The sequence below is a fragment of the Pelecanus crispus genome, chromosome 7 (assembly GCF_030463565.1).
Source record: "Pelecanus crispus isolate bPelCri1 chromosome 7, bPelCri1.pri, whole genome shotgun sequence".
Lineage (NCBI taxonomy): Eukaryota > Metazoa > Chordata > Aves > Pelecaniformes > Pelecanidae > Pelecanus > Pelecanus crispus.
The window spans coordinates 33,290,588-33,345,586 of NC_134649.1; the positions used below are offsets into that span (position 1 = coordinate 33,290,588).

Here is a 54,999-nt window from a genome sequence, read left to right on the forward strand (position 1 = left end):
ATTGGTAGTCTTGATGATGAGATGGCTTTGTAGAGTGTGTTAAATGAGTGTTGAGTGTGGTTGTCACTTCTTTTTTTTAAAGTCCTCCTTCCATTTATCACTTCCCAAATGTATTAGCTCCAGCACTTGAATTCACTTGGTAGGTTGAGGCTTACTTCTTGACAGTAGGTAGCAGAGAGTCCTTGCTAGGAAAAATGATACTCGGTTTCACTTGCCAAAGACAACTTCTGCAGCCACGGGCTTTCCCCATTTTAATTCCCTGTTCTGTGACCTGCTCTGGCTACCCAGGAGTAAGTTAATTTCTTCATAAGGAAAATTATGAGTTCCGAGTCTGCTTTCATCCAACTCGATGTTTTGCAATGAGTGCTTTTGATAAACTGTGTCCTATTTGCTTCTGCAGCTTTTATTTGCAATCATGGGGGTTTTTTTTAGTGTCGCTGCTTGTTAAAATAGGTTTTCCATCTGTTGGACAGCAGCTTGATTCACAGTTGCATCTGTCTATATAGACTATATGTTAAAGTATCATTAGTGTGCATAAAAACAAATACAGATTCTTCATTAAGGTTTTTTTTTAATTGAAATTATTTAAACTTGAATTACTTAAATTTAAATTATATCGTACCAAAACTACAAACTTTGAAACCAGGTATTTTCCATCTTAATTTTCACTCTAGCCTGCCATTGACAATTTGACTAATAGGGGTTAGTTTGCTCAGGGAAGAAAGCCTGACACTCCATGTCTGTAAGAAGTATGAATGAGATGCCACTCCCTTTGTTGTCCCCTAATACCAGTGCCAGTATTTTAAAAATAGGAACCTAAGGTTTGACCAGCAAGTCTGTTTTTAAACCCGAATCTAGGAGACTGGCTATAATTTCACAAGTGATGTGCACCAAAGAGCACCGGTTGAATTGGAGACGTGTTGGAGTTCCTCCTTGCTCTAGGGAAATTGGATCTGTATAGCTCGGCGTCGATGTGTTGATAAATAGGTTTAGCTCCTAACCTTTAAACTTCTGTATTGGTGGGGTGGAGAGTGTCTTTGGGAATAAATGTTGTTGGTGTTAAGCTGGGCTTTATTGTGGATCTCAAATGTCTGGAGGTGGCTGATGGGGTCTGTTTGTCCTGTGGTTGTGTTGGCATGTCAGGGAGAGTTGCCCTTTCTGTGTGTAGCTTGTGGTTTAGGAGCTCTTCTGAGAAATGGGTGTAATATATTACCTTTTGCTGTATCGTGTACTATTTCAATGACATGACAAAAGAAGGAAACAAGTAGGAGTATGCTTTTACATATTAAAAGCATTTTATGTGATTGACTTTTTTTAAAATGTCATATTTGCAAAGTACCTACCTTCCCCCTCCACTTCTCCTGTAATTGTTGTATTGTCTGCAGTGGTGACATCCGTTAGGTGGTTCTCTGGAATAGGAGTTCAATTTCAAAAAAGGATTTGGAAGATAGTGCAGGGTTTTTTCCCTGTCCATGACTTGAGTGCTGAGCCAAGTTGAGTGTCCCACTCAGATTTTATTCAAAGACTTTCCTTTATAGGAATGCACAGAATATGAGCTGGCAGAGAGGACTTTTTTGAATAAATCGAGTCTCTTAGCAGTATTATGGAGGTATTTATTCTAACTTTGTGAAGACTGCATTGACCTTCACACTTAATCTGCAGGACTGACATCCTTCATGTGCTGAAATTAGTTTCCAAATCTGGGGTTCTAACAGATGAATTTTTGCAGATTTCCTCAGTAATTGTCATGTTTCAGGCACTTACAGATGAATTTTTATCTTTGTTAATTGCCTAAAATGTATGTGCATTGAATGTACTTTTTGGTTTAAAACACATTTCTCTCACATATTGGATAGCTGAGTATTGTATCCTTAATTATGTTCATCCACTGGTGCTTTGTCTTCTACCGCTTAGCAATGGAAGTGCTCTTCCTTGAGACCATGGAAAGGGAGTGATTTTCTTTTTTTCTTTTGGAACTAATAGTTGTTAAGTGCTTATGCGGTCTGCTTTGCCACCTGTAGCACTCCACAGGTTGCTCTCTAGGGCTCTGTACTGCAGATCTCAAATCTTGGTGTTGGCTCAGAGTTGTCTCTTGAACAGCATCTGAGTGAGTTCTGTGCATTCTTATTTCAAGCCAGAAGAACGAGACTGGTGGTGACTGACAAAAAGTTTAGTCATTTCACTTAAAAAGTCTAAACCAGGATACTGTACCCATTTATGTAATGTAGTTACTGTGGAGAAGCTGACAAACCAGGTATTTCATAGTGCCATTTGTGGTGGTGTACATTTCAACTTAAAGGCTACTCAAACTAAGTTTAAAGGGTTCCTTAATCTGATGGCTGGTATGTTGCTGCTGGCAGTTTAACTCTTGCATATCACTTTCTGTTGGGCAGCCATCCGTATCACGGATGCAATAATTAAATGCCCTAGGGATTCAGAAGTAGAGGTGGGAGTTATTTTCTTTCCATTCGAGTGCTGTATTTTATCTCACCATGCATTATACTACACGTTACTGGCAGAATATTTACTCATTCATGCTGCCTGCCTTTATACAGAGGGTAAGAACTTGCCGAGCTGTTGCCTGGGACTTGGGAGCAGCAGGAACTTCACATTCTTCCTTCATCTTCTTATCCAACTTGTAACTTCAAGCAATTGTATTTGTGCTTTAGGATATGTAATAAAAAGTTGATAATGAAAACAGAGCAGTCTGTTCTGTCTGGTTTATTTGGCCGATAACCCCCAATATTCTTGTAGTCTGTATGCTGTAGGAAGTAGATGGAGAAAGCAGAATAATGCTGTAGAAGTGCAGAATAGTTGCATTTAAAAAACAAAGGCAAACCTGAATGCCTTGGCAAAAAACCCCGCTATGTTAAATGTTGAAGAATCAAACTAAGCAATTCTTAATAGCTTCTATTTGCAACCAGTTATAAATCACAAAGGAACTTTTTGGGACACCCTGTTGTGTGGTGTTCAAGTGAATGCTCTGGCTGTCCAGTGGCATCTGAATTAGCTGGAAACAGAGCTGTGACTTCTATATTCTCACCTGGACTTAAGGTGTAGTCTCATGGAAATTGCTTTAGCAGCTGGGTAGCACAACACGGGCTGTAAAGACAGATCTCGTAATTTGTTGAGCTAGACCTGAGTGTTTCAACATTTATTAACCAGGCTTTCCAGTTTTAAGTGCGTTACGTGTATAGTCAGGCATATCCGGCGGTAAGTCAAATCCTTTAAGCAACTGGACTTCAGGCAGGGATTGGAAAAATTGCATAAATTGACATAACCTAAATGAAAGAAGGAAAACGTACCGTATCAGCCACATACTATGTCAGCAGAATTGTGTTAAATAGATTATTGTTTGTTTTTTCTTTGTTGTACAAATAGCTCTAATAAAAGGTTGAGTTAAAGGTGTGAGCATTGGTCCCTTTTTGTGACAAAAGGGACTCTCCTTTTCTCTGGTGAATATTTTTATGCTAATAAAAATGCACATTCACAGACAACATTTCCACATTTTCAAGGCAGAAAGGATTGCCAGGCTGTGACCTTCCAATCTGCTGTGAGGTTTTTGTTTATTTGTTTGCATAATGCCAGCAACTTACTGTATTTAACCTGATGTGAGGGGCTCTGACATAAGTTTGCTAGCGAGGCAACCTCTGCCTGCATCGGCTGTGTGCAGGGCCCCTGCGCCTGTCCTGCAGCTGGCTGCGATGACCCAACCACCTCTGTCGGTGGTGCAGGCTGGGGTGCTGCAAAGGCGTTTGCTTTGCTGCAGGTGGGGTAAGGGCTCTCTCTGCTAGAGGCACGGGGAGCACAGCTGAGGTGCTGCTATGTAAGTGCGTTATACGGATGCCTGTCTGAGTCCTGAAGTGTCTGCATGAAGAAGCAATGATTTAAAAGCCTGTAAGTAACTTCGGGGTTTGCTGGTTCAGTGCAGACAGAGCGGTGTGTGCCGGTGTTCTGCCCGCTTTGTTTGTGGGCACTGGGCAAACCCCAGGAAGCTGTCATAAACAGAGGCTTTTTTAATAAACCCTTGGAATAAAAGAAAAAATGTTTATTATTGCAATGGACTACAGTGGTGCAAGCTGGCTAACCTCCCCTGCAGGGGTGCTTGCAGTCCTGTAGTTACTTTCATTTGGAAGGTGTGGATCATGCTCCAGAGCCACACGACTTGCTGTAAGCGTGGGTTGCTATTGATGGTTACGTTCCGGATTCTCCACAGCAGATTCTTTGTCTCTTTTATATTTTCTGAGAATTTCTTTGGAAATGTAGGAACGTGTGTTCTTTAAATGCAGTTCTCTTGAGCAGTCTCAGTGTTGCTGTTGTAATGGGAGGGATGAACAACTTGGAGTTCTCTTCTGCTAAAATAGATTTAATGGAGCTGGCAGGGAAGTGGAAGGGTGGAACTGTTAGGAGTACCGGTCAGTGAGTGGAGATTGCAGTGCAGGTGTGATAGAGGAATATAGTAAGTTTTAATAATTAATCTAACTCTGGTGATAGTAGTTCCTATTTGCATATATATACATATATAATCTTCATGTTTTTTTCTCAGAGGCCGTACAGAGGCTGTTCAGATAAGAATACTGGAGCATGCTCTTGGCAGACAAAAAGGTGAAAGGGATTGCAGGAATCCGGTGCCATGTCTCCAGGAAAGCTTCCATTGCAGAGAGCGGGAGTTGAGTGTTAAGACAAACACAATTTTTGTCCTTGCAAGGACAAAGCCCAAATAAGTTGACAAGAGTAGAGACTTGGTAGAGGGAGATTAGAAGGGTTGAAACTTCAGAAATTTTGAACACTTTTGATGAAGTAACAATTTCTCATGAAGGATATTTGGTTGTTGGTTACTGCTGTGGTCCTTGGACAGAACGTAACTATGCAAGGCGAAGTCTGCAGCCAGGGCTGCTGAAGAAGGGTTGGTCACCACGACAGTGCACCTGTGGCATGTTACAAAAGAGCAAAATTGTACGATTTGAGTGTAAGAGACAGGTTAGAGGGTTGATAGTGGAAGGTGGTAAACTCAGACTAGATTTGGTTACAGTTGGTATAGCAACTGCAAAAAATGTGGAAACATAGCTGCCCCTGTTACTTATTTTTTAAATACAGGAATAATACAGGAAGGTTTTGCTTCTGTTTTGGAGCACCCAATATGCTGTCGAGATGGCCTAAAGAAAATGTTGATGATCATACCTACAATAAAGGGTGATTGAATGATCTGTTTATTTTTGATAAATCCTTATAGAAGCAAACAAATAAGCTCCTGTTTCCAGACCCACTGTTCCATACCAGCGTGTAAAAAGTAATGCTTTAAAGAACTGCAAGTCAGCCAAAGGTTTCTGTTCTCCACATTGGACAGGATAATTTCTTCAACAGCTGTGATTTTAGTGAAATCAGTAGTATTTTTAATACTTTGTTCTAGAAGCATCAAACTTTATTCTGCCTATCTGCAGTCTACTTTCTGGGCCTTGCAGCGCTGTCTTGGAAAGATTTGGAGTGCGCTAACAGTGCTGAGCCAAGGCCTTTGTGGGCAGGTAGTTTTCTTTCCTGCAGAAGCCACTGGAATTGTTTTTTGCTCATCATAGAACAGCAGTTAAAATGGCTTGAAAATTGGAATTCCAGCATAAATTAGAGATTGTGAAAAGTTTCCCACTTCATCTTTTGTTTGTGGAGGGTCAGATACTGGGAAGGTATATGCCTGTGAAATGCTTACTTGTTTATACAGCTGAAAGTTAGAAAATATCTAGGTGTTATCCAGGCTTCCAGCTTTTAGTGACTAAATAAGAGAAGACAAAATTACAAGAAAGGTCTTAAACCTATTTTGACTCTAAAAGACTTAGAGAACTAGGAGCTTGCATGAAGTATTAGGACTCTGGAGAACCTTTCTTCGAGAAGTAGGACCTCTGCCAAGGGTTCCAGCAGGGAGAAGGACAGGAGGATAGGGCAAGAGGGAAAGATGTAGAAGTACATATGTATAATACTTTTCTTCCCAATAAAATAATTTTAATATCCTGTCTGACATCTGTGTACTGTCCCTTCTGGTGCTGTGGGTACGGAAGAACAGTTAATGGGCACTTAGAGAAGCAGTGATGTGGTTGTTGAATCACAAAACATGAGAAGTGAGCATTGTACTCCATGTGGCAGGTTAGACGGAGGTTGGTTTTGTGCCTGCCCTGCTCTTGCATGGTGTGAATGGAGTTAAAAAATCCTTGAGTGGGGGAGAGGAGAGCGAGCAAAGCATTGGCGGCTTGCACGCTCCTGCGGCAGTGTGGCTTTGTGCGGTTTTGGTGAGTCGCTTACCCGAGTGTAGCAGAACTGATCACACGGACATTTGCTGATCTGTGAATTTTAAACAGTTCCTTACCATCGCAGATATTAGAGATTTCTTACACTGAATGCTGTTCTGAATATTTGTTTGCTTTTGCCTCTCTCAGTCCTGATTTCAAGGGTGAGATTTTTTGAAAGGAGGCAAATATCTGCTGCTGTGGCCTGATGGAGGTGGTTGCTGATTTGCTCTGGCAGGTAATCAGCTGTATCCTTCCACTGAGTTGGCAGCAGTGTCTAGCCAGAGTCTGTGACGTTTTCCCCCGAAAGGATATGGCTGTTTTAAGGAAATGTGCTGACCCTAATTTGGGGGGTTTGGGTGTTTCTGTACTGCAAGTGCATTGCTACAAAAGAGTGAATAAAACTTGCACTGGATAGCTTGAAAGTTAATTTTCTCCAGCACTGTTAATTTTGGTTCTGATTGAGAAATTTGCTTACTAGGTATCTGATTTTTTTTGTGCTGAAAATACTAAGTAATGGTACTCCAAACTACTGTGATACGAAACTCACCAGTATACCTGTAATGGTTTTCATAAAAATGTTTATGAGGAATCAAGTGCTACACATTATAAGTGGACTGAAATAAAGTTGGCTCCTACCTGAATAGTTTATTATGTTGCGTTCTGTTTGTGCTATAGATCTTTATTTTTAAAAAATAAATTCTACTGGAATTTAAAACACTTCAACTTAAGTTGTCGTCCTAGACAGTCCTTTCCATTTTTTTACTTTCGCCTATCAGTTGATGGGTTGGCAGAGGCTCAGTCAGGCTGGGTGGAGTCTCGTTGTCCTTGGAGAGGGTGCAAGTGTGTTTTCCAAAGGCCTGATGTTCTCTGCCTGGCTTATCTCCTAGGGTAAAGGACCCAGTGCAACTGCATTTCAGCTAGCTTAGATCTGCTTATATGTTGATAAGGTGTGTGGCCTGCAAGTACCCAGTCGCATACAAATCCCGATTCAAACATGCCCCCCTTCTCCCCCGGAGCCACTATCTCATCTTCTTGTAGCAAAAGGGGCAGCTGATGCCTATATTCATGATTGACTACAGTGGTGGTAGATTAGGAAACAGGTTAAAAAAAAAAGCTTGAAGTTGTCTTTTGCAGGCTGTGGAAATTTCTTATTTCTGCAGTAATAATAAAAGCAGAGGACAAGTGAGCATCTGGAACTGGCCGCAGGCTGTAACTGCAGCTGTGTGCTGCAGCGTCAGGAGTAAGGCTTGAGAGGGTCCGTGCCTCTGCGTTTCAGAGCTCCGTCCACTGCAATGGCAGGATTGGGCCTGCTGGCATGTAGTGTTGGTGCAGTCTTCTCTCTGTGAAGGAAAAGTCTCTCCTTCCAGCTAATTTTGTCATAAGAGTTCTAGATCTTAACTACAGAAGAGCTTTTATGATGAACTTTTGCATTAGTAAGATGAATTGGGAATATTCACTGGAAGGGTCACTAAGTTAAAATGTATGAGGAAGCACAGGAATGACTGGTTGTTTCCTATTTATAACTGTACACTGGGAAGGGGTTGTTGCTGCTGCTACTGGGCGCTCATCTGTACTTGTTGTGTACTTCACATTGTCCTTTCTAAATGTTTTTCAGACACAAGTTTGTAGTAGAGGGGTGCTTTTGTCCTGAATAGTTTTTCTTTCTGAAATGCCAACAAGAATCTCCACTGCAAACACTGGACCTAATTAGAGGATGTGCTGAACAGGACACTGTTTATGCCATAGCTGCGAGTCCTACAATAAAGCATTTGTTACAAAACGTCTTTAGGTGAAGTGCATGTGCCATTTCCCTTCATAGGGAACACATAATTAGTATTTCCCTGAAGTGAAAAAGCACAGGTCTGTGTGTGAATGGCCATAGGGACCAGGAGGACATTTACCCCCTCTCCTCCTGCCTCCAGGGTCTGGTCCAAGAATAACACAATTAAGACCTTTAGCTTTTCTTGTTGTGTTAGCAGTAGATTGATCTTGGTATTCAGTGGCAGAGTTGTACGTTTCAGGCACTGAAGAACCCCTTCCCTGCTCTGACAGACCTCTGCAACAGGTTTGCTGCCTGCCTGTGCAGGGTGAAGCTCAATATGGTAGACACAGGGTTTTGAAATAGATTATACTGGATGCCTTTGCATGAAGGAATTTGCTGAAACCTGATCCTTTCTGTAGCTTTTTCCCCAGTCTGTAGGGGTGTCTCATGTCCCCATTGTCTCATGTGCCTTTGTTTTAAAATAATATTAAGCTTCAGACACCAGCTGATTTACTTTAATTCAACATCCAACTTATGTTTGATTTCTTTTCATATTCAAGTGAGCCATCTGGCTTTAATGAACTGTAACTGTTTTTAATGCTGCCTCCAGTTGCTAACATCTGAATATTTCGTGTGTTGAAAGGAGGTTTGAAATGCAGAAGTGAGACTGAAGAGTCCAAAGTATTTCCAAATCAGCTCTGTTCCAGCAGCACTTGTGCTCCCCTCCCCTCGAGATTTATCAAAAGATAATCTTTGGGGTGCCAGACTGTAAGCATCAGCCACGGCGGGTGTTAATTACAAGTACTCTCAATTTTGTGTACATAAAACACCAGAGCTGCTTATGAAATCCTGAATTACTACCCAACTTGACTTCGGCAGAATATCAATCAACTTCAACAGGAGCTGTCAGTATTTGGCATCTTTTAAATAAACAGCCTCTTTTGTGTTTAGTTTTGGGGTTGGGTTTTTTTTTGTGTGGGTGGGTGTGTTAAATATTTTGATCTTGCAAAAAAAGATTAAGTTAGTTTTACATCACCTAGTTTAGTTATAGAAGTTAATTGAGAGCTGGATCCCATAAACTGAAAATATCTCCATTGCAATTAAATTCTGAGGGTACTTTGCCAGGGCTATGCTATTGGAAACCAGTGGCATATCCCCAGATTTGTTGGACTACACGCTTCGCTTGGCGTTTTTCACAGCGTTGCCTTTGTTTTGGCTTAGCAGTGTGACAGCTGATAGACTTACGATAGGCTATTGCAAAGAAATATTTTGATTAATGATTAAAAAGTATTTTGCTGGTTAGTTCTTCACTGTGTGCCAAGCATTGTGCAGGTTGCCAGTGACATCATCTTCCAGCATTACTTCATAAAGGATAGAATAAATGGAAGCTTAGACTGTCAGTCTGTCTACAGGGGGAAAGTCTTCAGCAAGGGTAGGCTGGGAACTTGTGGTTGCATTCGCTTACCCTGCACTGCTTTGCCCTGAGAGCGTGGAAGAAGGTATGTAAGGAACCAATGGAGATTGTTAGAGATTGGTACCTGTGCTTGATTTCTCAGTAATTTTCTCATAGAGAGACAGAGCTGAATTGGGAGTTAACTTGTGACCTTGTAGGTATATGCTGAGCACAGGCTTTCTGAGCTGGAGAGGAGTAGGTTCTGCAGTGTAGCAGAAATTGGCAGCTCAGTTCCCTTCCAGACGCATTCCTGAAGCTATAATGAATAAAACCATATTAATATCTTCTACACAGTAGATTTTTGTGGCATTAAGCTACCATTCAGTAGGACCTCTCAATGATACCTCTTGCTACTCTTAAAAATTTTTATGCTCACATGTAATGAAAATTTTTAAAGTTGGCTGTATTTTTGATTGTACTTGAGAACTTCCTACATCACTGAGCACTGTTGGTGAATATTTCTTCCATTCTATTCAAGTTTGTTTTATTTGTGTGTGAATGAAGCTACCAGTGTTGTGTACAGGAGATTTCAGCCAGGCTTTTCAGTGCTTTGCACTGCAGTTCCCTAAAATTCATGCCAAAAAGTGTAGCTTGGTATGCCAGTACAACTTTGGCATCTTGCTTTCAGTTGAAGTGTAACTCAAGTTTGGTTTGACTTGTGTGATATTGCCAGCTACCAAGCCTGGATGCTCCACAGACATGCTCAGGACGTTTGCAGCCTGCTACACAGCATTTCATAATTAAGCTATGGAAATCCTCCACAAAGTGGAATTATGGTACTTCGGGAAGGTTTGCAGGTTTTTCCCCCCTTTCTTTTCTTTCCATGTTCTCTGTGTCTAAATGGTGGAGGCATGTCTTGATTAACTTGCTTTGCATGGGGACCGTGGGAGCCTAAAGATACTGCTGTCAGCAGGGACAGTGATATTGCCCTTTCTGGTGACAGCCACAGGTGTCTGTGCAGTCCTCGTGCCTGGGATTATGGGAGCTGTTGTGCCTGGGATTACAGGAGTTGTTGTGCCTGGGATTACGTGAGCTGCCTTCTCTGTTCACTCTGAGAGACCGCTGAGGAACTGGGCAGGCAAGCTGGCAGAAGCAGTCACTCTCCCACCTAAGCTTCCCTGTAATAGAACTACTTCTTAAAAATACTTCAATTTTTAACAAAATGATTTTCAAAGGAAAAAATATTTAGTTAGAATTTTTCAGACCAGCTGTAGTTCACAAGCTGCTTATTTGAATGACAATACAAATGCAACTGTGGCCTGCATAAAGCTGCTTAAGGTCTACTTGCAGTTGTGGTGGGATGGAACATGCCCTTTCAGAGAGAGAAGGGCTGTGTAGTGTCTTAGTCATTTGTAGTTACCATGTATGTCTAGTCCAGTTATACCTTCAGAAGTGAAATCATGGTTGCACCTTTAGAAGCGGTATCATATTGGAAAATCTGTCATTTGTGATACTAATTTTGAAGTAAGATTTTTGTGTTTCCATCTGTTACACAACTTGCATTTCTTACAGATTTGTCTATGCTGTAGTAGAAAAGACCCCACTTAAAAAATAGGTTGACTTCTTTAACCTTAAAAAAAAAAAAAAATACCCTCCCACAAAACCTCTCTAACAATTATTGCGTAGTCTCCATAGACATTATTGGTATACTAAACTAATTAAAAAAAATGAAGACTTTTCAAATGTGTAGGGCTTCCCGTTTTAAAACCATAGTTATTCAAAATGTGTTTAGGTGGGAAGTCCAGCCTATGTTCTTTAAAACCCGATTTTTAGTCCTCTACATTATTTCTGGTATCTTTCTGATAAAGAAAAAACAGGTGCTTTCCAAACGTTCAACAAGAATGCAAAGGGTATTTGAAGATTATCTTTTTTTTTAAAGAATTTTTAAGCCAATAATCTTGGTTTTGGGGCCCCCTCATGCCCCATCTCATTGATTTATATAAAGTTGTCAGTCAAAGTGTGATATTAATAAAGAAACATGTAACCTCGGCTTCTATTTACTATACAACTTTGCTTTAGTGGAGAATTTTGTAAGGGAAAAATACTCGCAGTGCATTGCCAGTGCAGTGAACTAGTAGGCTTGCTTTAGACCTGTCCTTCCTTGGTTTCTGCCATTAATAATGAAATAATTATTTAATTGCTCATAGGAATAGGTTTGACAGTTACGGCTTCTCATCACAAAATGTTTAGGAGTATATTTCTGCTCTTTTTTGTTACTTTTATTTATTTTTCTTCCTTTTTTTCTTTTTTTTTAACCTGGTAGTTTTTTTCCTTTTTTTTTAACCTGGTAGGTTAAAAAAAAGGTTAAAAAAACCTGGTAGGTTAAAAAAAAGGTTATTTTTCCCCTGATACACATCTGGGCAGGAATACCTTCAGCTTGCACAGCTATAAACTGCTCTGTGTGCACGTGCACATGTGTGTAGTAAAATGAAGGTGTGAAAACCAGCCAGTTTCAGGGCAGTTGTTTTACATGTGCCATTCTCAGATGTTCTGCAGGGCAATAGTTTCTGGTTTGGGGCAACAGAATAAGACGCTAAACGGTTCAGCCATCTACATTTGTACAGCCTCTGTATTTGCAGGGCAGATTTGTCAAAACAGACTGCAAAATTTTCTTATTGTGGTGTCTCCAAAACAATTCAGGACTCCATTGGCAGAGATGAGTATTAAGAGAGTAGAGAGGGGCTGTGTCCCTTGGTGATGAAGGCGACACTTAAGAAATTTGGTGAGTGGAAGGACTATATGTTCCAGGTAGGCTGGAGTTCTGTCACTTGCTTGTTTTTTCTCATACCACAGGTTTATAATTTTAATGTAATGTAGTTAGGAGCAGTCCTCTGCTGTTGTACAGGACTACTTTTTCTTGAAGAACTGTTGGCATAGGTGAAGTCAGTACAGACCTCTTTTAAGTATACAGAATGACAGGTGACTGTACCTGTCTTGAGTATCTCAAAACATGTTTTACCAACTAATATAGAGTAAAATGAACTGCCATAAAAACAAAAAAAAATTAAGACTAGTAAAACATTATAAAATGAAATTGAAATAAAGTATGTATCTTGATTGTGTCTTGGTATACAAATTGTTTTTTCCACTTATATAAGAGACAACATTTTGATAAGAAATGAGCTACTGTGTCATAGCAGAACAGTTTCGCTGGTGTCTTCGAGTCCTGTTAAAGTGATGAAGTGATGGCTCCTTGGTTGAACTGTTAAGAATCTAGTACATTTAAAATGTATACATATGTTTAAACTTGTAATATAGCCATTCAAGACCAGAGCTGCAAATTGCCTGAAGCCTTGTGGAAAGCCAATTGCTAAAGTATTAGAAACCCACAGCCTGAGCAGACATTTTGTAAGCCCTATTGTGCTCTTTCTTTGACAGTGTAAGTTTGGCTTTCTTGACTTAAGACATTTTCGTTGGTCCAGGTGACAAAGGAGCTGGATTTCTGTTTTGTGTTGTTCCTAAGCCATGACTTGGTTAGTTCCCTGCTTCTTTAGCCTTGTGAAGGGTTGGAGGAGCTTTTGGGGGGGGGGGGGTGGGGGGTGGATTTGTTGCGGGGCTGAAGAGATGTTGAAAGTCAGCTTTACAGTTGGCTGATTTAGGAAATACTGTTTCTTCTAGAATCAGTTTGGTCTGCAGATGCAGGGTGTGGAATAGCTAAACATACATAAACACACAGTGAGATGCCCTTGTTTGCTTTAAGGTTTTTGGCTTATTGCTGGAGTGATGTTTTTAATGTATCTTAAAAGTAGTTAAAATCTGATAAAGATTTTCTTATCAGTTGTTCCTTTCAGGTTTTTTTCAGGATCACTTCTTGAATGTCCTGGCCGCCAGTAGAATCAAAGGCAACTCATGACCACCAAACCGTGACAGCCTTGGATTCCCCTGCTTCTGGCTGCTCAAAATAACCACTGGGCTACTGTGGAGATGAATGGAGAACAGCAGTATGATGCAGGTAATAGTCCGGCTGAGCTCCCTGGCTAGTGATTCTCGAAAGATTTGGCAAGCGAGATGGAACAAGGATGAGCATAGTGAACGTTTCATAGTCCATGTGTCTGATGGTGTGTATTGTGTGCAGGAAGAAACTCAAATTTCAGTTACTGTGGATTAGATTCTGGCTATGGGGCTTACGTTTGTTATTGCTCTATTTCAAAAGCAGGGTGTATCATTGGCTTAAAGGAGAACAAAAGCTGACCCACCTTACTAATTGTGTTTTTAAGAAGCTGTGTCTTTCCTCTTCATGGTACCACTATGAGATGGGCTTATGAAAAGCTCAGTGGCTTTAACGATACTGTTTTAAGGCATTTGTCTGTCAAAGTGGTTAATACTATCTTGTTCTGTCCTTGTGTTCATCTTGTTCCTAATATTTTGACAAGGTTGTGCTGCTGGTTTAAAAAGTCAGATAACTGAAGTTGTTTGCTGCCATTGTAATCTGTCCTGTTTTTCTGATGTGCTTTGGTGTGCCTGCTTTGATAGGCTTGGGATATCAACTCCTAATCTGCGGCAGCATGGTATATTATGATAAATTAGCTCAGGTTTTGGTTCACCTTGAAACACCAGGCTGGGAAGAGTGTCAGTCTGTGGTGGCTGGGGATACTAAGAGCTTTCTGAAACAGTTCTGGGATTGTAGACTCTTATGGAGGTAGGGACCATCCATTTTTCTGACTTGCCTGCCATGGTTTGTTCCTTTTCCTTGAGGAGATCCCTACCTATAGTGTTGGTCCAGTTTAATATAAAATAAATTTTAATTTGTAGTTACCAGTGTAAACAATTGGATTAGGATTCTATCTGAGTATTACTTTCCTTTGGTACTTGTCCAACAAGCAGCTGGTCTCATAGGACAGTTCACTATTGGTAGTTTTTTTACCTTTACCTTATGGAAGTCTAATTGCTGCCAGTGTTACTGAAGAAATGTTAAACATGATTTTAATCTACAGTGCTTTTAGCAGAATGCTGTCATCTGCTTTATGATGCTGAAATACACTTTTTGATTATTAATTACAGCCAATCAGTCAAGTTGTTATCAACATTATATCCTCAAATAAGCAAGAAAAAGCAGCATGTACAAATATGCAGAATGTCTCCAGGCACATGCAGATACTGTTTCCTCTGCTGTGTGGTATAAGAAAGAGAAAATGCTTTGAGCAGCTGAGAAGAACAGTAAGGAGATGTATACATGGTCAGCAATGGGGTGTTCACAGACTTGATAGCATATCCTTCTACTTAAACCTTTATTGACATTTTTCCATCTTCCTCAAAAAGTATCAGAAGTCACACAGTCCTCTCTATCTGCTTTTGGAATAGCTAGGAAGGGTTTGATACTGTCTTGAAATTACTCAACAGCTATTTTCCTGAGCATCCTTTTTGTGCCTGGTTTGAGTACAGGTGACTGTGAAAAGTAAACAATAACTGAAGAGAGCTTTACTTGCTGAGTTTCCAGCAAATGCTGCCCATGTAAGCGTAAGCACATTGGTTTTGTTGTGCCCTCTAATATTGTTTCCTGAAGTGCTCTGAGTTAGACCAGTCCCAACCACTACTGGAACATTCCCTTCATAATCTTGGACTGGTATCATTTTTTCCACTTGATGATTTTTAGCAGTTTTTGGAGATTCCCCTGTGTCTTTTTGGTTTTTACATACAGGCTCTCTGCCTACCCAGGCAGTAGTCAAAGTTGTTGGTTGTGATGCCTTCCTGCACTATGAGGGGAAAAGACAACTTTCTTTCTTGTCACAGTCTTTCTTAGCTGCTGAAATTCCAACCTGTCTTTATTTATTCATGGCCTTGCAGCTGGTATAGATGGAAAAGATTAACTGTTATTAAAATCGGATTGAAATATATCTAAGTTTCAGGGTGAGAAACCTTTAGGTTAGCCTTAATTGACGGTTGTGCAGACTTCAGTGTGATGTACTTAAATGTCCAATATGACAGTCTTCAACTAAATCGCATTAAAGATGCATGAAAATTACTTGCAGTGAGAATTTAACTCAGATCCAAAGATCAAAACAGTCTCATGTAGACTGTTTCCATTGCAGGTATTTTTAAGGGCTAATGTCCTTAATATTTCACTTAATTCTTGTGTCCAAATGGTACAATTCCATATTCTTTCTCTTCCTGTGTGTATCAGAGAGCAGCAGCACATAATTCATGGTAAAATTCAGAAAGGAAGAGTTAGTGTTCACAATAATGCTAGTAGAAATAGTGATAAATGGGAGGTGATATACCTACCTAGGAAACTTCTAATATTCTTACAGACAATTTTCTCACCTCCAGAGTGGATAAGTGTTCTCCACAGAACCTCTGTAGGACATTTCTCAGAATTTACTTGCGAAAATGTTAGTTTGATTTGAAAGCTTTACTGACAAAAACTAGTTGTATGGTGAGGCCACAGAGATGAGAATCGCATCTGGTTTCTTTCCCTGCCTTTGCCAGAGTTGTGCTTTGCTGAGCTAGTGTGTGGCTCAGTCATCCTGTCTAATGTAGAAAAATATGTCTCCATATGTAGTAGAAAGCTGAATTCATTCAGGACTTGGAGCAATTAAGGATATGGGGAGAAAGAGAGAAGATACATGTATGTACACCCATGCAGCATTAGATTAATAAGTTGTGCTTTAGGATTAAATGGATTAAATATGCGTTTTACTTGTTGTCATCTGTCGTATTAATTTGCAAGTTTTCTCACAGAAGTGAGAATTTTTGGTGTAAATATCTGAGGTTTTATTGAGTAGTTTGAACACCGACTGATCAGAATGTTTAATATAGACATATGGCCCTTCAGGAATGTAGCTTCATTAAACTGGTCCTCTGTTTATCCTGGGATCTGCTAACCCGTGAGGACAGTGCTATGCAATAGTGTCTTGCAAATAATACCAACAGACTAGATCAAAGGCTTCATTTAAACAGGGCCTGTTCTGCTGCAACTGTCCTGCCAATAAAACCAGAAAAACAATTAGATTCTGACTCTCAAAGATTTCCAGCTAGCACGAGTCTTACCAGAGAGATGGTCCTTTGCCACACTCTTGGAGTGTTTCTGCATTCAGATGTCAAAAAATTGATTTCTGAGATTTTTTTCATGGTTTATATAGTGCTACCGCATGACACAATTAAAAAACTAAGTTACTGCTCTCACTATGAAGCCTCATACAGCATTTTTGCTTGGAGCTTTATTCAATGAGCTTTTCATGTTCCACATTGATTCAGTAAGTGCTGCGCTAAATAACCTGGAATGCTGTGGCAGGGCCGTGTATGAGAAGCAGCAGATAGATTTGTTAAATTCTGTAGCTAAGCATAGCTCTCAGCTGTGTCAGCCTCCTAAAGGAAGGAAAGCACCTGAACTCCCCAGCTCTGTATGCTCAGTGGTTGAAGTGTGAGGCTAATCACCTAGTCTCATTTAATGGTAAAACAGTAGTAACATGTAAACGTAAGCTGAGTTGAACTCTTCTGAGTGAATGGAACAGCAAAAGTTCTGGGTGCTTTTTAAAAAAGATCCCTCTGACTCAGCGAAACTCCCTACAATAAAGCAGGAAGAGTATTAAATTTGCAATGAGTGTTGGACAGGAATTTGTGATATCCCCCCCCCCCCCCCCCCCCCCCGCCGATGAAAAATGAGTTGCAAGAGAGCTTCTGGGTGTGCTGGTGAGATTGGGCACTGTACAGCACGAAGCAATCTGAGCCCTTCTCACCACAGTGCAGACCTGGAAGGAAACAGCTCTTCTGGATACGAAAACAGGCTGCAGAGACTGGATTAGTGGAGTGACAAAGGACCTGTGATAACTCCGATCCAGTTGGGAACTGGTTTTAACTGTAGTTAGAGGCAAAAGGGTAGCTGGAGCAGCATGCAAACTGGCTTTCTTGGGAGCTCCTTGTAGCAATTAAGTGGCAACATAAGTTACTAATTGACCCTTTCAGTGTGTTAAGTGACCTGTGCCTCATTTAAGGAGCTTAACTGCCCCTTAGACAGTTATCTGATGATAACACGTTATTGAAGACTTAGTGCTGCAAGCGGCTTGGTAAAGAGCACGGCTGGAAAGCCTCAAGATCCGTATAGTATTCCCAGGTCGAGCTACTTGGCTTTCAAACTTGTTAAAAAGCACAGAGCAGTCACGTTGCTTTATGTTTCTCTTCAAACAGCAATGCATTAGACATTGCAAGTAGTGCTTTTTACATACAAAGTGCTTTTTGGAGGTGGATGAAAGTGGGGTTGTTGCTGCTGTTGAGCAGCTGGGTGCTTTTCAGTGGGAAAGGGTGAGCTGGCTTTCTCTAGGCAGGAGAAGAATCAGAGAAAGTTTGCTCTTCGTTTTGACTGACCATAGATGTTTTGTTCGAGCTGGTGTTTCTTCCCACTTTGGTTCTGCAGCTGTGAACATGAGCATTTTTATGGTTATATTAAACTGAAATGCTGTTTTGATGATTTAAGAAGTCTTAATCTTTTTTAACAACATTTTGCAATGAAATTATATTTTTCTCTGAATGACTTGCAGTCAAAGCTTTGATCAGCTCCACCCTAATTTGCAAACAGCTGTGGTCTGTGCCTTATCCTCTTTACTCCCTCAAAAATTTTTAAATAAAATCACTTAATTTTGTCCTTCTCAACATCTGTTTCTTCAGTAAGTTAAAAATTATCCCATAAAAGTGATGGCTATATTCAAGCTTTGAATTTTTTGAGCTCTGAGGCTTATGAAAGGCCAATATAACCAACTGTGGTTGTTTAAAAATAGCAAAATGAACATGGGTTTGGGAGAGATAGGAGCTGCCTTTAAAACAGATACTGTCATCAGCAAACAAAAGCTAACAACATACATTTCTAAATTTGGGGAAATTAGATTCCTAGAATTTACAATGAAAAGTCAAAGATGAGCTTAACAAACAGTTTGAAGATAAAATGAACCTACTTTACTCTCAAGACTTGTAGGTTTTTTAGATGATTTAATGTAGCTCAGACTTTTGGTCAAATATTTGCCCCTCTCTATCTGAGGACCAAGAACTGTTGTGGAGCATACTTACAGGTTGTCAGCATGCCCACGGGTCTGATAAGGGCATGTCATAGTACTTCACTTTTTTGGACATGTAATCTTTCCTACTCATGATAGGAAAGATAAGTTGCCACCTGTTGTAAGAAAGGCTGAGTGTGTAGGAAATGTTGGTGTCCTATAACCTTTGCTGAGCTCGCCCCATGCCTGTGATAACAGAGATTTCTCTGTTTTCAAATATAAACAAGGTATCAGGTTTCCTGGTAGTGAGAGATGGAAATCTCTCGTGTTCATTCATAAAGACAACTATGATGCAGATGGTAGAATTGGTCTAAAAGTGAAAATGAAAAGCTTTACTTTTATGTAATGTCACTGCCATCCCATTTTGTTGCTGAACCTGAAGCTGCAGTTTGTGTGTTGAGCTTAAAAATGCCACTTACATGAGTTGGGACCCTCCCTGGTCATTCCACACTGTGCCTGCAGGAAAAATATAATGTGGCTGCATGGTGAACTAAATAGGGGACCTGAAATCCAACCTGTGTTGGCTGTGGTGTCTTTTCAGCAGAGTGGGTTACACATTGGAGAAAACGGGAGTAGGAGGGGAGCAGGGAGGTCAGCCAAGAACTGAAGGGGAGATGGGGGCTAGGGGACAGGCTTGACAATAATAATAGAAAAACCTGACTAATTGGTAGTGTGGCTCACTACAGCTGCTTGCTTGCCTAACAGCCTGAGTGAGTTTTGAACTGTGGCTTGAGTGGTTTTAGCGCATTTTTGCTTTAAATGTGTCCAGAAATGAGATTTTCTTGGTCTAAAGAAGCTGTTACACCTTAGGAGCTTTTTTTTTAAGTGACTCATTTGAGTGTTCTTGTTTTCAGTTGTGTCTCGAGCTGTTTTCTTTAGAGCTACCCAGAATCCTTCTCTGCGCTTTTGGTGTTTCATAACATCTAAATAAATACTATCTAACTTAAAAAAGAGGAGAGTCATATTTCAGTTTTTTTTCAGTCTTTCTTTTCAAACCTCTTACTATTGGTATTGCTGTTTCCTGGATGGTTTTTAATGTAATACACCAATGGTCCGGTGTGCCCAGAGTTTTGAGTCTCTTATATTTCTTGATACAAATACAGCACTCTTCTGCCTATGTTCTGCTCTCACAAATTGCAAACAATTTGTGCTTAACCAAAATTCTCAGGATCTCACTGTTTTTCAGACCAGTTCCAACGTAAAGTGGCCTTCACATACAAAGAAAGTCTAAATAGTGTTGCCTGTGTGTTGAAATGTATAATGAAGTTCACTGCGCACTTGTGTACTCGGACATTTGGAGTTGAAGCAGGTTTTGCTGTAGTTCTTAGTAGCCTAAATCTTAAGCCAACAGGTTGCTAAATAGGAAGTGTTTGGCTTCTCTTCCAGATGCTGGTTCCAGTGTGGAAGAAATGGAATTCAATTGGGATGAGTATCTAGAAGACACAGGAGCCACTGCAGCCCCACATGGATCTTTTAAACATGTGAGTAAGGGAGTGTGTGTTTACTTACCATCTCCTACATTGTTTTTTGATGCACTAAATGTTTAGGGTTTCTTTGAATGAGTTGATGCTCTTGAATCTGGAAGACTAGCTAGAATCCTATTTCTTAGAGTAGTGAGAAATGAGGAATAATGTCACCTTTTTATTATTGTTCCTTATCTTCCTCTCTGTACGTAGCACAGGGTAATCCCATCTGCAGGTGCTGAAAGTTAAAGGGCCTCCTAGTCTTTTCTGCACCAGAAGATAAGATTGATTTTTCTTATAAAGCCCAAACTGGCCAGTCTCTTTCTTCTTCTGGTGATTGCTACTGGACAGCTGCTATGGAGGAGCTAGCTTTAGAAAGTTGGTGGCATAGCTCTTGAACAGCAGAATTCAAATGTGCTCTCAAAGAAGGTTTTAATGGTGGCTCTCAAGGAGGCCAAGAAGAAGATAATAGCTCTGCCAAACACTTCACTGTAGTAGTTAGAAAACTGATTAGGGTAATTGTCAATCACAGGCTTAATGGATAGGATGAAGTCTTGATAAGCCCTTGTCTTTGCCCTTGGATGTGTTTAATCAAATGTTTGTTGGTAAAATCCTGGAGTGAACTGTCCTATTCGGTGAGATCTGGATGTGAAGTCTACCTTCTTGTACGGGGTCATCACTAAAGGTGAGCTGTATAGAGCTGGTTTCCAAACCTCTTGAGTCTCTTCCAACAGTTGAAACACATTCCAGGCTGCCAGCCTGTATGCATATCCAACTCTATTTAATAAAGTTACTATTTAATAGTCTGTCAGGCTGTGGGTCTTTTACCACGGCAGTGAGGGTAGTGGCTTGGGTGTGGCACATTGCTTGGAAAGTACTCCATGGTGCTCAGGCTTTCAGGTCCAGTATCGCCACTTCCAGTACAGGAGACTTAAATCAGCAGGAAAAAAAGCTGAGGTCTGTTCATGAAGGATCACAAAGCATTTTGAGTCCAAAGGTAACCTGCAGAAGTGCAAAGCATTAAAGAATCTATTAAAATACCACAGTTGTGTTAGTAGTAAAGATGCACAGTAAATGTAGACTTTGCAGAGGCTCTTCCATACACTGGGATGTAATTGTAAGCATTTTGTTCAAAATAAAATTCAGGTATCTCATTTCTGAAGGAGAGAGGCCTGTGCTTGCTTTGGTTTTTCCTTAGTGTACTAAGGCTCTAGCAAGAGCAAGCTTACTCAGAGTGGTGGTGTCCATGCAGCCCACATTGAGGGAACAGTATGGAGTCAGAGCAATGGCATTTTGCAGTAGTGCGAGGAGCAGTCGGTCTGCTTCTCTGGTGCGGTTTACCTTACGCGATCTCTGTTAAAACAGCTTGCTATCATACTCGGACATTAGACAAACTAATGGTAATGCCAGCTTTACAGTGGTGGCCAACGGAATTAACATTGCAGCTATGTTTTGTTAATCGGCAGGAGACAAGCTTTGAATGACTTCGTTATCCTTGCACTGCATTCTCTGCCAACTCAGCTGTGTCAAACAAGAGGTCTGATTGCTGTGGCCATCATCAGTAAAAATACAATTTTTTTAAAAATTGTTTAAAAAAAGGTTTAAAAAACAAATCCACATTTTTTATTATTCTTATTCCCTACGTGTGTAGAATACGGTGCAGTTTTGCTGGTGCCAGTAGCATTGTCATGGAGAGTGTTTTAGTGAGCAGGTGTGGGCAAAGCCTAGCTGTGTCGCCCAGTCCTTTTCTGCTGCATTGGGTGCCCTCTTGTGGGCAGCGGGACGGAGGAGCTGCACTTGATGAGCTTGGCTGGCCATGCTCTGCACCGCGGCACGGGGAGCTGGCCTGGGGACTTGGGGTGCCAGGGGCGCTGCGCAGGGGGACAGGAATGAGCATGAAAATAGACGCCTGTATGTTCAGAAGGGGGACCGCCAGGCCTTTGCTAGTAAAGTTCCCTTAGAATTTGTCTGGAGGCCAATTTTGATGTTCTCTGTAATGAGCTTGGCATGAAATTTTAGAAAGTTAATGCTGACACCGAATTGACAAGCAGAGAGAGGAGCGTATTTACATCAATGTCACATCACCTAAATCTTGCTGTTAATAGAAATTCAGTAGTGCAAGGTCACATGCTCAGGATTTCTGCTGTCTATTAGAAGATAATGGTTTGGAAAAGGTAGAGGAGGAGAACCTCAGTGCCTCCCAGTGGATAGTGACAGCCTGTCTATGTGGCAAAGCCCCCCCCAAAAAAATTAGTGTGATTCCAGGAGGTATCAGGTGAGAGATTTTCAGTGGAGAGCATAAAGGCACTGATGTCTGTGCTAGCGACTGGTGGTCCCTCTGGCTGGAATCTGTGCAGTGCTAGTTGCTTGACTTGAAGAATGACATATTTTTATAATCTACCATCAGGAGAGCTAAGAGGGAACTACTTTTGTACTCTCGAAGAAACAGAGTGGAAAAAACTAAGCAGAAGAATAATATTGGCACAAGAGCAAATGGGCATGTATAAATAACCAGATTAATTAATATAAATAAATTTTAGATGGCAGCCTAAGGTTTTTGTTTGGTTCCTTTTAAATACTGGAGTAGTGAGACTGTGACCAGCCTCCCATTATGAGTGGTGGGTGAGAAATACCTAACCCACATCGTAGGAGAGTACGTGATCAGGTTAAGAAAATGTAATCCATGATTCAGCAGCCCAAGTTACCAAAGAACTAGACTTGCTGATGGGAGAGAGGACTCTTTTATACTTTTTTGCTTATATTCTGAAAGTTTTGCTCTTACTATAAGCAAGACGCATTGGAAAATGTAAGCTACTTCCTCAAATTAAGCATGTTCTAATGTTTAATTTATTTGCATTTAAAAAATGAAACAATATTGAGATCAAATACAATCTAGCAGGAAAAAGAGCTTACCAAAAACTTGGAGTTGCGCTGGGTGCTAGTGCTGTCATCCTACCCTAAGTCTAAAAACACTTTCTCTAGAACTGTTGAATGCTCTTTCTTAATTCCTTTCTGCAACTTAGATACATAGAATCATAGAATAGTTTGGGTTGGAAGGGACCTTTAAAGGTCATCTAGTCCAACCCCCCTGCAATGAGCAGGGACATCTTCAACTAGATCAGGTTGCTCAGAGCCCCGTCTAACCTGACCTTAAACACCTCCAATGATGGGGCATCGACAGCTTCTCTGGGCAACCTGTTCCAGTGTTTCAACACCCTCATCATAAAAAATTTCTTCCTACATGTCACATGTGTAAACATATTAAAAATAAGCTAGTGTTCAGCATCATCTGACCATATATATTTGCTGTGTGTTCTTGCATGCTCTTAATACTTTTTATCTGTTCTTTGTCATTATCTCCTTCTGAGTTGAGTCAGATCCCCAGGTCTGACCCGTGACATGGCACAAAACGGGGGGATGGTACTTGATGGGAAGGAGAGACCAAGGTTCGGAGCTGCCTAAGCAGTGCTGTCCCTACCAGATCATGGCCATCTCCACTTGCCATATGTACAGCAGGAAGCTGCTGCTCTCAGACCCACTGCTCCAAAGAAAATAGTCTCGGAGCTTCCACAGCATCTTCTGCAAGCCAGTCTGCTCAGTGAGCCAGCCTAAAGAAACAAAGTTTTGCGCTTTAAGCTGCTTACTGGTGTCGTCTTGCCCAGCTGCCAGGAGAGGGTGCTAACTTCTTGGTCTCTTGCTGTATCCACCAGGGAACATAAATGACAGTGTTTGAAAAATGCACCTGACTTCAGGGAAAGCTCCATCTGTTGCTGTTGGTTTCATTGCATGCAGCTTTCTCTGCCAGGAGGCTTTGCTGAAAGTTTGGGCATAGAGAGCTGCACAGATTTCCCAATTCCTTAGACTTTGTGTTGAGCTGATGGCTTTTCTTTCAGGAATCAGAATATGAAGTCTTTAGTAATATCTTTTCAGCAAGGCAACTATCTTTTTGAAGAGATGACCTCTGTAATATCACTTCAAAACGTCTGCAGGTATTGGGTCCTGCTGATTTTGTTCGTAAGGTTTTTCTCCAAGTGAAGGGTATTAACCTTAAGGATGTGAACAGTTTACAGAGGCATATGCTTTTCTTTCTGATATGGTTCTCTTAGTTTTATTTTTAGCAAACCAGTATGTGCTGGTTGATGAGACTGTAATAGCTATGGCAGTTACTGAACCGTCAGTGCAGAACTGGCAATAAATAACCCAGAATATACCTACTGCATCTGCATCATACTGAAAGCCTTTCTTGCAGTTGATTCAAAGAGGAAATGGAACTTAAGAAAGAAAACACCCGTTACATTCAGCTGAGAACAGGGGATTGACACGTTAGATTTTTAATGAAGACTGAGGCTGTGGAATTAAGCATAGCTCAGAGACATACTGTAGTGAGAGCAGAACAGGGTCCTGCTCTTTCAGGAGTGTTTGAGCTGGGACACGTTAGGGATATGAGAAACTTAATGTTTTGCTTTCTCTTTTTATATTTACACTTCAGTATCTGAGTACTGTGCAGTCGGATTCCTTCCCTGCACACAATACACAGACGCATACACACAGAGCACACAGTATTGGATGCTTTATTGTTGTCAAAGCGTGGGTTCACTGAAGAACACATACTGTTTATGTTCTATGCAATTTATGTAACAGTGCTACATACAGAATTATTTAGGTTCTTGGATAGAGACATTCAAATTCCTTATTCTGCAATTTGTGCAGATTCATGCCTTCTTAAATGAGCATGGCTGAAGAGACAGTGGTATCGTTATCTAAAGCACGTGTATGTGCTTTAAACAGGCTTTTTGTCCATAGAGGTTGAAAGACATAGTTTAGCACAGAAAGTCAAAGTTGTGTTGCTGAGTTTGACCTTCAGTTTTGCCTAGCTTGGCAGCCCAGCTGTGAGTTGGAAAGCTTTTCAGCAATGGGTGAGCTATCGTCCAGGGCAGGAAGATGAATTGCAAGGTACTGATTTAAGGTTGAAAAGATACTCTGAAATGCAAAAGAGATTTCATTAATGATAATTCTGTGTACGTTTCTATTTGGGTCACATAATGTGATGAAGTTGTTTCTCTGAAGAGACTGGATAGCATTTGGCTTGAGGATTTTTGCTAACGAACATGTCTAAATGGTTCCCCCTGTTGTTGCATGAAGTTTCTGGGAGGTGCTCAAATGTGATGATCTTCTTCCTCTTCAGGTGGATACAAGTTTGCAGAATGGTTTTGCCCCTGGTATGAAGCTAGAAGTTGCTGTCAAGTCTGACCAAAACACCTACTGGGTAGCCACCATCATTACGACCTGTGGGCAGCTGCTCCTGTTGCGCTATGATGGTTATGGGGAAGACCGCAAGGCTGACTTTTGGTGTGATATCATGACAGCTGATTTACACCCCATCGGCTGGTGTGAGCAGAACAAGAAGATTCTCAAAGTGCCTGAAGGTATTGGCTTCATATGCAGAAGTGGGGAGTACATACAAAAGCTTGCTTTTGTCCTTTGTAAGCCTGGCACGTAGTCTTCATAATTGCTATTATGCGCAGGTGATATTGCTGTGGTGACAAGTTGAGGTGGTCTGCCATGTTCTTCTGAAATCCTGTGACTTGGAGGTTGCTCTTTCACCAGAGACGAGTTAGCTTCATTTCAGAATTGGACTTACTTTTACAGCAGCTTGTGGTTATCTTAATCATCACCCACCAAATTCTACTGCTTTGTTATTTCCTTTAAAGATTTTGTTGTTATTTTGTTTCTTCTTTAAGGTGTTACTGGTGAGTGCATGGCAGATTCTTGTGAATTAGGCAGTGCAGGAGTGTGGTAATGTCTTGTTGCCTGAATGATGTTTAACTGGCAGGAGGAATCATAGTCTTTCTTCTTCGCTTTTCACTTAGGTATCAAGGACAAGATACCTGACCAGGAGGAATTCCTTCAGCGGGTGCTGAAAGGAGCGTGCAGTGCTCCTGCTAACCTGCTGGAGGGGGTAAGTGCTGCAGTATGCTGCATCTTGGATTTTGTCTTGCTTTTCCCCTTTGTCATTAAGGGAACCACTATTCAGATTGTCAGTTCAATTCCTTTTTTAAGTTTATGGAGCATTGTAGTATACTGGGGACCTTAAAGTTCCACTCTCAAGTGTTTCCTATTTACAGTATTTAGTTTTGATCGTGTTGTCCTGAAACATATCTCTCACTGCAGGTTTGGGCTGTTCATTAATGCTATCAAAAGACCTTTTTCAAACTCCCTTAGGTTTCAGTCTTCCTCCTATTCTGTTCCTCCTTCATACAGCTCTAAGGAAATAGTCCTTTATTTATCTAGCTTTTGTGCTTTCCCCTTTCTCAGTTGATTCCTTTCACTAATTTTTTTTTTTTTTTACTAATGGGCAGGTTATTGTTTCACTTAAATCTTGGCATCTTTGCTGGTGAAGAACCAAATTTTTGTCCTCTCCTCTGCACTTAAAACAGTATTTACACCTCATGTCAGTGTCTGGTTGAAAAGTACAGAACATAATTTTTTTAAAAATGCTGTTGACATCTTTACAACTAACATTTTTATCTGTATCTTTTCTGTCTAGTCATCTTTGTGTGCTAGATGACTCAGTTTTAGAAAGAGATTATTCACGTTTCCTTCAAACGTTGAATATGTAAGTGATAATGCTTCTGAAAATGGTGATGAGGACTTAAATGAAACGTGTGACTGTATCTACAGGCAGTGCAGAAGCTCTGATGCAAGCACCAGCAATTCTAAACGTTGTCATTTCTGTTGTCCTGTGTTAGTAAGGGACCTGTATTTCTTTACTTCTGTATTCATACTTTATTTATGCAAAAATAATGTGTATTAAGAAGTGGAAGTATGGGATTTGTTTTGATCTGATGTACAGAATAATTTGTGTTCTTTTTGTAGCTTCACAGAGGGAAAAATCCATTGGATCTCATTGCACCAGGCTCCCGACTAGAACTGCAAAATGTCCGGGATTCCCTGGAAGCCTGGATAGTCAACGTGGTAGAAAATATTGGTGGGAGACTTAAATTGCGATACGAAGGGCTGGAGGATTCTGATAAATTTGACCAGTGGATATTCTACTTGGACCCTTTCCTTCATCAAGTGGGGTGGGCAACTCAACATGGATATAGCCTGCAACCACCTTTAGGTACTTCAAAACATGTATCTTTTATATGGTGATCAGAGGCTAGAGAATACTGCTGCTACTTTGGTGCTCTAAATCTGCCTTCTAGATGCATACGATCAGTGTGTGATCTGACAAATACTGTACCTAATGAAATGTAAGTGAAAACACCAGTAAATAGTCCTACAAGACTTTACACCCCTCATTCAAAAGTTGCTAAATGGTTTTGGCTGTCAAAACTTGTCACCTGTTTGTGGAAGGGGAGGAGCTGAGGATGGGATTGCCTTCATGGTTATTTTTGGTAGGTTTGTATACTGGGCCAGGGGAAGGTCATCTGGTTTTGAAGTACTGCTCAACAGGAGCTTTTGCAGCTGGGACTCCAAGTCCACTGGGCTAATTAAGGCCTTGTCTAAAGAGGTATTATGTGGATATAACATGTCCTTAAAATGGGTGCCCAGGGAATGAGTGCATGGAAGTGGAGGCAGAGGGTGGGAGAGATTACCATGCTTTCCAGGCATGTGCATGTCAGGGTGGATCATCAGAGAAGTGGGGTATAAAATGGCTGAAACACAAATGGATTGCTTATGAGCTGAGCAGTGATATAACATGTTTCCTGATGAGGGGAAACCTTGGGATAAAACTGGAAGGTGTTAAGCATTTACCCTAAAGCCTTTCTGCAAAGGCAGGTGTACATCTAAGGTTCTGGCACACTCTGTGCTATTAGTTGGGGAAGTTCAGGTTGTTTAAAACAGTTATTTTTGTTGTGGGTTTTTTAATGTTTTCCCCTTGTGGCAAGAAGGAATCGTGCTGAGGAAAACAAAACAATTTCTGTTGAAATGACTGAGCATACTGCCTTCGTTAGTGCTTGAGCAATCTCTGCTGAAATCAGGATTGTGAACAGAGAGATGCCAAATCACTGACAGAAACAAGATGGGTGGATTCCACAGCATTATTTAAGTGAATCATGGCTTTTAAAAATGTTAGTTAGCTACTAGATTTGTTTCCTTTTTATGTCTACATAAGAGCCGTTGATATACTCACAGGCTTGATTTCAGGGATCCTTTGTGTGTGATGACACTGGTAGAAGTAGTTCTTCTATTAGAGAGGTGCGTGGTCTGCAATTACAGATGCTAAAATAGTAACTTATGCAACTGGGACAGAATTGTGGAATGCTTATTGATCTTTCTGCTTGCTTAAGCATAAAACAGATGAGTGTTATCCAGGTAGGATTTGTTTTCTGGTCATAACGTTTCTCCAGAAGCTTGGTGTTGATGGGACCTCCATTTTCTCCGAAAAACTAGACTGGGGGCATATGGATGATACTGCTGCTTGCCTTCAGTCCCTTTGTGTAACACATCCAAATGTCTAAGAAAACAGTTTTTAAGAAGGAAGGTACTTGCACAGATTCTGAATGGATTGTGAATTTAGCACTTGGAGGAGCACAAATCAAACCGTGTCTTCTGAAGGAAAAGAAGAAGAAAGAAGATGACTTCATTCACTGTTCTTCTTTCTTTTTACTCAAGCCATTAGGTCCTTGAAGAGCGAAGCATATTGGCAAGAGATCCTGAAGAAGGTGAAAGAGGAGGAAGAGGAGTCATCAGTTCCTACAGATCTCTTTAAGGTAGAAACACAGTATGTGTAATTTAATTCTGTAGATGATATAATGAAAATGCTATATTCCTAAGAAGAGGTTCAGGGAAGTCAGTCATTGTTACTGAAACTTCTTAGGCTGTTTTGGTTTTTTAACTTTTTTCCTTTCTCTATTTTAAAAAATCATACTATGATACAATTCTTGTTAAGTTAGACAACACACCTATTGCAAGTATGTGAGCCATTAGTTGTCATACTGGGAAAAATCCCTGGTTCTGGTCCTTTATAATGGCATCTCCGATTGTTCACCAGCTGGTCATACAGATTACTGTCCTAGAGGAGTGCAGAGTTACTGCAGTCTCTAATTGTGTGAGTACATTGAAAGTTTAACATGTGTAACACCTACTCTGTAGCCTGATAAAGTCTCACATGCTGTATAAGGTGTTCTGTATATCCTGACTGTTAGCAAATGTTACTAATGAGTCTGAATTTAAATATACATGAATTAAAATTAAAAAAAAGAAAAAATCTTGACGTGTTTTGAGAAGTAGGAATGTAAATTTAGTCCTTCAAGTTCTTAGTTCATTTTTCTCAGCTTCATTTGGACCTGTAAGCAGAGTAGAACAGGAGGTGCTGTTGCACTTGAATGTATTGGGTCGCATACAGAGCAGGCTATACGTAATTCTGGAGCAGGAACCCTGTTTTGCAGGTTTTTGTTAGGCTGAAAATGGAGACTTTTATAGTTCTCTTTTAGATTAGCTCATGATGAGTGCTAAAGGTTGGGGGGGGTGGAAATCTATTGTCTTACCAGACCACCCTGTATTGTGAAATCTTGCCTCTGTGTGGAGAATATAGGAGGAGGAAATCCTTGGGACTCAAATTCCTAAAACTCATAGAAAACTGTCAAGTCTCAGAGGACCTAGTTGGCCTTTTCTCTTCGTTATAGAGAGGTTGCTGGTACTCCAACATGTTTATTTCTTAGAATGAACTAATAAAAACTCAAGTTATCCTCTTCAGTTGAATTACATAAGGTACATCTTTTTGATGAAGAAAGACAGGTAGTCACTCTGATACTTCGGGTTTTTTCAGGATAAACCTGTGATTGGAGTGCATTCATTCTCTGAAGGCATGAAGTTGGAAGCCGTAGACCCAATGGCTCCTTTTGTAATCTCTCCTGCTACAGTTCTCAAGGTACCACGGTTCTTGAACTTGCCCTGTTAAGATTCAATTCAGTTGCTACTTCTCTTCTTAAATGCTCAGGAAATTCTCATTAATTGATTATGAGAATCAATATTGATTGATCTTGAACTAGTTCTCAAATTAAGTATCTTGTATGTCTCCCTTAGGGGACAGGTTGCCAGAAAGAAAAAAAAAAACTTAACTGTTGATGGTGAAGACATTGGGTTTGAAAGTAGGGGAAAAGTTCCATAAAGACACAAGCTCAAAAGTGCAAATTGCCAAAATTGTCAAACCCAGATTTTTAAAATTAGATATAATCCCTCATAATCTGATTATCCACTTGAAGACAGATTTGGGGGTTTTGATTTTGCAAGTTAATGTCATTACTATGTACAAGCTCTGATGTTTAAGTAGCCTGGTTTTCAAACATGGGCGCATACATGGATTTAAAAGTTGAAATGAAAACTCCTCAACATAATCAGGTGTTGAGCAACTTCTATCTTCCTGTTTTAGTAAACAGGTGAAACATTCTGAAGAGACCTGCTTTGATGTGGTAAACAAAAATGCTGCTGTACAACATAAAACTAAGGCATATTTTTAAATCTTTTTTTGTATATTTTCCAGGAACTGTTGCTTTTTCTTTAGAACAGATAGTCTCTCAATATGTTATCTTACATTTTGGTGATCACTCTCTCTTAAACTCTAACATACAGTTTCTTAAAATAAGATGCTTGTTTATTACTGAAAAGGTGCAACCAGTTCCAAGCAAAGCAAAATAGTTTACTTTTCTTGGTATTTTCTTGTCTTGCTCCTAGTTACTTCAGGAACGTAGTGGTTTTACTTGTGACAGTCCATCCTAGGACACAGTTCAACTTTGTTGAAATAAGCAGTTTGGTTATTACAGAATGGTAATAAGACCGCAAACTCTAATCTATCTGCATTTTTCAAAAGAAAATTTCTTATAGCACTTTATCACCTTATTTTTTAAGTGCTTGTACATTGTCTTTTATTATTACTTACTTTTGTTAAGTTTCCAGATAATACAGAGGAGCCTGCTGATTTATGAATCCCATAGATTCTTTTTTAATTTTTTTTTCTTTTTTCATTTTTTTTTTCTTTTTTTACCCGCACAGTATTTCAAGGTAAAGGGTTTCCATCGTGCAGTGTTGCTGTTTTAATAAAGTTATCAAAATGGGGGAGAGGGAGCAGTAGATCAGAATCTGCTACTTACAAGACCACATCTTTCTCTTTTGGCTAACTACAGGTATACAATGAAAAATACTTCATGATAGAAATTGATGACTTGAGACCAGAGCGTACAACCAGCCAGTCTTACATTTGTCATGTCAACAGTGCTGGTATTTTCCCTGTGCAGTGGAGTCTGAAGAACGGCTTGCATCTCAGTCCCCCGCCAGGTATGTTTGTGCAAGCTTGTCATGCTCGCTCCTCTTTGGAGGAAGTAGATTGCCCATCCCCAGAGTGCTATGTTTAGGACAACACTTTTGCAAAAGAATTACAGGTAGTAGCACGAGCAAAGAACAAGAAAGATTAAATTCTGAGAAACAGGAGCTTTGAGTTAGTGAAACTGGAGTTTCCTGGGTACGTGCCTGGATTTGAGAAGATGACAGTGGCTGGGGTTGCTGGTCATGCATAAAAACCTGAACACTTGAGTGAATGGAGTATGTGTTCCAGGGCTGAAGGCAATGTTGATTTTAGCATTAATTAACATGATATCAGAAGCCTCTAGACTTTACATTGGATTTTTGCTTCTGGTCAAAATAGAACGTTGTTATGCAGTGTCTTATAATATTTTTAGAATATCTTATCACTTAGAAGTTAATGAAGTATTTTTTTTCCAAGGACCTATCAGGCAAGGTAGCAGATTGCTGAAACATTGCTTCAGGACATGAGGGAACTGGGGAGTGATCCTCAACTACTGAAATATTTATGCATTTTCTCAAAATGGAAATGTCAATGGTATTGTAAAACCAGGGGCTCAGTACTCTTGCTTGCCACAACAGAATGTGGAATGTTTTCTTTTAGCTGCTCGTGACATTAGAGGAGCAAAGAGCATAGGATGTTTGTCTCTTGCCTTTCCTTGGGTGAGGTACAAAAAGTGGCTTTGCTTGACCCAGCATTACCTAGAATTTTGCATGTGAAAGATGAAATCGCACTTTCTAGGCATGTGACTGGAGCTGACAAAGATTTTAAGCTTCTCTTGTCGTAGGCCCCCCCCGAAATGGTGGGCATTCTGAATTGTCTCGAGTCCTGCTGGCACTGATAAAACTGAGAAAAATAAATAGGTCCTCCTCGGGTTAGGGCCTCTCTGAGGGGTAGTTGAACGTCATGTTTTTAGATTGTCATGTTAATACTATATTCTTAGACTAGTTTTAAAATTTTGTTTGATTTCTTAAACCCTTGTCACAGGCATCCCTTGTAGGGGAGCGCTTCCAAGGTACTACTGGAATAACTGCTGCAGTTGTCTCCGTGCTAATATACTGCCAGCTTCAAACTATCATGGCAGCACGCTTCTGCACCCAGTTCCTTTCAGTTATTTGCTTTTTATTAGACCACAGGGAAGCGAAGTATTTCCTCTAAGTAGAATTTGATTTGTCTTTTTCTTGAAGAGATGCTCTGTCTCCTGATGCATTCCATGTTAAGACTCTTCCCTTCAAACATATATGCAGATTTACAGCTGTTAGCAAGCTTGACGAGCGTCTTAGGATGACTAACTGCTCTCTTTAATGACTTGGTATTTAACATGTGTTTGAGAGAGTAATATGTTGGTATTGAGCACATTTTGGGTGCTCTATTTTAAAAAATGTAAAACAAAAATTTCAGAGCTGACATGACAGTGATGAAGTAATCTTGCGGAAACTTCTCCAGAATTTCATCTGTACACTGTGAAAAGGGTGCAGATGCGTCCCTGTGTTTTGATTGGTGCCCTTGTCTGCTTAGCAGATGTACTTGATCCACGCTTCAGGTTGCTCTCTGTGAAGTCACTTTTAGTTTGATGCCATTTCAAGTCAAAGATGGGAATCAAGGTGGGGCAGTGCCCAGAAGCCCCTCTGCAATGAAAATAAAGAGGATATCTCAAATATGTGAGATCCATGCTATAGGCTGACTTCAGATGGCTCAGTGAAGCCCTAGTCAGCTGACAAACTTGAGTGACCCAAACAGATTTCAGTGATCTGTACTTCATGTCAGCTTGAAATGAGTCATTTTTTCTCCTGCTGCTAAACTAGCCCCTTTGCTTTTTCTTCACCTAGGTTATCCTGGGCAGGACTTTGATTGGGCAGACTACCTCAAACAATGTGGTGCTGAGGCAGCTCCCCAGAGCTGCTTCCCTTTGGTAAGGTTCTCTTGCAGAAAAAAATCTCTTCTGTTATGTGAATGACACTCTTGATTCCAGGGAGAACCACCTTTTGCATGTTTTTTACTTAAAGTACCTGCGATAACTGAGGAACTGGAAGAGTTAAGCAAGTACAAATGTATGTGAACAGTAGTAGGTGCATGCCAACTTCCTAGATAAGTAAGTGGTGGACCAAATTGCTTCGGTTGTGATAAAGCAGATTGAAAAGAAACGAGTGTTTTGTAAAATTGAGATGTGTAAGAGTCCATGTAGTAGTCATAAAACAGTATCAATCCTTAGCACTCCTGTAATTGTGGAAACAGGGCCTTTTAATAGACCTTGTTTTCATTTACTTAGTGTACTCTTTCAATCTTCCTTCCTTTCAGCTTGAAAAATTCATTCCATTGTATTAATCAATACCAAGTCATCTTAAATTAGTACCAAATAATAATTTTACATTAATCAGTGCCTGAAGTACTTGCTAGATTTTGGGCTTTTGTTGGTTCAGTGACAGTGACAGTATTGTTGTCTCCCAAAGCAGAATACCTTGTCAAGCAGACAAGGGTACTATTAACACCTGCCTTCCAATTCCATTTACAATACTTGGGCTATTGCAGTGCTTAGGGAAAGAAATTAAAATGAATAATTACCATTTTTTGAAGAGGTTGTTGCTGGCTATGAATTCTTGTTGCCCTTGTTCTGTCTTGTAAGCTGTGGCACCTTAGAACAGGTCATTGGATTTATTATCCCTTTTCTGAGAAGAGTTGATCACTGTAGGCTAGTTCCAGAATTCATAATGTATTGATCCTGTAATTATGTTGCAGAGTGGCTCTGGGAGGAAGAGTCCTGTATCTGGCTGTTACTTCTTATCTTTAATTCAGGTGCTTCAGAGCTGGGTAAAATACCCATTCTTACATTTTAGGAATTTTTTGATAAATGGAGACTAAATTGGTGAATAAAGTGAAATCTTACTTATCAAAAAAATGTAAAATGAAAAGAAAGCTTCCTTTGCTGTCTGCCAGAACTCACTTGGATGAGGCAAGAATGTTATTTGCATGCATAAAATGGATTTCTAAGCTAACGTGATAGAATAGGGAGCCTGGTCAGACTATTTGTCAGACTTATTACTTAGGTAGTAAGCAGCAGAGAATTCCTGGTTGCTTAGAATGCACTCAGTCCTTTCAGTGAGTCTCAGTATCCTTATTTTTGAGTACAAACACGTTCTTTTCTAAGTCTGTCTGTAGAGTCTTTTTTAACTTAAATTCTTTGTAGTTGTCCTGTTTTTGGCTGGGATAGAGTTGGCATAGTGCTGTGATTTGGATTTAGTATGAGAATAATGTTGGTAACACACTGATGTTTTAGTTGTTGCTAAGTGGTACTGACACTAGTCAAGGACTTTTTCAGCTTCCCCATGCTCTGCCAGGTGCACAAGAAGCTGGGAGGGGGCACAGCCAGAGTAGTTGATCCAAACTGGCCAAAGGACTATTCCATACCATATGACATCATGCTCAGTATCTAAACTGGGGTGGAGTTGGGTGGGGGGCAGCGATTGCTGCTCGGGGACTGGTTGGGCATCCTTCAGCAGGCAGTGAGCAGTTGCATCACTCTTCCTCGTTCCATCCCATCCCCCGGTTTTGTTCCTCTTCTTGTTTTCTTTTTCACCATAGTATTATTATTATTATTATTGTTATATTTCAATTATTAAACTGTTCTTATCTCAACCCATGAGTTCTCTTTCTTTTACCCTTCCAATTCTCTCCCCCATCCCACCGGTGGGGGAGGGTCAGTGAGCAGCTGTGTGGTGCTTAGTTGCCAGCTGGGGTTAAACCATGACAGCAGTTCATAATATATCTTACTTGTATTCAATGTGCTAATTATCTGAAATATTCTCTGACTGCATGAGTATCTTTCTGTGTTACTCAAATACTGAGGCTTTTATGTGTTGCTCCTGTTCATGGCTATTCATACCATATACTGGATATACAGATGGTATTTTACTGAAGTATTCTGTCTGTTTCCTAGTTAACTTCTGACCATGGATTTAAAGAGAATATGAAACTTGAGGCTGTGAACCCAGTTGATCCTGAAGAAGTTTGCATTGCTACCGTCACCAAGTTGAAAGATTCCTACCTCTGGCTTCAGCTGGAGGGTAAGCCTGATGTGGGAGAAGAGAGTAGCACTTGCATTGATTCTTCCGTAGTACCATCATCAAACCTGAAGAGTATCTGGAGCAAACTCACTGCCTGCTGAATATGGGCAGCAAATCATCGTTTCCTCAATGAAAACACAGCAAAAACCCATCTGTATTGTCTGTTTCCCAGTTAGCCTTGGATGGCAGTGCTTATTTAAGCCAGGCAAAAATGGCATCTGTGTATTGCAGTGTGTCAGTGCTAGGCTAGTGCACTGTGCGAAGTGCTGATCAGTGTCTTTTAGAAAGCAAGGGCCTTGTAACGTTTTTACAAATGGGTGACTTGCATTCTGAGCAAGCTTTGACCAGACCTAGGAAGAAAACTTTGTATAGAGGTTCTTCATTAAGATAGAATAGGCCTATGTCAGCCATTCTCCATTATAATCCCATTTCTTGATTGGAAGTACATCAGCATGCACTTACATTGTATGCACTGTGCATCTCTGCTGAACTGTGGATGGCAAATTCCCATCTCCAGCCTTTAGGAGGAAGCAAATGAGGTCAGGAAGGAATCTGGTCAATAAAAGGGGATGAATAAACAATTGATATTGTATTCCAGATATGCCAAAAGTAGAAGCAGCTTCACTAGCAAACATATAGCAAGCATTAACCAAATGAGGTTTTTCATTTTTATGAGTTGTTTCAATTTTTGCTTCTCTAAACTGAACAGGCTCCAAGAAGCCCATCCCTGACTGTATAGTGAGTGTGGAATCAATGAATATATTTCCAGTGGGTTGGTGTGAGACGAATGGATATCAGCTCAGACCTCCTCGCAAAGCAATAGGTATCAGTTCTGTTCTATTTGCATTGGTTAGCTGGGTTGATAGAGATGGTGAGATCTTTGAGAGCAGGCTACTGTAGAATTATTGCAGGCGTCACTGAATTTGGAAACACTCGCCACTTACAGAGAATCCATGCCTTGTGCAACCGTTCCCCTGGCTGTTAGGTCCAGTTGGAATCCATACAACAACTCCAAAACAGGCAGTGTTGACTTGAGACCCTTGCACACTGTATGAGAGCATGAAAACAATCCATTAGTCACAACAAAAAAATCATATCTGTGTGTATGCACACACACACATGCTATGCATATGCTTTTGTCTGAGCTGTTCTTGCCATGTGTCTGACCCCAGTACTGATTTTACACTTGTACTTGCGTACGTAAAATTTAATTGCATGACAAAACCATGTTGGGTATGTATACATTTTGGAGTTGAAATAAAGGGAACTAGCTTTCTAAATGGGCCAGATGGTTATGATCCCTTAACGACAAAATGTGGAAAAGTAAATCCTACCTGTTTTAACTACACTAGTAAGTAGTATAAGATAGTGTCTTCTCTCAACTGGTTAGTGAGCTCTGTTTTTAAAGTTTAATGGGAGTTGGAGAAACTGAAGAACTTCCTGAATGTTTATTAAGTAAGATAATAAAATTATAAGATTGGAATGAGCTGTCATTTACTGCAAGTCAAAGCAAGAGAAACTAATCTGAGACATGTCTACGCTGCCAAGGACAGAGGAGGAAGGGGTGGGGGTGAACCTAATTAGAGAAGACAAGCTTTAAAAAAAAATTCAGAAGTCTGGGGACAAAGCCTGAAATTGCTGAAAAGGCACATATTGCATTACTTTGTTTAATATTATTACCTGATTGTGAAAGCCAGAATCAGCAAGTGGACCCATCATCTAGCTGACTTAGTTGCAACAGCATTTTCCTTCATGGCAATTGGCTTAAGTCATGTATGTTTCTAATCGGCTAATTTAATTCCATTTCAATATTAAACAGTGTTGAAGTTCCCTGTGCCAGTAAAGTGGTGAGTTAGGCCTATGGACCTAACCTTTGGTTAGGTTTCAGCACCTTTGGGTGCTGAAAAGGAAAGCATATCATTCCTTTTTGGCTGGTATTACAGGTAGTTCAGAGGCTATGATGCAAACAAAGATGCACAAAAGGTGAGATTTCCTAGAAGGCTGGGGATATGCATGCCTGATTTAATGAATTTTTAGTGAAAGCTGAAGTAAACCTTTTGGATTACTTCAAACTACACGGGCCAGCATGTCACTAGTGCAGATGGGTCAGCTATCTAATGTTGCAGTGATGTTGAACGGGGATTCTTTTTGGCATAAAACTTAGAGGAAATGAGTCTAGTATATATGTTATACTAGAAGTTTCATTTGTTTGCCTCCCATACTTTGCTGTTTATATTTTCTTCTTCTTCCTTTCAGTAAACAAGCAGAAAAAAATTGCAGTAGTTCAACCAGAGAAACAGTAAGTAACAGGTTTTTTGCCTTTATTTTTTGTTGGGGTTTGGGTGTTTTTTTCTTTTTCTAATTGGTAAATCATGTTGTCTTAGGGGAGATTTAGTTTTACAGAAGTGCTATACTGAGGGTTGAGAGATTCCACAATCCATTTATCTTAATGCTGGTAGTTCCTGTTGATGTTAAAAAAGACCTCTTGCACTGCTATAATAGGAGATAGAAAGCATGGAATTTGTTTTTTAACAATGCTAGTGCAACTCAGCTGAATTATTGAACAGGTCAAGTCACTGAAGTTCTGAGGTTGAAATTGTTGATCTTTCGTTTTTAAAAGGTTGCATTATCTGTGAGTACTGGAGTGCATTTAAGAAAAACTAGCCTGATCTTAAGACTGTGTTTACAAGTTTGTGCTTGAGCCTTTTTTTAATGGTGATTAATAGGGAAAATTACTGGATTCCCTTTTGGTTGTGTTCTCTTCTCAAATAATACAGTTTCTGTAATGTAAACACGCTTAGAAAACATGGCTGCCTTAACATGTAGCTGTCATTTTTCACAGCTGATCAGAAAATTGGCTTTAGTGTGAGTGCTGTCGTTTAGTAGATGAACTTCTAATAGTTCCTTCCCAGATTAAATTTGGCCCAGACTAGCCAAAAAGGAGAGTTCTGCTAATATCTACAATTCATCTATAAACTCTGTGTCATGCATATGAAACTCTTTCATGTGAGCCTGCTCAAAAATGCTCAGTAGAAGCCTGACAGTTGGTTTTATTGACTCTTACAGCTTTACAAACACCAGATCCGTCAGTAGTCCTGCCAATGTTTTCATTGCTCCTAAAATACTGAGCAGACTGTTCTTCCATGTTTTGTAATTGGAATTCTTACCAGAGTACTTGAGTCATTTTGGTTGTATTTTGTTTAAAATCCATGTTTTTCAAAATGCATAAGGTAAGACTGTATGCTGCCTTGTGCCATGAAATGTGAAATGAAGTTAAAAGCAGGCAGAAAACGTAAAGTATTGTCGGTAGCTTTGCGCGGTGTGTTTATCAGCATGGTAGCCCATATATTTCAAGCAACGAAGGATTGCTGCTAGCTGTAGCAGTACGGTGGTCCTTTCCAAACTGAATTTGATAGTCCTTGCATGTTGTTATTGTGAAACAGGGGAGGTATAAAAAGCAGATTAATAAGGCTGGACCTGGAGAAGAAAAAAATTTTAATGGTTGGGTTTTAGTACCTGAGAGGTGACTGTCCTTACCATCTGCCCCTTTTCCCAATCTTCTTTTCATTTCAGAATTTTGTCTTCAAGGACAGTTCATGATGGACTAAAGAACCAGGAACTGAACTCTTCTGACTCAGGTATTGATCAGAGAGGGCAGGCTAACAAAGACAAAATCCTGTAACAGTTCAGAATGCTGCCTCATTGTTCAGCTGCTCAACACTCTTGTGTTCGGAGAGGGGAGAGGAGGAAAGGGTTTGAAGATTTTCATCCCTTGATGATTTGTTGAACTTCAAGAAAGAATGAAACAAACAAAAACATACAATTGTGTCCTGCAATTGATATGTGCATTAAACATGGAAATTAGATTTTTATACCAGAACATCCCCCCTGATCCCCGGCAGAGGATATGTGGAGCCAAATATGTACTGTGACCTATGCAGATGATTTTTTTTATTGTCACCTGTTACGTGTAATAAAGTTGCAAGAAACGTAACAGGCGCGCTGCATCTGTGCTCTTGAGTTGTTAGATTCTAGCTTTGGGAAGCAGGTTTGTCTGGTTTTTATGATAACTTCATCATCATGATAAACAAAAGCAATTCAAACAGTAAACTGCTTTGTGTGCCAGATGGCGAAATCTAATAATTTTCTAAACTGTTGCAAGAATGAATATGATGAATAAGTACATCTGCTGGTGAAACAGTCATACAGATCTATCTGTTTGGCAACAAAATGCCTCTTCTGCTGTTTTTGGTACAGTGAAATGCATATCTGAAGCTGCACCAAATGCAAGCTTTATAGAAATGATTTGTGCTTGCTTAGCATTTTGATTGGCTTTTAATAGAATCATAATGTAAATTTTACTTCATTTATTTATCTGCCAGTTACCAACTACAGAATTTAAGATCTTTAAGTGATAGTGTTGCTCAATCAAGAAAAACTACAACACTGCTAGGGTAAAACAATTTTGTGTTTATATGTAAGTATCTTGCAATACGTATTATACATAACTTTAATTTTGAGCAGCGTTGAACCATTTAACGTTTAGAAAACTTGATGTCACTTCATCAAAGGTCACTTCATCAGTTGCTGCATCTTTTGTTTGCTGATTGAGCGAAAAGAGTCTAAAAACGCACAGTAATGTGATATTGCAGTTTAGGATAAACGGAGAATAACTTTGCCAGCTTCACTGGTGGCAGAAGTTTGGGGAAGAGATAATTACTTAACTGGAATCTTTATCCATCATTGCTGTGTAGGAAGTGCTTCTGCTACGAAAAAGTTGGGATTGTCATCCTTTTGCCTGTTCGCACTGGTGTAATACCATGAAGCATCAGACTAGCCAGGAAGAAATGTTTCTGTTCTGATAAATGATCAACTTTATTTCCTATGGTTTGACAATTTGCAAGCATGCGTATGAAGTATGAGAAATATTTTGGAGACATCAAATGACTAGTGCTGTCATTGGAAATGTGACACTGAAACTACCCCAAATTCATGTCATTCAAGACTTTTTCCCCTCCTTTTTTACAGCAGGCAAACTATTACATATTGCAAGAAGTCATTCTTTGCTGGGGAGGTTGTAGCATGTGATTTAACTTTTTGCTTTCTTATTTCTCAGTGGTAATTAATGGAAAGTACTGCTGCCCAAAGATCTACTTCAACCACCGGTGCTTCTCAGGGCCTTACCTTAACAAAGGCAGGATTGCAGAGCTTCCTCAGTCTGTGGGACCTGGGAACTGTGTTCTCGTTCTGAAAGAGGTGAGGTGGTTGTACATAGTGAACCTGCATATAGCAGTGGATCATAAACACTAGAGTGTCTCTCTAATTATAGATGGGTAATTAATAAATTCAAGCTGATAATGAGTAAAGAGTGTTTTTATATAAAATCAAGTATAAATCACGGACTGTTTTATGAATGGCTGGAAAGAGTAAAAGCCTCTCATTTATCTAAGTTACAGGCAGCCTTCTACTGCTAAACTTTATTTTAGGTAAAAACAGAGTAACCTGTAATTACCACAATCAAAGGCTTTAGTATCTTTTTAGAGCTGTAATAAATGCTTCCATTTTAATTAACAGAATTTACCTTCAGATAATCCCCAAATTCCTTTACAGTTTGCATTGTTGATGTTAAAACAGAGGAAATACAGATTTTCTTAGTAGCAATGGCAAACTGGTTTTGGTATTTGGAAAATTAAAAGAATTCCCTGTTTTATAAGTTGGATATAATTTGGATCATGTCCAGGATCAGATGAAATTGTGGTTTTGCTTTCTAACATAACTGAGGGAGGGGAAGAGGGAGGAAGAGGCCGTTCTTTAATGCCAAAGAGCCTCTTCTCCAGAAGGTGTTTCACAGCAAATTTACAGATACTTTAATGCAATAATTATTTTTTCGAACTCTACAAAAAGGTCATAGGGTGTTTATTATCTGACCTGAGAGGCTGAAAGTTTCCCAAGGCAGAACTATATGTGCACACTTCAGTTCTCATGAAACAATCACTTTAAATGCAGGAACTGGCTCAACATCTCTGGAATTTTTACCTACCCTACAACATATCATAACTGGGAAAGACCATAAGAAAGACTTTCTGGCAGACATGCTGTAAAACCAGAGTCCGGTGGACGAGAGTCAAGCTGATTATTGAAAAAGTTCCATTTTTGCATACATAAAAGTGCCCCATCCTTTCTGCAAGTTTCAGTACTCTGATGTAAGCACTCCAAAAGAGCAAGTGTGAAATTCTGTGGCAGCTTCATTTAACCTTGAAGGTTTAACCTGCTTCACTGCCTGAAAGCATAAAGTATTCACAAATCCTGCTGATGTACAGCTGCTGAGTGTTGCTAAAAGTTCAGCCAATATGCTTAGTTGTATTCATTTCAATTTTTCAATTATGACTCTTGCTCAATGTATGAATCCTAGAGTGAGTTTGGTACTTGCATTGTATTTAATACTCTTCTTTTGAACTGTAGATCTCTGGACTGCTGCATTAGTAAGACTGAAGCTGCAAGTTTGTTGTATCAAGGTTCCGATGCACCCAATTTGGGAATGATTTGGAATAAGCACATACTGAAAATAAAAAATACAATTTGAATGCACATTTTGTGCTATCCCCCATTAACTTCAGGCTCTTCACAACTTTGAGTTACTTTACAGCACCGGATAAATTCTCATTTTATTATAGTACAGGCCTTATGATGGTTCATGAAAGCAAAACAGGAGAGCTTAAGATTCTGCAGTATGATTTTGTAGCAAGTAGTGGGTTGGCGGGCAGCAAAATCCTGGAGCGTTTTTTGGCGCATCTTCACATGTCAAACAGTCTCTAAGATAATCACTCAGATTTACCCAAGTTTATGCAAGTTTTGTGGTATTCAGCCCCGGGGTTTAATTTAGTGACGTGTAATTCAAGGGCAATGACTTGGAAATTGCTAGATACACTCATGAGTCTGCAGACAAATTCTGTAGGTTTGGCAGGGCCCAAAGTGTTGACTACTCTCAGTTTTCATTTTGGCAGTATCGGGAGGTATCTGCCATCCTGCTGTGAATGAGTGCTTTGATGCTAGATAATTTGGATGAATAGAAGTAATTTTCTATTCTACCCTGGCACTTTAAAACAGATTTATTGTACAAATAGCTTAAACGTATTTTCTCCTCTTCTCTCCCTCACTGTAGGTTCTGACTTTATTGATCAATGCAGCTTACAAACCTAGCCGTGTCCTGCGAGAACTGCAGTTGGATGAAGAGGCTGCATGGCATGGGCAGGGAGAGACACTAAAAGCCAAGTAAATTCTTGTCCTGTTCCCCGCTTAGTTGATCCCAATAGCAATGTTCTCTGCATTCTATGCTTTAACTCTTGTATTTCAGGGAAGGAAAAATTGCTTATAGCATATCAAGATGCTGACAGCCATTACAATTCCAAATCTTTATAAACTTCTTTATGAATGTCTGGTGAAGTGCATCTGATTTTAATGCTCCTTAATATGCCAGGTGTGCTCTGCTACTGGCATGTAAGCAGCTAGTGGTGAAGTAAGAATGGTGTGGTATTGGTACAGGATAGCATACACACTGGCAGACCTGCAAGTAAGGTTTAAGATAATTTAATTCACCTGAAGATAACTGACAGTATTTTAAAGCAGAAGCACATACGGCTTAGGAAGCTTCTCAGACTTCCATGGCTTTTCCGCACTAATTTCTCAGTGGAAGAATATTCCTCTGAAATTCCAGTTATAGCAGTGCTCTGAAATGGCCTGGCATAGAAGTCTTTCTACAACAGCCTGCTCTAAAGCAGTCCCTAGTTTTCCGGATGAGTTTTTCGGATTCGAGCATCTTTGCAAGATTATTTTGTGGCTAGGAAAAAAGCAGTGATCATATTTACATGTATTTGATAAATCCAGATATTCCTTCATAGTCTACTGATGGTCTTGTAATTAGGTCACCGTGTTTGCATGCTAGAGATTAGATTTTCCCAATGTGCCATAGCAGACTTTCCTACATAGTTTTGAACATGTCAGTAATACTTCTGTGGGATCAGTTTCATGTATAAAAAGACACCTTTCCATGTATTGAAGGATTGCTCTGGATTTGGACAATAGGAAGATCGTATGAAAGGTTAATGTAAATAGAAGATGTAGCTGAAGAATAGAGGGGGAAAAGAATTTTTTTTTGTTTCACTAAAGTTGCTGTGTGCTTTCTTTTGTCACAGTAGTGACACCAGGGATATCTGGACTGCAATGATACAGCTCTTCTTTCAATGTGTTAACTAGATACTTGCAGGCCTGAGACATCCCTAATAGATATCAGCACATGCCAGTAGCTGTGCTGGGAGAACAAAGCAGAAATGATGAATGACTCTGGCAGATATTTCACAGTGCGACTCTGTCAGTGTCATGGCAAAGCTGATGAACAAAAGAAATCTTTTCTTAATTTAAATCAAACAGGAGCAATATGTGGAGTCATGGCAAGTGACTGTCCTGACGAATTGTTTAGCAGTTAGATGAAAGCTGATTGGAAATGTGACGGTAGTTCATTTGTTTGCTGTAGTATGTGCATAGAATGGCTCACTAGAAGCTGTCTGCTGTTACCTTTGTTAACTGAATTGGTGCACCACATCTTGGTTTTAGCAACCAGCTGTCTCCATCACGGTGGACACTTCTGCAGTCCCATAAAAACAAAGAAGAAACCATCTGTGAACAAAGAAAACAAAACATCTAAACTCTGGGATAGTCCTCTCAGATGGTATTTTATAGTCACTGGCAGGGCAGTGTTGCTGTGTTTGGTACTGCAGGCATCTCTCTGGTGCTGGCTTTGTTCCTTTGCTTAAGAATCTGTCATAAGAGATGGGACTACCTGTTTCCTGGACTTGTCAGTCCATAAAGTTCCTCACTGATCAGGTTTTCCCTGAGTTTGGTCTCAAAGCAATATTCTTGTACACCTCTCAGTGAAGTACTTTTACGCTGGCAATTAGAGGATTCCTGAATGATGATGATATTTTCAATGCTAGGTACAAAGGGAAGAGCTACCGTGCAACAGTGGAAGTTGTGAGGACGGCAGATCGGGTGGCAGACTTCTGTAGAAAAACATGCATCAAGCTGGAATGTTGTCCAAACCTCTTCGGCCCTCAGATGGTGCTGGATAAGTGTTCAGAGAACTGCTCTGTCCTGACAAAGACTAAATACAGTGAGTAGGCTGCTGATCTCAAACTGAAGTGGGGCTTGGGGTGTTATATTTTGGTTTTCTTCCGGCTTTAGCTCCAGAAGGAATCCAAAATACATTGCTTTGCTTACACAAGGAGCAGCTCAAGCACTACATGCACAGGCCTACAAAATAGCCATGTGCCAGTGTGTAGGAGAGAAAAAATTAATTCTGTATGAAGTGGTCGAACCATGGCTTAACTTTCTGTTGTGTGCTTAAAGCTTTATCTCTTAAGACAACTTTTGGGACAAGAACTGACTCTGATATTGTAATTTAAGTGGCATTGTAATTACTTTTACCATTTTTTTGTGGAACAAAATAAAACACTTTCAAGCTCTTTTCTTAGCTTTTAGGTTTTTTAGGTTTTCAGGGTTTTTTTAAACTAACCATTTGACACTGTGAGAACAAACTGCATTGAGGCCATGTTTAAAAACTATAAAGCATCACGAAAAGCACCATTAAATTGGACCAAGTCTGTGGCTGATGATTTTTGTATAAAATCTGATCATTTGGGGCTTCTCAGAGATAACAGGAAGTAAATCTTTATAGGGCAAATAAAATTGATTAGTAACTCTTCTTCCTTAAACCAAATTGAAGAGGAAAATACAGACATACTCATTTTGAAGTTTTGCAGAACTGGGATTTCTATTGGGAAATGTCCTTCTACTGATTTTTCCAGTCCTCATGATGGATAAACATAACTAGTGACATTGAAGGTGCATTTCAACATGGTGCTCCTTTCTTCTGTTCTGGTAGCACACTATTACGGAAAGCGGAAAAACAAGCGGATAGGTAGGCCCCCGGGTGGCCACAGTAACCTGGAAGTAGCCATGAAGAAACCAAATAAAAGACGGAAGAGACGAAAACATTTTTTTGTTCATAAGAAAAAACGTTCTTCTACTTCAGTGGATAACACTCCAGCTGGATCTCCCCAGGTACGAGACTGCCAACAGTTTTAATAGATACGGTATGTGATCTTCGACCAGATACATTTGAAACAACAGACTGTTAGTTTCTTGTAACCTCAGGTTACAGCTGACAAATGGGTGGCAATTGTAGCTTTTGTCCTAAACTTCCCTTTTCTTTTATTTCATCGGGTTTTTTTTTCCCTGCCTCTTCAGGGCAGTGGGGGAGAAGAGGAGGATGACCAGGACGAGGTAGATGAAGAATCTCTGACTGAGGATAGTACCTCAGAGCACCAAGACGAATTGCTTGAGGAATCAGAGGTATCGGAGAAGAAATCACTGTCATCCTCTCCTACACAGAGTGAACTGTCTCATTCCCTGGCTCAGGACCGAGACAAACGGAAGAGGAAGCTCAGGACCTTTTCCTTTTCTGATGATGAAAATAAACCTCCTTCACCAAAGGTAAGGTAGCTTTGAATGTAGATTTGTGTTCTAGCTTGCTCACTGTTGGGCAAATATGAATATCTTAGGAGTATTAACCATCATACATGTGTTCTAATAAAATTCTCTGTTACCCCATAAAGGGCATTGTGAAGACAGTACAGAATAATTAAAAATCATTCTTTTTATTACAGTCGTATTACAGGACTGTAATAAAGACTAAATGGCTGTAGCCAGAGTGGTGAACTTCCCATTTCCCAGCTGTTAGTACTCTTCTTGGTTCAAACCTGAGCAGTGATGTGGTGTTGACCAAATCCTGGTTTTAGATCCCTGCTTACTGGCTATAATGATGTTATAACCTCCACCCTCAGCATAACGCTGTTCTGCACATCTCTGCTAACCAAGAAACCTCTACAATCTGAGCTCTCATTAGAGCTTTATTTGGCAGCTGAATGTCTGAGTGTGGGGGAGTAGAGAGGAGTGTCAGTCCATTGCATATGTAATATTTTGGGAATTTTTTTTGTGCTGGGTGGCTTGTCTAGGACATAAAGATGGAAGTTGCTGAAAAGCTGCAGCTGGACAGTAACCCTCTGGAATGGAGTGTGGCTGATGTTGTACGATTCCTCAAATCCACTGACTGTGCACCACTGGCGAGAATTTTCCTTGACCAGGTACAATTTTCTGTCTGTTAAAATGTTGTATCTGTTACTTGGCTTCTTATTCTCTAATGACTCACAAAAAGAAACTAGTTTAAATTTTATGATAGGGTTTTGAGGAAACAAATGCATGCACAACCTTCTGCAGTTTGGGAGAGGAGGGTTAAGGGAATGGCCAGAATTTTTTCAGGTTTCTTAGTGCTCAGTGGAGGATGTTTTGGTCTGTGAGGTATCTGAATCCCAAAACTATAGGGAATGCCTACAACCAAGCAGCATGAAGGCAGGAGCCTGTTTTCTTTTCTAAGAGATACAGTTTTGCCACTTCTGTTGACTTTGCCAAATGAGAAATGTTTTCCATTCTGCAGGCTAACTGCAAGAATCATAGTGTTGTACAACTGCACTGCAAGTGAACATTTTTGTGTTGAAGTATGACAACTAGAGTACAAACATGAGTCAAGTTAACATTGTTCTTGCGACTTGGTTAAAATTTGCCATAAAAAATCCCATCATCTATCAAAACTGTAGTACTGGAGCTGGTGATAAGTATGGTTTATGATAGATGTTCCAGAAGAGGTGCTTTTCCTTGTAGAACCTCTGTTTCTCTAGAACGATGCAGAGGTTAGATAAAGTGACTTTCTGCATTAAATTTTCTTGGTTTCTGTTATTAGGTTTATTTTTTTAAAATAGCATCTCTTGAGGTTCTGTTCCTTAGTGAATTTGAGCTCACATTTTAAAAACGGAGTTAATTTGTTGTGAGAGGTTTGGGGGTTTTTTTAAGCTGCCTGGAGTAGTGTGAAAGAAACGTCTAATTCACAAACAGTCATGAATCTGAAATGACAGCAAGTCAAAGCAGAAGGAGCAGGGAAAATAAAAATGCAAAGTCACTATGGACTTTTTGTCTTCTGACAGGAAATCGATGGCCAGGCACTGCTGCTGCTGACCCTGCCCACCGTTCAGGAGTGTATGGACTTGAAGCTTGGGCCAGCTATTAAACTTTGCCATCACATTGAGAGGGTCAAACTTGCCTTTTACCAGCAGTTTGCTAACTGAGGAGCAGCCAAGTTGAAGTGGACCTTTGAAGCACAACTACAAAAACATGCTCCTTTCTCTCTAGCAAGGAAAGCCAAATGAAGTTAAACTGGGGCCTTGGTGACCTAAGAGCATCTGTCAGCCTCAGTTTTTCACTTTGACAAAAGGAAGACAACATCTGGAGCAAAATGCCAATGCAAACACAGGGGCTACTCTACCAGCTGCCAGCTTGGGAACGTAATAGTCTCTTGCTCTATGGTTCCCTTTTTTTAATGTATTTTTTAATGATTACAGAAAAGTCTCCTCTGGTGGGAAATGACATTTCAATAGTTCTGTTGGCACAGAACTTTAAAAGGAGAAACAGATCCTGTTTACGTTAGCATGTAGGCTGCCAGAAATAACCTTTCTCTGTTCCTGATGATTCACAGAATCCCCTTCCCTCCCTGTGGACAAACACTTGCTTTACCACAGCACTGGCTTTGGAATGTGCTCTTTGCACATTCGTGTGTTAATGTTGAGTTTTTTAATGAATTTGTTCATTGTTAGGACAATAATGTGGCCACAGGGTTCTGAATGTACAGTATAGCAGGAGTGTGGTTCCTTTTGGGGGTTTTTTTGTTTATTTTGGTTTTTTGTTTCGTCATTGTTGGGGTTTTGGTTTGTTTTGTTTTTACTACCTCTGTAGCCTGAACAGTAGAAGCAATGAACTAAAAAGGGAGGGAACTACTACTTCTGGACAAATCGTCTGTAGCTGCACAGCAGTCTCTCTTCTGTAGGCATGTCAGGAGTACAAACCAGTATCAGCATACAGAGCTTCTGTTCCAAAGCTTTAGCTGAAACCTGTGTAGGCTTAACCTGGATGTTACTTTTTTCTCAGATGTCAGAAAACTTAATTATTTTGCACTTCTCTTACAGATGGGCTGTACAAAAAAAAGGAAGGAAAGAGAGAGTGCCTCTGCATTTTCTATAGTTTGGTTGTCAGATAATTTTTTTTTTTTAATGGTGTGAACTTACTTCCTTTTTCTTATAGCAAACAATTGGGCCATGTACACAGAGCCTGTCAGCAGACTTTTGCCTTGCTACCTGAGCATCTTTTTAGAAAATAAACTAAGAAAACTGCAATCAATAGAGGACTGCAACTTAGCTCTGCCAGTGTTTACATACTGGAAACTATCTTATGAGCATGACTTTGTATTTTTAACTATTTACAGCTGCTCAGGATCAGACTTGATGAAAATGTGGGGGGTTGGGAAGGGGTTTGTGTGCTTTTTTTAAGAGAAAAGGAAAAGGACCAGAGGGACATCTAGTTCCATCAGTAGACCCACAGTAGGATGAACTGCTGATTTTAATTTTCCAGGGTAATAAAACCCAATCAGCCGCTTGCTGTAGACCTGTGTTACACTTTAAGTAACAGGGCTTACTTTACTTTCCATTAAAGATGTGGGAAACTTGCATCAGGCTCAAGATGTGCATCAAATAAGCATTAGGTTTCAGATGGTTTGCATTCATTCACTCTGTCTGAGTACTTGGAGGAGCACAGGCAGGAGCTTTTATGTTTGCAGCCCTGGTCCTTTATCTCCTATTAAAATACATTTTTGCAGAAAGCCCGTGGCATACTAAGGCATTTGAGGCAGGAAGGTGCTTAACTGCAGGAATTTGTTTAGGAAAGATGCATTTGCTGGTTTCTGATAAACACTGGTTACTCTGGTCAAATGGATTGATTCAAGAGTCTCTTAGGCCTAATGTGATTGGTTATTCTGATGCTGCGAGCTGTAGGATTCAGCGAGGAGGACATCTGTAAACTAAGAGCTGAGGTTGCACAGTCTGTGTGTCTGTATCTGCCCCATAGGTGTTGAGGGGGAGCTACCTGCAATGAAAACTGTTTAGACTAAGCAAAGCTAAATAACTGGGGTTTATTTCTTTCGCCCCTAAGAATAACTGCCTGGTCAAGGCAGAACTATTTACAGAAGTGCTGAAATCAGATTTTTCTTTTTTCCCATTCCAGAATCAAAACACGGATGTCAGACTGCTTACTAGCTGAGTATTGTTGAGGGATGGAGGGCGGTGTGTAGCTAGGACAACTTTTTTTCTCCCAGGTTGTAAGCAGAGTCTGAAAGCATAATTAAATTGAAATCAAAGTGCCCCTTCTTCTTCCTCAGACTAGATACATGGCCGATAAATGGATGGTTTAGCTCTTCATGTTGTGCTTAGGTCATCTACTTGTACTCCATTCCCTTAGGACAAGCTCAGTGATAAGCCATTAGGCCTGAAAAAATTTTTGAAAGAAACATTGCTGCTTTGGTGTCAGTGTGTTGTCTTGAGAAATTTGACCAGCAGAGAACTTCTGGGCTGGAAGATGATGCTTTTGGATCATATTTGTCATTCTTCAGGCTTTCCAGAATTCTGTTGCACCGATGCCCAGCAGTATTGACCTGCAGAGCCAAGAGATGTTGCTTCCGCCTTTCCCCATGGACAGATAGATGTCTTTTGAAGTAGTTGTCAGGAGAGAACAGAGCTTAAAGAGTAATTTAGTGAACCTGTTAACAGGGTGCGTAGGGTTTTAAATACAAATGTCATACTTCTTTTTCTCAGTAAATAAAGCAGTCAGCAGTTTCAGAGGTTAGTGGGATACTTACTGGTCACCTTTGGCATGTTTTATAGGCTGGATTTTCTGCCTTGTTTTGGGAGGCACTGACAGTCTGGTCCCAATGGGATCTATTTTTGTTGAGATTTTCAAAAGGGATTTTTTCATTATTTGTGAAATGTTTTTATGCTGCACACGGGTACTGTACACTCTGTTTCCTGGAAAAAATGCACTCTGTTTTATTGCTGGATTTAAAAGGGATAATTGGGGCTTTATCTTGATGGATGGTGTTTCTACTTGACTCTGTTTCCAGTTCCTCTTTCTCTATGCGTGGCAGATGACACGACTGCACTTATACTTGTTCATCTTAACGCCAACATGACTTGAAATCAGCTCACGTGCTGCTTTAGTTGCTCTGATTCTTCAAAACTGGATTTTGGGTAGCCGATGACTGACTCTTGGCTTTGGGTGATGCCGATGTTTCACCAGCAGGAGTTGCTAGGACTGCAGTAATTAGGCTTCAGGGATTTGTGCTGTCCTCCACCACATCCATTCACCATGAGATATGACAAAGCTGGAGTCCAGGAGAAAGGCAGTGATGCCTTGCACAAATGTCTTCAGTACAAAGAAATGAGCCCTCCGTTGGGCCTCGTGTACTGTTTGTGTGGATAGTAAAAGGAGATTTCCCATGGCTGACCCACTGAGGGTTTGTATTCTTACTTGTCCTATTCTCACATGCATTGTATGGTCTTGGTTTTGCACATCATAGCTTTAGAAACCTGGTGGTGCCTCCATACGGTATTTGGACTATGCTAAGCTTAGTCTTGTTAGGCAGAAAGATTTTGTTGAGTTACTATAGCATGCTTTCTGCACCAATGCAAGGAGTCCATAATAGAGAAGTATTTGACCTCCAAAAATGTTGTGGAAGGTTAATGTGGTAGAATTATCACCCAAAGCACGAGCAGCTTGCGGTCCGTCCTAAGCTGAAAGCAGTCCTTCCAGAAGAGGAGAGGTACGGCACTGATCTTGGTGAATGAAGACTACTTTTTTCTAACGCTAAACATTTCTGAAAGTTGCTCTTTGAGGAATGAAATAAAGGGCAGATTCATTTGTACGTTGTATAGAACTCCAGGGGTGTTTGCAGCCTCTCCTGGGGTTAATGGAAACAGTACATACAGACTTCGGGAGTGGTTGTTAAGATTACTTTCTCATGTCACAACTTGCAGCAGTATTTTGTTGGGTTTTTAGAATTTGCTAGTGTTTATTCTTGATTCCAATGATGCTTTAAAGGAGGGAAGGAGTATTTAGCTGCTAGGTCCACAGAAGTGTAAATATATTTACAGTTGATTGGACTAGCACTCCATTCTTCTGTATAAACTACAAAGACTTGGTACGCTGTTAGCAAAAGGCAAAGTGGCTTGTGAGATTTTTGAATGTAATGGAATAGGCTTCAAAACTATCATGCTGAAATTGGAGACTGGATACCTTTGGACCAAATCCGTTTTTAGAGGAGAAGTTACTAGATGAAGTAGCCTTACCAGAAAGCCAAAAATTCGATGATCCTATACAAAGCTACTCCTTAACCAGTCCTGTCACATAGTGGCAGACTGGTTACTGCCTGCTCTGAGCTCAAATTACCTAAAAGTAACTAAGCACAAAGACATAGGCTCTGTCAGGAGACTTCAAACGTTGGCTGAAGGCTCCGTTTTGAAGGGATTGTGTGCTGAACCCACATTTCAGAGTACTGCCAACCTTCGCCAAACATGCATGTAGCCTTGTTTTCAAAGGCAGCCTTTTGGGTGAAGGATTAGAATGGGACTTGGGAACACCAGATACAACAAGCCTCTTTTATTGTTACATGTTTTTCTAAAAAAAAAAAAAAAAAATCTGTATGAAATATAGCAAAAATGAGTTAAGGTTAGTGACACTTTGTCTCCATGGTCATTTCTAGCTTCCTCAACGTCACATCTGTTGTTCTGAAATGCACCAGACATATAAATGGACTTTTTGGTGAGAAGACAAAGTTACTCTATTAGGTGCAAAGCCAGCAGTGTTTGGCTTAGCTTTAAGCCATGGAAGTGAGCAGGTTTTGCACTGACAAAATTCAGAGGCAGTAGGTCTAACTGACTTAGCACAAACATGGGCACAGAGCCTGTGGAAGTCCTCTAGCCTTGCACAGTTCAAGAGGAACAGGCCTTCTGCTTGAGACACGGGGACGGCTCACTCAAGTCGTGTGAATGAACAATGAGGTCCGGGCACAAATGAATTCTTGCCCACTCTGGAAGTTGTTGAGCACCAGTTTCCAAGAAACCTCGTGGAAAAAAAAAATCTGGAGGTGTCATGTTTCTCCTTTCCTCTTTCATGTCTTTTTTTTAATTTCTGTTTAAAATAAATTTTAAATAATCTTTGTAGACAATCAGAGGTCTTCTAGGAGACTCTACCCTAAAGGGCACCTGCTCTCCACCTGTGGGCCTCTTTCTTATACTAACTCATTGGAACTGATGCACTTTTCCTGTATTTTGCCTTTTTTAATTAGCTGCTTGCTCTTAAACAAAGATTTAAATGCATATTGTGTTGTGTCCCTTCTGCTTGTTGTTTTATCTTTCTTTAAAATATATATATATGCAGTGAGACTGAAGTACTACATGGAAGAGAAACATGCACAAGAAAATATGCCTATTAAGTCCCACCATTGTTTGAGCAGGTGTAACAATTTAATCAGAGGATTTTTTAAAAAATATTTTGGATGGATATTTTGCTTGTTTTGTCTGTAAATAGTGTACATAAGTTTGTGGTATGACAGTTTTAAGTGGTTGTAAGAAAATTAAAAAAAATACTTAAACTGTTACTGATGGCTTTGGTGTTAATATAATGATAAATACTGCTGCTTACCGTGAGCATTTTTCCATCTTACAAAAGTCTGGGGAAAACTCTATAGTGTGTTCCATTACTTACATAAAAGGTAAATGCAGACCACATGAATACCACTTGCACAAGCTTCATGTTAAGAGCTTGATTGCGTTGTATACAGTTCCCTCAAATGCAGGAGTCCTATTTCTCTAAGCTGTCATCTAAGGTAACAGATTTTGTGTTTCACAGGATGCTGAGGGTGTAATATACAGGAGCTGATGACAGAACCTACGAATCTGGGTAATTTTCTTTTATTGCTTTCTTTGAACATAAGGAGCTGCTTGGTACGAGCCGAAGCACACCTTGCAGATGCTGCTGCTCCTTCTGGATGGTTTTGTAAAGGTTTACACTGTCCCGTCAAGTCAAAATTTTACAAAGAGCTGGCTTTGCTGTCTCTGAATAACATGAAGATCCACAGGATGTTTCAGAAACAGGTCAGCCTTTCAAAGTTCTTGCTTCCTTACTTGGCGTTCCAACAGATTGTACTCATGTACTCCTTGGCACTTGTTTCTTGGCTGCGCTTCAGTTGTCTTGAGCTGATTCTATACTGGGTACAGAAAATGCATAGGAGTGGGATGAAACTGATATGCTTAACACTGTCTTTAAACATCTATAAATATGTAGAATTTAAGGTAAATCTTTTACTTGCCTTCCCAGAGTACTGTCTACTTGACAGAAATCTGAAGGCTTGTGAATAGCACATATCAGGAGGTGGTGTCATCGTGTCTGCCATGGGTTTCAGAAGGGCTTATAGGAGTCATAAGGAGCTAAAAACCCTTGAAGAGGTATTGGGGAATGATCTGTGTTAAAGCATGGAATATGGAGTAACACAAGGCATAAGCTCTTCAAGTTACGTTTCCAGATTCATGTCTGAAACATAAATTTTGTGTGTGAAAAGCATTAGGTAAACCTTGAACCAGTATAAGCAGCCAGGTCAGGTATGTGTGTGGAACGTCTAACGTTCAGCAGCAGCTGTGAAAGCTTAAAAACCGTTCCTGGGCCACAGGTAAATAGGTCAGGCCCACATTTGAGGTGTGGTGTTCGATGGGTGTGATCCCTGTGTGCAAGGGGGAGAACAAATAACCTGCTTTGGTCTTTGCCCTTTCTTTTGGATAAGTCTATTTGCATTCCTGAACTCTTGCTTTTGATGCAGGTCAAAGCAGAGGAGCGTTGACTTGGGGTGCGGAGGCACGGGGCAGTGCATTTTGGCTGTGTGCTCTGTAAGTCAGAGAATTGAGAGCATTTCTTCTTCTAGCTGGAGCTTCCAGACGTTTATGGCACAGCCTAATTATCAGAGAAATCACTGCTGAGTGCCAGTACTGTTTGGCGTCACCTGCCAGGAAGGACAGTCACGTAGGTGGGTTTGTAAGATGCAACAAATGTCATTATTTGAACAACCATTGCTTCATGTGCTCTGCTTAGTTTTCTGATAAACATACTGTACTTTCTGGGTCGTACTTACAAGTGAATTCGTATTTAGACTGGGATTTTAATTATTTAAAGAAATTCAAGAAACAGTGTAAGAAGAAAAGTACAATGCAAACATGACCTAGGCTGATCCTGCACTAAAAATAAGAACCTAAACTTGAGTGGAGTTCTGCCTTGCGATTAAGAGGGTACGGTGTGATGGGATCAGTCAGACTCGCCAGTCAACAGGTACATTTTCTAAATGAAAATCATGCTGACGTGTTACGTTTTATCCATTGTGCCATTGGTTGCCCTTTTAAAAGAACAAACATTTTAGCTAAAGAATACAGGTCGTAATTTTTTCTTTCTAGTTTGATGTCAAACTCGCCTGACCTGTGGGTCTGAGCTATAGCTGTTGGATAAGCAAAACCTGGGATGGGTGCAGTTCTGCCCCAGGGTTTCGTCTGTTAGGGCTACAGTGCAATTTAGGAACCCGTTTGGATGCTGCAGCCCGATCGCGTTGGATTTGGTGAGTGAAGCCCGGGCGCGGCAGGGGCTGCCCGGCTGGGCGCCGGCTCCT

At 40.2% G+C, this 54,999-nt stretch overlaps 1 protein-coding gene across 1 annotated transcript; it reads left to right on the forward strand.

The window, feature by feature from the left end:
* The first annotated feature begins 13,414 nt into the window (after nucleotides 1-13,414).
* Nucleotides 13,415-47,539, forward strand: SFMBT1 (Scm like with four mbt domains 1). The gene is made up of 20 exons (XM_009488432.2): nucleotides 13,415-13,442; nucleotides 19,861-19,955; nucleotides 25,123-25,363; nucleotides 25,808-25,896; nucleotides 26,814-27,060; nucleotides 28,560-28,657; nucleotides 29,716-29,817; nucleotides 31,070-31,220; nucleotides 33,075-33,157; nucleotides 35,180-35,306; nucleotides 36,016-36,129; nucleotides 37,563-37,605; nucleotides 38,880-38,944; nucleotides 40,423-40,562; nucleotides 42,469-42,578; nucleotides 44,297-44,472; nucleotides 45,244-45,422; nucleotides 45,609-45,854; nucleotides 46,376-46,504; nucleotides 47,399-47,539. Exons 1-20 carry the CDS (start codon nucleotides 13,415-13,417, stop codon nucleotides 47,537-47,539), a joined length of 2,604 nt encoding a protein of 867 aa, XP_009486707.2.
* The last annotated feature ends 7,460 nt before the right edge of the window (nucleotides 47,540-54,999 follow it).

What these genes read in the sequence shown, in the direction of transcription:
- SFMBT1 (XM_009488432.2), top strand. Translation starts at nt 13,415, where the DNA reads ATGAATGGAGAACAGCAGTATGATGCAG. An exon ending in ACTGAACTCTTCTGACTCAG is followed by an intron (nt 38,945 to 40,422) that starts GTATTGATCAGA and finishes CTTATTTCTCAG; the next exon opens with TGGTAATTAATGGAAAGTAC. An exon ending in GGAGAGACACTAAAAGCCAA is followed by an intron (nt 42,579 to 44,296) that starts GTAAATTCTTGT and finishes TTTCAATGCTAG; the next exon opens with GTACAAAGGGAAGAGCTACC.